The sequence below is a fragment of the Coenobita brevimanus genome, chromosome 65, assembly GCF_032717465.1.
Source record: "Coenobita brevimanus isolate Jiangsu-jjx chromosome 65, ASM3271746v2, whole genome shotgun sequence".
Lineage (NCBI taxonomy): Eukaryota > Metazoa > Arthropoda > Malacostraca > Decapoda > Coenobitidae > Coenobita > Coenobita brevimanus.
Window position 1 is genome coordinate 1025831 of NC_137018.1, and position 62614 is coordinate 1088444.

General features: G+C 41.3%; 1 protein-coding gene across 1 annotated transcript; it reads left to right on the forward strand.

Annotated features, from left to right (window-relative positions):
• Positions 1 to 1294: 1294 nt before the first annotated feature.
• On the forward strand, positions 1295 to 38708 carry LOC145404871 (phenoloxidase 3-like). The gene is made up of 11 exons (XM_080276373.1): positions 1295 to 1303; positions 5677 to 5879; positions 12416 to 12566; positions 13443 to 13547; positions 16999 to 17181; positions 20945 to 21073; positions 26727 to 26909; positions 30333 to 30471; positions 33646 to 33753; positions 36126 to 36256; positions 38496 to 38708. Exons 1-11 carry the CDS (start codon positions 1295 to 1297, stop codon positions 38706 to 38708), a joined length of 1554 nt encoding a protein of 517 aa, XP_080132499.1.
• Positions 38709 to 62614: the final 23906 nt, after the last annotated feature.

The window sequence follows — 62614 nt, forward strand, 5'->3', positions numbered from 1 at the left end:
AAACTGTTAACTCGTCACAGGTGATAGAGTTGTTGAAACTGCGTAAATTCCACAGTTACGATGCCGAGCCTAAAATCCCAGTCTCCATGAATTCATGCAAGGGTGTTATCACTTGCTGGGATCTCATGGTGATGAACGATGACGAAATCGTACGTGTATTGGTGCAGCAAGACGTAATAGATGCTAGACTCATCATTCGTTACTCGGAAGGCACAAGGACCAAGACGGCAACTATTGTCTTGATGTTTGGCAAAGTTTCTCTTCCTAGTCATGTCAAAGTTGGATGCACAATTTTCTGCTGGGCTGATTCAAGCAGCCCTTGATTTCGTCCACCAATTGGCTTGCAGTGGGGATTTAAGTTTTCTGTCCCTAAGTGTGCCGCTGTAGTCTTCACTAATCGTAACGTACCTAATTTATGCTTAACTTTGGATAATCAGGTGGTACCTTTTCAAAATTCTTTAAAGTATTATTAAGCCAAGTTTGTTCATGGTGGCAAAGAAAAGCATTAGCATATGAAGGACCCAGTGGTGACCCCATCGCCACTCCATCTTTTATGAGTAAAAAGTTTTCCATTAAATGTAAACAGGGATTGGTGGGTTGCTATCTCCAACAGGTTGTAAAATGATTTTCTGTCCAAGCCAACTGAAGTAAGAGTAGAAATACTGGTGTTATCTGTGATGAGCCGAGTGGTTTCACGCAAGGGAACATTCGTGAAAAGGGATTCTACATCAAAGCTAGCCAGGGTGACAGGGTGATCAAATCTCAGAGAAGTGACTTCCTTGACAAACTCTGCAGAATTTTGAACCGTATATTTGTTTGCACATAGGGAACTGATCAGGGGAACCAAAAATTTTGCTGTGTTATAACTGAAGGTACCAATAGATGAAATTATGGGTCTTAAAGGCGTGTTAGGTTTATGAACTTTGGGGAGACCATAGAGATAACCAGGAACTGAGCCAGAAGCATACAGACTATTAGTCGTACTATCACCTACTTTATCTTTAATACTTCGCAGTAATCTATTTAGTTTGTCTTCATGTTTTAGGATGGCAGATGGAATATCAGAACTGATGACCTTAAATTTAGAGGTGTCACTAAGAATATGATTAAGCTTTAATACATAATCATCCTTGTTCATGATAACTACGCCCTTTCCTTTGTCAGGACGAGTAATAATTATGCCATCATCATTTTTGAGAGATTTCAAAATCTTACGATATCCATAGTCCTCTTTTTGTTCTTTGAGATGTGCAGAGTGCTGTCTAAAAGAATTTTTAGCTAAAGCAGATACATTATGCCACACGTAAGTCCAGTCTTGTTTGTAAAGGTTGCATTTCTTTAAAACTGAACATAATCTCTCAAAAGGTAAAAAGAACTTAACATAGTTTAAACGAACAGGAGGGAGAGCAAAATCCAAGCCTAACGACAAAACATCCTTCTCTTCCTTAGTCAAAGACCTTGAAGAGAGGTTAAAAATGACTTTATCTATATCAACTGAACTATTCATGTCAATTCCTAACCCCCTAAGCTTACGTGAATGTGTAGCTACAATCCTATTTATATTTTTCTCCACAAAACATTCAATGATTACACTGAGACATTTGAAATCAAAATATGAAACAATGTTTTTTAGCTTATATTTCAATGCATCAATTTCTCTATTAAGTTTAAGCAGTTTGTTCTTCTGCTTCCTTATTTCAACATCCAAAAGGTGAAAGAGCCAAGATCTATATGTTGTTGTGGCATAAAACCTTGAATCATGTAATTTAAATCTAATGAAATTAGGCACTTGGCCATAATCCCTACATGTCCTTAAAAAAATGAGGTCCCTTTCCACCTTCTTGACCTTGAATGCTGTCTTCTCAGTGCTCCTATAGCATCGCAGTGTGGGTTGGCCATATCTTGTTAATAAAATATCCGCAATAGATCTTCCTCTTGGGAACTTTAGTCTTGTCAGGAAAAGTAGTACCAACGTTGTGATGTCTATCTATCTATAGCCCGACGCCCTAATCCCTCAAAGGGTGGTCGCAGACAAAACGCCTCCAAGTCACTGTCACCCACCATTTGACTACCCTCCCCCCAACTCACCCCCCCCCTCCCTCATATACCTCTCAACTCCATCCCTCCACCTCATCCTCGGTCTACCTCTCCCCCTCTCTCCCCCCACCTCACCTACATACACCCTCTTTGCCAGTCGAAAATTTCATTCTCCATTCTCTTCACATGTCCAAACCACCTCAGTGTATTTCTCCTAATCTTCTCAACCACATCCACATCCACCCCACATCGTTCCTTCACTACTTCATTCGTCAACCTGTCCCTCCACGTCACTCCACATGCTCCTCTCAAGTAACTCATTTCCACTGCTCTCACTCTTGACTTGTTCCCCTCTTGCAAGGTCCATGCCTCGCTTCCATACGTCAGGGTAGGGATCACAGTATTATCATGCAGTGACTTCTTAACTTCCATACTCACCTCCCTATTTCTCATCACTGCTTTCAGTGTACCAAAGACCTTCCTTCCCTGCTGTACCCTTTCACGCACTTCATCCCCCAAAGTTCCATCCTTACTCATCACACTACCCAAGTACTTGAATGCACTCACATTCTCCATATCCTCACCATCCAATCTCACTGCACACTCTGTGACTTCATTCCTCTCAAACACCATAACTTTACTTTTGTTTACATTAACTTTCAGATTCCTCCTCCTACACACTGTCCCAAATTCATTCACCAAACCTTGCAACTCCCATTCATCTTCACTCGAAAGTACTGTATCATCAGCAAACAGCAACATCGGAAGCTTCCAAATCTCACGCTCATTCATTAGAGCCACCCCACATCCACTGCCCTACCCTGCACCTCCTTTACAACCCCATCCATGTATATATTAAACAGCCATGGAGACATCACACAACCCTGTTTCAGTCCCAAATTGATATCAAAGAACTCACTCAGCTCACCATCCACTCGCACCGTAACCCTAGCTCCCTCGTACATACTCTTCACAGCACTCAACAATTTCTCCTCCACTCCATAATATGGTATTAAGAATATATTATATTCTTAATACCTTCCACATACCTTGCCTATCTATTCTGTCATAAGCTTTCTCCAAGTCCATGAAGGCAGCATACACTTTCCTTCCCTTCTCTAGATACTTCTCCACTAAACATCTTAGAACAAATATCTGATCTACACACCCTTTTCCCTTCCTAAATCCCCCTTGTTCTTCTTCAACTAGCTCCTCTGTCATATGCCTAACCCTATCAATGAGTATTCTACCATATATTTTACCAGTCACACTAAGTAGGCAAATACCCCTATGGTTACCACATACTTCTCTCTCTCCTTTTCCTTTGTATAAAGGAACAATTATACCTGATTTCCAGTCCTCTGGAACCCTTCCCTCTTCCCAGGCCAATCTACACAACTTCCATATCCACTCCACAACAATCTCACCCCCATACCTCAGCATTTCACCACACACTCCATCAATTCCTGGGGCCTTTCCCAACTTAATATTCTTCATCGCTTCCACTACTTTCGCCCTACTGATCTCTTCCTCCCTCCTCTCATCTCATCTCTTCTTCTCCCAGCCATTCCCCAACCACTTACACTCGCAATGCTCTCACTCTCCACATTCAACAAATCCTCAAAGTGCTCCTTCCATCTCCTCAGTTTCTCTCTCTTCTCCACCAACAATCTATTATTCCTATCTTTCACTCCCCTACTATTTCCCCTTTCACACTGCCTTACTTTCTTTACCTCCTTCCAAAACAATTTCTTACTCTCCCTCCATTTCACACTCAGATTCCTCCCAAACTCCTCATCCACTTTCTTTTTACTCTCCTTCACCAGTCTCTTAACCTCCCTTCTCCTGCTCACATATACCTCTCTCTTCTCTCTCTCATCTTCTCCCCTACCTCTACTCGCTAACCATTCACTATATGCCTTCTTCTTTTGTTCCACAGCTTGTTTCACCTCATCATTCCACCATGCTGTCCCTTGCACACCCTTGCATCTCCTCCTCACTCCACAAACCGCCTCACACGCTGCGCCTATCTCTTCCGTGAATATCTTACATACGTCTTCCACCCCTTCCATCTGCTCTAGCTCATACCTTCCCAGTCTTTCTTCCACTATTCTCTTATACTCTGTCATTTTCTCACTATCTTGCAATTTCTCCACTCTTCTCACAGGAGTTGCTTCCTCCTGTCTTCCCCCTCTTCTCCTCAACCACTTTCTTTGCAGCTGTGATGTACAGCATCTTTATTATTAATCCAAACGTTTCGGGGACACAATCTCCATCATCAGTGGATCTAAAAGTTTAAAAGACAACAATCATCGATCAATGTCAGGAGAAATAAGAAACCTGTGTACAAAACATAGACTTGCATAAAAAAGAAAAAAGAAAAAAGAGGGAAGCAATATAAAATGGGGTAAAGCATAAAAGTACCATGTTTAATCCTTGCAATCTGAAGATCGGGACAAAGGCTAACTATGCTAAACATATATATATTAAAAAATGAAATAAAAGGAGTAGGAGTTGACCTGTTAAAAGTTGTTACTGCGTGAATAGTTGGGTAGCGCTAGTCGAGTTATTGAGACTGGGTCGCATTCTATGAATCAGGATGGATTCGGCAGTGATGAGGTCAGAGTAAGACTGACATGAAGTTAGTATCCGAAAATCTGCAGAAGAGAAAGGGTGATCAGAAAGGTGAGAGTGCTCTCTGATAGAAGAATAAGAGGGTTTAGAGAGGAACCTTCCAGTCCTAGTGGATTTACCTTGGTGCTCAAGGATTCGGTGGAGCAGCCAACGTGAGGTCGACCCCACGTATCTAGCAGGACAGCTAGAACATGAAAATAAATAAACCACATTGGACCGGAGGTTAGTATGAAGACAAGATGAATGCTTAAGAATGCTACCTATAGTACTCTTGTTTGTTAAGATTATCTTAAAATTAATTTGTGGATAACAATCACGGAGAAGTTTGTTTAGTGTTTTCCTAATTTCATAACTTAATGAACCTAAGTATGGGATCTTGATATACAAGATAACTCGACTAGCGCTACCCAACTATTCACGCAGTAACAACTTTTAGCAGCAGCAGCAGCAAGTCAACTCCTTTTATTTCATTTTATAATATATATGTTTAGCATAGTTAGCCTTTGTCCTGATCTTCAGATTTTGCAAGGATTAAACATGGTACTTTTATGCTTTACCCCATTTTTATATTGCTTCCCTCTTTTTTCTTTTTCTTTTTTATGCAAGTCTGTGTTTTGTACACAGGTTTTTTATTTCTCCTGACATTAATCAATGATTGTTGCCTTTTAAACTTTTATATATATATATATATATATATATATATATATATATATATATATATATATATATATATATATATATATATGGCCATAATGACCAGGGGCTTTGACCCCAATGGTCGATAGGCCCCCCCCCAAAAAAAAAAAAAAGTTGGTATATACAGTGCGTTATGATAACTGCCTCGTCAGTACTATACTTCAATATTTTCATTTGAAGTAAAACACATAACACTGGACAGGATAACCAACCTCTCTCTCTCTCTCTCTCTCTCTCTCCACAGGCTAACTAACCGCTAACCTAACTAAACTCAATGTAATCCACCCTTTTTGTCTCATTTTCCATCAGACAGAACCTATCATCATAGAAAACCGCCCAGATTTCTCCGGGACTGCCATCAAACCGGAGCTTCGTGTGTCGTACTGGCGTGAGGACTACAGCTTAAATTCCCACCATTGGCACTGGCACCTGGTAATCCCTGTCGACATGGGGGTTCAAAGAGACAGGAAAGGCGAGCTGTTCTATTACATGCACTTGCAGATGTTGGCCAGGTGGGCGCTGAGCAGGTTTTATGGATATTGACTTTTTTTTTATTGTGGGGTAGAAATGGAAAGGAGATTGTTGGCTTATTCAGTGTGGCGTGCTGGAAGATGTTGTGAGATTAAGATGGTAAATATAGGGTTAACAGAGAAAGGGAAACTGAAGGGATGAGTGTAGGGTAGGTAGGCGGATGGAGACTGATGGTTAAATAAATGAAGGGTAGAAAAAAACCGTCGTGAATAAGGACAGGAAGAGGAAGCGATTCTCCTACACCCTGTCAAAGGTGGTAATCTGGATGTACGGGTAGAGTTATGTAGAAATTTAAGCATTAAGTATATAGTCGACTGAGGAAAGATTGGTGGTTAAAATGCAGTATAGTATCACCGAGGGGAACCCAACACCCCCAGAAGGAGCCTACAGAGGAGCATATACAGCGCGACTGGACTCAGGGTGACAGGGACATAAGTCCGCCCAGGCCCACGCCCCTATGACCCAGAGCTCATCCACTGCCACCATAGCAGGAGTACAAGACTACCTTCTGGGCGAGCTGACAACCGACAACCACGGGGTGGAGCTATTACTCTAGGTACATTCAGCACCCCTGAGACGGCCAGTAGCTGCTCAACCCTCCTACCACAGACGGCCTGCAGCTGCTCGGAGGTAAGGAGGAGATGGCTGGTAGCCGCTCCTGCCTTCGTCAGGAGGTGGCCAGTAGCCGCTCTGAAGGTGCCCTAAACAGGATGGCTGGTAGCTGCTCGACGCTCCTACAGGAGACGGCCTGCAGCTGCTCCAGAAGTAACGAGAAGACGGCCGATAGCCACTCCCGCCTTCGTCAGGAGACGGCCGGTAGCCGTTCTGAAGGTGCCCCTGAAGAGATGGCCGGTAGCCACTCGACCCTCCTACAGGAGAGGCCTGCAGCCGCTCCGGAGGTAACGAGGAGATGGCCGGTAGCCGCACCGAAGGTGCCCTTGAGTCAGTCTGTAGCCGATCCCTTGCCCAGGCCACGGCCAGTAGCCGGGCCTTGCCGACGGCCGGTAGCTGCGCCTCTAGAATGCTACAGCCAGTAGCCGGGCCCTATGGCAGGAGACTGCCGGTAACTGCTCCTCCATCAGGTGCTAACTCCTGTCCACGAAACTACGACCCAGAGGGAGACCCCAGCCTGGAGGAGTATTGGAGGGGCCCTGTAACTACCACCGGGCTCTTCTTACTGCAGCCGGTTCCTGAGAGGACCTGCCCGACGGACCCTGACGGAGGCTGACGCCGCAGCCCACTCCTGACGGCGTCTCCAATCGCCAGAGACCGCAGCCCCCAGGACCTCCAGACCGCTCCCAGGACCCCCGGGTGGGACATCCCTTCACCCCAACCCCGGAGATCTTCATCCTCCGTCAGGCGCCTGACCGAAAGGTTCAGGCAGCTGTTCGGCCCCAGTCCTGAGGGCCAGACTCCCGCCCCAAGCCCTGAAAGTGCGGGACCCTTCACCACCAGCAGCCCCGGACGAGAGAGGACGCCCCTATGCATGATCCCGTGGCCCCAGAATACGGAGGCCCCTGGCGGAACTCGGCCCCGTCAGTAGTGAGGCTGAGTCGTCTCCGCCGCCCTTGTACCCGACAGCCAGTACGCCCAGTCCCGACAGTGAGTGACAGTGAAAGCACAGTGTACGTGACATAGTGAAGTAAGGGCAGAACAGTGAGTTATCAGAATGTAGAAAGTCAGTGCACATAGCATCAGTAATAATAGAAAAGAAAGGTGGAATAAGTAAGGTAACAGTGAAAACAGTGATCTCGGTAAGGCAGTGAAATAAGGGTCTGTAACAGTGAACACGCTACCATATAGTGACATAGCCTCACATTAAGATCATACGGAGGCCCCAGTACAAGAGCAATAATTAACTACCCGACCGACAAACCAGTTAGCCTGCCAGCAGTGAAAACAGTGCCATAAACTCCACCTAGACTTTCCCCCAAATAATAGTGTTTAGCTTTCCTGCCCTAAGTGCTATTCGCCTTACCCGATCGTGTCCTAAGCAGTATCCTGTGCGATACTAACACCCGATATCTAAGCCCTGGAATTATAATTGCTCAGCATAACTGTCTTGGTGACATCTGTCCATTCCACTGTAGAATTTAGCAATACACATGTAAGGTTGTTGCCTTGGTCTTTGTGTCCTGCCTCTCTCTTATTTGTCTAAGCTCCAGTCTAGAAAGAGAACCCAGCTACACACCAGGCGTTAGAGGGATGGGAAGCAGACCCTAAAACACCTAGCATTACAGTGGTTATGTGGGTGTGGGGTGCTGACTGATCCATTATAGTAAAAAGTGTAAAGAGGATAGAAGAAAACTGAAATGGTGAGTAAGGAATAGGGACAGAGGGACCAAAATTTTGTGTGAAGTAGGTAGGTGAAAAGTAATGGGAAGTGTAGGTGGAGAGGAGAAAAGATTTTATTTTCTGCGTTAAAGTGTCATGTTGAAAGGTGCAGGCACTGAAGTTTTAATTGTTGGGTGGGCAGGTGAATGGGTGAAGCCTGAAGTGATGTGGGTGGGTGGAAGGATATTGGTGACTGTATAAGAGTGGGATTGAGTGGGGAGTTTATTGTCTTTTACTATCTTCAGACGATTTTATTCGATGTAAAGAGACTTTTCGAACGGGATGGGTTAGTCTTCATTATCTCTATTTCCACTATAATGCTCTACTAAATAAATTCGTTCGTTGGTGGCAAGAATGAAATATTAAAGATGACGTAATCGGGTCGAAATGCTGAACATTAAGGTGACTAATAATAAGTGGTCAAATGAGTCAGGTGCAGAGAGGATCACTGTAACTGGAAGAGGGAAGACAGACAAGGCACTGAGGCTGAACATAGTGCCTAGGTAGGTGTGGAATGGATAGATGATAGTGAGATGAAGCAGATTGAAAACGTTGATGGAGGTGGTAGTTATGCAGGTGTGAATAGGTAGGTGACTATGAATTGTAGTGGATTAATATAACAGATTAATGGAGATGGTTAGTAATATATATGAGGGGTGGAACGGTAAAAGGGAGGTAGGGAGATTCTATCTATCTATCTGTAGCCAGGCGCCTTATTGTCCCATGAGGGGTAAGGGGTGGCCACAAGTAAATCGCCTCTACGTCGTCTTGTCCTCTGCCATTTGCTGCCCTCCCTGCAACTCACCCGTGTCTTTCTCATATATCTTTTCAGTCTTTCTGCATCCTCTATTCCTCTACTTCCCATTCAGTCTGTATATGCTTTCCTCTTCTCTGTCATAGTTCGTTTCACTTCATTCCACCATGGAGTTCCTTGCACCCCCTTCCATCTCCTCTTTGCTCCACACTCTGTCACACGCAGTACATATTTCTTGTGTGCATATCTTACACATGCCTTCCATCTCCTCCATCTGCTCCATCTCATATGTACTCAGTCGCTCTTCCACTTCTGTACCATATTCCTTTACCAGGGGTACCCGGCATTGTTTGGGTAATATCTTATGATCGAGCATATTGGCATTGCCTGGGACCCTGGATGGCCACTCCCTCTGTGGGAGAAGACTCTAGGGTCCCATTTTACTTATCTATGTTCTTCCCTGGGCTCATTTTCCCAGTGATATATTCCCCGTGGACCTATTCCTGTCATGAACCTATTTCTTCTTTCCCACCCACCCACCCTGCTTGCACACCCATCCATCCACCTACCCAATCCATGCATCTATCCACCTCTTCACTCACACTGTCTAATAACTCACCCACACTCACCCATCCATCCTTCCCATCTACCTACCAAACCACACTGTTGTACCACACCCACCAAACCCTGCTTACCCACCCTGCCCCATTACACCAGCCCTCCTGCCCACTCCAACCCACCCTGCACCTCAACACCAACCCTGTCCACCCATCCCACCTACCCTGCCCGCCCTACCAATCCATCCTCCCATCTGACCCATTGTCGTTAATAATTAAATTAAATGATTGTAGAAATTAAACAAAATCTATGGTAATTGACCATGACGTTTCCACAATGTTGACGATTATTTCTAACTAGTTCTAATCATGGTCATCAGAGACGCCAATGTAGCAGCTGTAACTTACACACCTAAATTCACCGCAAAAAGTCACACTTGTTAGAGCGGTTTGGAAAGTTCTATGTGCATACCTCCTCAATTTCAGTAGAGGAAGGACAGACCGACAGACAGACAAACACATCGCCTTTATATGCCGTACAAACGGATTTTTCTTTACCCCTGTAGGTAGCCTTTCCGCTGTCTTTGCGAGAACTGCTTCCTCCTGTCTTTCTTTTCCATTGTTCATCCAGCACTTTTGCACCTCTGCCTTGTACTCTACTATGCAGTGGTCAGATAGTCCACTTCCATAACCACTATACACTCTCGTGTCCAACACAAATCTCATTCTCTTATCCACACATACATAAACAATCACTGCCTTCTGTTCATCAAACCCACCACTCATCCTTCTTATCATTTGCTGTGCCGAAAGAAAGTACTGTCTGTTGCACAAATGTCCACAAGAGCACTGCTTATCCCATCTATTTGACCAGGTACAGCTGGTAGCAAGATTATAATGGTAAATACAGACAAAGGCCGGATTGATCAAAATGATATGTTTGAAAGGGTAGTTGAATGAGGGTTGGTGCGGGATAGGTAAGTGGATTGGTGGCTATGTCACTGTTGAATGATGAACGATGCAGGCAATTAAAGTGGTATGCGTGGAGTGGAGAGATGAAGAGAGATTTGAAGAAGAACGTGGAATGGACAGAGGATGGAGACAGGTGATTAAATACAGTGTGTGTGGGGTGGATAAGATCTTTGTGACAAGGACAGGAAGGGCGAACTATTCGAGTACATGAAGTCCCCAATGGTGGGTGTGGGGTTAGTAGAGAAAGGTGAACTGAAATGGGATGGATAGGTGAATGGGTATCAGTTGCTTTTTTGAGTGTGAGGTGCTGAGAGGTGCAGGGAGACAATAGCAGTAATTGTGGAGTTGAAGGTGGAAGCGACTTACCAATCTAAGAAGGCAGTTTGGGAGAGGTCATCACCTGTGTACAGTGTTGCCACTTTTCCGCCCGTGGGCTGTCAAATTCTCCCGTTATGTCCGTCTCTATCTCTCTCATCTCAGCTCTTTGGCTTCTGATTATTTTTTATCAACACGAATCGAAAATTATTGCATATATTTACAACCTCCTCAGTCTTTATTTTTAAACTAAAACTTTAATATTAAAATGACAGTAAATTAATAATTCTTATATTTCTTTGTCCTACACATGTTTATCAACACCGTCGATGAGAACCTAATAGCTCGGAACTTTAATAAAAATATAATAATAAAGATAATAATAATAATAATAATAATAATAATAATAATTACTTATTATTATTATTATTATTATTATTATTATAGTGACTACAAATTGACCCAGACACCAGGTGTGTGTTGCCTTTTGGAGAGCAATTTAATATTTTTATAATAGAATTTTTTTTTTTTATAAACTTAGTTATATCCTGTTATATTATATTTCGCATATAATTTGTACTTTATTTCCCCAGCCATGACCTATGGTGAATGCGTGTTCGTGACTGTAACAATCGGCAACAGAGCAAAATACGTCTGCCACGTTTCCTGACTGCCATATAAATATCTTATTAGTTTCATTTACTGTTCTTTTCAGAATTTTTATTATTTATGCTTAATTTATATTGTTTGTGTGTATTCTTTTTTTTCTGTTGCCTTTTACAAGTGTCACTTGAAGAAAAAAACAATTATTTTCAAGATGTGGCACAGAGCATTTCTGAGAAGGCCACACCCAACCTGCCTTCTTAGAGTGGTCCCAGTAGTGTTAAGTGTGAGATAGAGGAAGAGGGACTGATATAATGATTGTGGGGTGAACAGGTGATAGGGACTGGGTTGTTATATTAGTGTGGGTGCTTTTAGTTCAGAGGGATTAATGTGATAAGTATAATGTGGACTGAGCAAGTAGACTGAGACGATGCATGAGGGAAAAATAGCGGAAAGAGAACTGGATGGTGAATGTAAGATGCATATACCTTGGGACTGGAGTAGTAGGGTGGATAAAAAGTGTTAGAGTTTGAGTAAATAAATGGTTATTGGATGCAAAATGGAGACAGATATGATACGTGTCAGTATGTAGGTTAAAGGATGTTGTAATCGCTGGGTGGTTAAAGGAATGAGGGTAGTTGGATAGGCAAGTGAGGAGTGCAGAGATTATCCCCGGGACGTGACACTGGACATAATATGTGGATTTGTGTTCATTTCGTGTGGTGCAAGAGATGGATGACAGTTCCTTCATAGTAGTTATTTTGCACTGGAGAGGGACTCCTTCCCACAATGGCACTTACATAACTAAACAGTACTGCTACTTGGTTATACAGGTCTCTTTACTCACTCCCTATCCCCTGAAAGAGGGTGGTGGTCGGCAGGAGAATAGTGTCTTCAGACTGCATTATTCCAGGTTCAAGTCTGAATGAGCCTGGGGGCATAACAACAATACTAAGGCACCCCTCAACATTCCCCATCGCAGATACGACATGGAGCGACTGAGTGTGGGCCTAAATCGCGTGAAGAAGCTGGAGAACTGGAGGGCTCCTATTCCCGATGGCTATTTCTCCAAGCTGACCGTCAACAACTCTGGCAAAGCATGGGGTTCACGACAGGATAATACGCTTTTGAGAGTAACTACTAGTATTCATTTTCTCCGATTGTGAACGTATGTTTGGAACGTAAGAAAATATATTACAACCATATCTTAAGAACAGCATTAAGATCATATATAGTGACGATGTTAGAATCACATTAGGAGCACATGTTAGAATACATTTTTGGGACTCATTTTATGACCTTAATTTAAGAGTAATTTAATATTAAGGGATATTCTACAGTTGTTAGTCATATCGAACCGTTACTATAAATAACATTACAAGTCCATTTCAGCAATTCTAAAAATAATTACAGTGATGTACCCACGGTGGCTGAGTGACGCAGCAGTTGCATGCTAATCTGCGTCATGCCTAAAACTTAGTTTCGAAACCCAAGTCAAGGTGGACATACGTGCTTATAGTATATTTTCTCGTATGCAGTAATGCTTCTCCACTGTCATTTTAATAAACGGCATATAAAGACACGCACAGACATTGTTAATACAACTCTTGGACTTTAAAATACTTTAAAATGAACCACTCTTAAGAGACGTTCCTTAATCCTAATTGATCAGCATAGAAATGTTTGAAACGTAGCCAGGGTCACACCGAATTAAAACTTGTTTGTGGCGGCTGGAAGATTTTATGGATGCATACAGTAATTAACAGTGTTATCGGCAAATGTTCCTCGTGTTGCCTAGCAAAGCTTCAAACTACCACTAAACACTGGACAGCAACTCTTCGGTGTGAAACCATGGCTGACCTCCCCTCGGTCAGGGGTAAGATTTAAAGCGTGAGGAGGAACTATGTCTGACGAGTGTACATCTTTCACAAACTTATTCATTGTCTTACCCACCATTTGACAGCGTGCCTCATGCATATACAAAACTGACAGTACCATCACCTCCACAGGACCTCCAGCGCAGTGACTACAACTTGGTGGGCGTGAAAGTCACCGACATGGAGATGTGGCGCGACAGACTCCTTGACGCCATACATCTGGGATATATGATAAATGTATGTGTCCTCCCCTAAGAGTTAGATTGAGTGTGAGTTTGTGTGTGTGTGTGTGTGTGTGTTTTTTTTTAATCTGTCCGGTGAATTTCTGTTAATGTTTTCTTCTGTGCTTCTCTCCCACCATACTCACACTCCACCTCCCATTACGAGTATGAAGGAAGTTTGTAGTTTTTCTCCTTTTGCACTGTCATGATGCGATAATGGTTTTGTGTATCATAAAATACAAAACCTAACTGATCGACCTGCCTAGGGAAAAAAATGACTACACAGGCTTGGGTAGGTACACAACTATTAGCCTCTGGAAAGCATGACAGTCAGGCAGGGCTGGGCCAGGCTGGGCTGGGCTGGGCTGCTCATTTAATCTTCTGCCCATCCACCGACAGAAAACTTTGTTCGCATTTGTAATTCTTGTATTTTCTTCTTGCTGTACTTTCAGTTTATTTGATTCTGTATGGATACATGGATGTTCTTAGTGCACTTGCTTTAATAATTCATTTCGGTACCTGCCCTGCATACTCTGAGGTCACCGTTGAACAAGATGTAGCACTCGTTTTCCCACAAAAAAACTGCAAGTGAATAGTTACCACTGTGCTGGGAGGTATTACCACGGGAATGACGTGGAGCCAAGACTCGGTAGCTGGGCTTCACAACACTCAACAGGCAGGGAACTCGCCACATTTACTAAGTATCAAAGTTTGAGCTGAGACTACCTTTAACGCAAGAAAGAAGGAATCAAAGGTTTGAAGCCCAAGCTAATGATCCCTCCAAAAAAGAAAGAAACAACAGAGAGTCATTTTCAAGATCCATTCATTTGTAGATGCCTGGCGTATTGCGTTTAGAAGACTGAGGTCACAGGCAGAAGGTAATCAAAACAACAGAAAACAGTTCCAGGGTGACCTGTTGCATATGTGAAGGACTGGGAGTATTAGTTAAATCTTGCATTAGAGAGCTGGGCAGGAAAGGGGTGAGAATTCGCTGCCAAACGGGTGCTATTTGCTTGCCATAATGAAGAATGGAAGCAGATAGTTCAGCAGGGAAGTGACCATTGCAGTGGCGACAAAAAAAGATATGCAGACGCAGCAGTTGGTGAAGTGACAATGATTGAAGGGAATCAGTAAGAGGAGAGTTAATGAGAATTGGATAGGTGGCCAAGGCAGAAGGGGCTTTACAGGGATATTACCAGGGTGCTTCCTTGACATTTTGTTTCTTCTACTACTTCATGATATTCTGTTTCCATTTGATTCCTGTTCAGTCCCTGGCTCAATCCCGTAAAACTGAAAAATAATTTTTTTGTCTAAGAAACAAACTCATATAACATCCTACTTTGCACAACTTCAGTAATCAACCATGTTAATTCTTATTTACTGTAGTAATGTCTTAACATTATGATACATCATTTAGCTATTTTACTGCAAGCATACATCACACAATAACCCAGATATATTGAAATATAATACTATTCACATACTCAAAAATGTATCGTTACACCTTCTGCGTGAAATAAACTGACACTAGGAATGAAACGTTTGATAATAGCCTTCCTCGAATCCTACGTTTTGGAGTGTGTCTACCTCGGTCACCTCTTAGTTTGGCCACTGAGTTATGGTGTTTATTATGATAAAAACATGGTGGCCCGTTCGCACAACACAAATCCGGATTTGTTTCAAGTTACAAAAACGATATAAAAATTGACTACTTTTGCACGTGTTACTAAACTGCAAATGAAAATAATTCTCTGTCTGTCTGTCTGTCTGTCTGTCTGTCTCTCTCTCTCTCTCTCTCTCTCTCTCTATTTGAAACGAAACGACTGCCATGAGTAAGAGCAGTGGAGATGGGACTGCTGAGGAATGTATGTGGAGTACAGAGGATAGATAGGATACGAAATAATGTGATTCGTGAAAGGTGTGGAGTGAGGAAGTCTGTGGACACCAGAATCGAAGAGAGTGCACTGTGATGGTATGGTCATGTGGAGAGAATGGATAACTATAGAGTGGTGAAAAAGGTATATCTGAGCGAATTTGAAGGAGGGAAGAGGCGAGGTAGGCCAAGGAGAAGGTGGAGAGATATAGTGGATGAGTGTGTGAGGAAGAGAGGTTTGGATGTCGGTAAGGCTAGGGAACTGACAAGAGATCGAGCTGGCTGGATGAATGTTGTGAGCAGAAGTGCATGATCAGGAATATGGCACCCCTTTTTAATGTGGCAGCGTCCGGATTGATTCAATCGGATACGTTTATGTGACGCTACAGAACGTGGTGAATGTTTTTGGCGTGTCCGATAGAGCCAGGATCCCGGGGGCTTGAATAATGAATGAATGGAAGCGTGGCCCATTGGATTTGGCAGATTTGGGCTGTCTGGACATTGCTACTCCTCACCCTGCCCTGGGGTGGGAAGGGCGGTCCGGATGATGAAGATGATGATGATGACATATATATACTGTATATATATTTCCTACGCTCCGCATGGGGCAATGTAGGATTAATATATATATATATATATATATATATTGTATAAAATAAGTACACTGGATCCAAAAAGTATTGCTCAGGAGGGGTACGATGATATCCGAAGTGATCAATATGCTTTGTGTAATCCTTGGAAAGTTTACTGAATATCATGTGGATATGCATCCAGCAACAATATGAACAATAAATTGTCACAAGAAACCTATCTATAACACAAGTATGTAAACATGTTTGACAACAAGGGGAAAAAAATTTATCAGGTATTTCTAGTGTCCATCGTTCATGCGTCAAATTGTTTCGGGCCAATTGTGCACCGATACTTTTTTTGATCCAGTGTACCGGTAATGATTTATCCAAGCTATGTAATTTTTATTGCGAATGAACGTAAATGAAATGAAATTACTACTACTACTACTGCTTCAACTACTACGGTTATGACTAGTACGGCTGCTGGTAGTTGTACTACTTCTAATACTGTTAGTACCAATTCTAATGCGGCTACTACTACTGTACTACTACTACTACCACCAGCAAGAGGTGTTTTCGCGCATAACGAGCGAACAAGCTTTTGTAAATGTGTTAACTTTTGCACAGTTATGGTGCGATAATGGTTTTGTGAATCATAAAATACAAACCTGGACTGATCAACCCAGCATCTGAAGAGAGAGAGAGAAAAAAAAAAAATCACTCCTCTAGCTTTTTTAGGAAGAGTTATTAGCCCCTGGAAAGTCAATGACGGTCGGGTGGACACTGTGTTGGGCTGGGCCAGTCTGGGCAGTGTCCCTCACCGTAATTTTCTGCCCCATACACCGACAGTAAACTTCGCTTGCTCGCTGATAACTACTATTACCACCACAACCACCACTTCTGCTACTACAGTAACAACAACTACTACTGCTATTACAAGTAGTAGTAGTAGTTGTTGTAGTAGTAGTGTTAGTAGTAGTAGTCGTAGTGATATAGTATTACTACTTCCTCCAATCAAACAGGATAAAGGGCAGAGTGTTCCTCTGAGCGACGACGTGACCAGCGGAAAGCGTGGTATCGACATACTGGGTGACGCCGTCGAGGCTGATTCAGACCTCAGTGTTAACTTCCGCTACTTCGGTGACCTACACAACAGAGGCCATATCATGCTTGCATTTTCACACGACCCGGACTACGCTCATAAGGTCAGCACTTTAAGTTAGGTTAAGTTACATCAGGTGACGCTGGGCTGATTTAGGTTTGGTTTGATTAGGCTGGCTAGGTTTGGTTTGAGTTAACCTGTGTTAGGGTAGATTAGATCAAGGACGACTAGATAAAATTAGGTCGTCACAAGAGGATGGAATTGCATAAGCTGCTTTAGATTTTGTTAGCCTAGCCTGGGTAAAGTTAGGTTACGTCTGGCTGGCCTAGGTTAAATTAAAACAGACTGAGCTAGAGTTGCTTACACTGGGCTGGGTTATGCTTGGTTAGAACAGGTTTGGCTAGAAGAGGTTAAGGCAAGTTAGATTTGCGTGGCTGAGGTTAAGTTACTTTGGAATTCAGTAAGTTAGATTGGGTTAGGTTTAGCTAGGTTGCGCTGGATTGAGTCAGGTTAGGCAGACTTATTTTTAAATAAATTAGATTAGTTTGGGTGTGAAATGACAGGGATAGATTAGATTTAAATATATTACATTAGGCTAGTCTAGATAATATTAGGTTAGACTGGTTGGGTCAGGTTAGATTAAGTTTGGTAAAATTAAATTTAGTTTAGTTAGGCTCGCTCGGGTTGGAACTGATTAGGATGAGAGAGAGAGAGAGAGAGAGAGAGAGAGAGAGAGAGAGAGAGAGAGAGAGAGTATTAACCTCTACAGGTTTAGGATGTCTTCTGTGCCGTTATTGCCACCTCGAGATTAATTTATTGAACTTCCAAGGTACCCCAGGTAGGGAAGGGAAAAGGGCGATCATTCTGTAACCTTTTCACTGCCATGGACATCTTCCCTGAATAAATCGTGTGGCAGTAGCAAGGGTAAGATTTACGAAAGACGAAATGGCATTTAGATTATACGAATAAGGTTAATTTAGGATGATGTTGATTATTAAGATTTTTTTTTGCTATTCTTTTTCCTACTGTGTATAATCATCATCACCGTCATCATACCTTTCATCACACACACACACACACACACACACACACACACACACACACACACACACACACACACACACCTAATACTCATCATCATCATCATGTTGTTAAGTGAAGACGAAGGGGAGCTGCAAGGCTTGTTGGATGAGTTTGGGAGAGTGTGTAAGAAACGGAATCTAAAGGTGAATGTAGGGAAGAGTAAAGTGATGGTCTTCGAGAGAAGTGAAGTCAGTGAATGTACAGTGAGACTGGATGGGGAGGAAATGGAGAATGTGAGTGCGTATAAGTACTTGGGTAGTGTGATGTGAAGATTAGGGGGTGAAGTGCTTGAAAGGGTGCAGCAGGGAAGAAAGGTTGCTGGTTCCTTGAAAACAGTGATAAGAAACAGGGAAATGAGCATGGAAGTGAAAAAGCTACTACATGACAGTATTGTGATACCAGCTCTAACATACGGAAGTGAAGCTTGGACCTTGTTGGAGGGACAAAAGTCAAGTGTGAGAGCAGTGGAAATGAGTTATTTGAGAGGAGCATGTGGAGTCACATGGAGAGACAGGCTGACAAATGAGGAAGTGAAGGAGTGTTGTCGTGTGGATGTGGATGTGACAGGAAAAGTTAGGAGAAAAACAATAAGGTGGTGTGGCCATGTGGAGAGGATGGAGAGTGAGAGACTGACTAGGAGAGTGTATGTGAGTGAGGTGGAGGGGGAGGAGAGGGAGGGGGAGGCCAAGGATGAGATGGAGGAATGGAGTGGAGAGGTATATGAGAGAGGGGGGTCTGAGCATGGAGCAGGGCAGTGAGATGGCGGGGGACAGAGCGACATGGAGGCGATTTGTTTGTGGCCACTCCTTACGGGATGAAGGCGTCTGGCAATAGATAGATAGATAGATAGATCATCATCATCATCATTATCATCACCATACATTCAGGATCACCATCACACCACTGTCCTCGCCATTCCAGCAACACTTATTATCGATATGACAACCACCACCATCCACCACCATCACCAACACGACCAGTCAGCCACAAGCAGTCATCTTCGATAGCCATCAGTCATTCAACATCAATCACCATCATTCAGTCATCAATCATAATCAGTCACTCATTAAGTCAACAGTCAGTCGGCATCAATCCGTCCTTAGTCATAGTTAATCAGTCACCAGTCATCACTTGCTATAGCCATCACGCGGCCACCATGATCACTTTCAATCTGTCAATGAATTATCGTCAATCGTCATCAAACAATCTCATTAACTGACCAATAATCGACCAATTAGTCATCATCAGTCCACCATCAGTCAATCATTCATCAATCAGTCTGCAATCAATCAGCCAGTCACCAATCATCTAATTATTAATCGCCAGTCAATCAATAATTCAATCACCAGTCATAAATCAATCACCAGTCTATCGGCAATAAGTCAGTCATCAATCAACCAACCGCCAGTCAATATCCATTCAGTCATTAATTAATCAGATATCAATCAGTTAGTCAATCATCAATCAGTCCTCAGTGTCAACAATCAGTCCTCAGTGTCAACAATCAGTCAGCCTTTATCAGTCATCATTTCTCAACATCAGTCAATTAATCCTCAGTCATTACCAATCAGTCATCGTCATACATCAGTCATCATCAGAAATCTTCAGTCAATCCTCAATATACATCAGTAATTGTCATCAGTTATCGGTTGATTACCAGTCGATCTTTCAATCAATCAATCATTCGCTAATTAGTCAGTCAGCCATCAGTCAATCAGTAATCATTAATATCCATCAAAGATTCAATCATCAATCAATCACAGTAATTATCATCATCATCATCCTTATCCTTTATCATCATTCATCGTCATCGTCACTAGCACACGTCGCCTGAAACTCACATAAATCTACCTGTACCTATCGTCATCGTCATCGTCATCATCATCATCATTAATTACAACCTTTCTGCTATTAACGCTTCTTTGCAATTATACCCATCATCATTATCACTATCATCATCGTCATACTCTTCTTCATTCTCCTTCTCGCCTTCATTCTCACCCTTCATCGTCAGGGTGGTAGGATCCAGAAACATGGAAAAAAATACAAAACGAAAAAGCAAAAGCTCTAACAACAGAAAGGGCAGCGAAAAATGAACAGCACCTCTATGCACTTACTCCGTCATTATTATCTTGTCCAATCCTCATCCCCCACCCTGCCTCACCCTCATCCCTCACCCTGCCTCACCCTCATCCTGCATCAATTTCCCCCACCCTTCACTCTACTATAAACCCTGACACCCTTCCATAGTCTTACTCTCACTCTTCTTTCATTCATCTACACCCGTTTCACCGTCCCCATTCCTCACTCTTACCCATCCTTACTCATCTGTGTCTCTTTTCTACCCCTCCTGCGTCACTCCGACTTATTTTTCTAATTTCCACTTTGTCTCTCCCTACCTCTTACTGTGTCACCCTCAGTACGTACTCTCACCCTTTTTCACCCTTACTTCCCCATCTCGCCACTCTCCATTACTGACCCTGTCCTCACTACTCACCCTGCCATCTCTTTCCCTCCTTGATCAAATACTACCTGCCCTCTAGGAGGAGCAGAGTGCGATAGGCTAATCAGTCAGATGCATGAGAGATCCCTCCTGTACCCTCAAGTCTCTTACTTATCATCTTACGTCTCACCCTGTCTCACTTTTCCAAACTGCTCAGACTAATTCATATTCTCACCCTGTCCTTCTCCCACCCCCTCCCCTGCTTCACTCCTGACCTGCCTCACTATGCCATACACCGCCTGCCTCGCTCTCACCCTGTCTCACTTTTCTCTACCCACAGGAGGAAATAGGTGTAATGGGAACTACTGCCACCGCTGTGAGAGATCCCGTCTTCTTCAGGTGGCATAAGTTTGTGGACGACGTCTTCCAAACGTACAAGCTAACCCTTTCGCCGTACACTGAGGATGAGGTAAGTAAGGCGGAGGCCTGGACGCTAATTCACAAACACATATACCAACAATTTCATAATATATGTGAATAACCCTCATAATGCCTTAAAATTCAACTTGCAGTGTTTTGTATTTGACTGACTAATGACTGGGAGACATTCTTGTTGCAAGCATTCAGTGGAAAAGACCGGTTTTCAAGTAAAATATTGCTTATCATGTCTGATTTTGTGATCGATATACTAGAACCAACAGAGTTACTACAGGCATAAGTAAAACTTTCGAATAAAAACCCAAAGTTATTAGAAAGGTAACACACAGATGACATACTAGGGCACGTTTCATGGTGGTGACCGCCAATAAAGCACTTTACTTCAAGGAATAACGTAAGAGAACTGATTTCGCGTGTCTTTCCCTCCCGCTAACGTACCCCCTCTCCTCCAGCAGGGATTTCATCCCCAAAATTGGCTGTTTCTCCCTTCTTCCTCATCTGTCTGTCTCACTGTGAATACAGCAAGTCTACCACCTATCACATGAAAACCCAGACAAGGTTCTCAGAATAAGTCGTGATGGAGAAGATGTGATGTTGTGATGTGGGACTTGAGACAAACCGTTGTCTTGGACGAGCCCAGGCCACAATAACTCTTCTTTTCCTTAATCTCTTACTCCTGCAGCTCTCACTTTCACTCTTACTTCCCTGACTTGGAGGAGAGGGGGGGGGGATATTTGCCATTCCTATTATGTACCTTTGTAACTCCCACGTCTTTCTTTTCTCACTCCTTCACTTACACTCCCTGCTTCACTATTACCTCTGCAATTAATAAATATATTAATGCCGATATTTAACAAAATCATTATATCAAAGTTTATAACTTTTCTTTCTTTTCTGTTTCCTCCCTTTCTTTCATTCTTTATTTCCTGTAACTTAAACGAGACAAAGCACGCCTCGGATAGCTCCACCTATCCATGCAATATTCTGAAAAAAGAAAAATAATATACTGGTAGTTACACAGGCCGTCCCAGCACAGTTAATTGCCCAGTGCTCTACCCTGCCTCTCTGTCATATTTATAACTATTCTGGTACGACGCAGGTACACGGGCGACTATTACTGTTGTAATGTTTGTTTCTGTGTTATATATCTTTCCATAGTCCTCAGTTCGAGTCTTCTGGCTGTCATGAGGAGTATGTACAGAGCGCGTAATCGGTAAGAAAAAATAAATCTTTTAGTGAAAGCTCTTACGGACGATTTACAGTGTGCTGTAGGCAAAAATCCGGAAAAGTAAACCTTGTACAGTACCTGCTCAGTGCCAAAATAACCATTGTGCGGACCATCACGCACATACGGTAAGAGATATCAGTAAACTCTCAAATGTTTTTAAGGCCCAGTGGAGTGTGCTGAACGGGGAAAAAAAAAAAAAAATCCGGCAGGGTTGACCGTGTATTTCCATCGTGCCAGAATAGCTGTTGTGTGGAGGACCATGGACAAACAGCAAGAAATATTGACAAACTCCCAAAGCAAAAATTGTTAAGGACCTTCTGTGCCAGAACAGCCATACATATGACAGATGGTAGCAGGGCAAAACATTACATGCATATATACTTACACGTAACCTAACTCTATTATCCTAAGTTCATGTTTCTTTGTCCGTCGGCCTCTGTTTGCCTATAATGTTAACTTTGTGTGCAGCAGCATGCAAAAACAGTAAGAAATATCAACAGACTCCAAAAGAAAAGTCGAGAAGCTGCCTTTGGTGTCTACCTTAACTCCTCCAGTCAGATAAAGTATTGTATATTTTACTCTTGCTATCTCTAGACGATTTTCTTTAGCTTAAGAGAGTTATTGGAATGGAGGGGTTACATATGGTCTTCATTGATAGCTTTCAGTGCGAAAAATCTCTCCTGAGATGAATAAAATCATCCGGATGTGGAAGTAATACACCTGAAAAGACGTCAAATGTCAAAATGTTAGGCCTCAAGAAAATCCCAGAAATCAAAATATTCCACCATACATATGTCGTGACAGAATACCCACAAACATAACACAAAGAGGCAGGGCAAATACTTACATACCGGCACAGTTCTTATTATTTCGTTTCTTTCTCTCTGTGTGGATGTCTGTCTGTCTGTAAAGGGAACTTTGTGCTGAGCATTATGTAAAAGACATAAAGATACTACAAACCCAAAAGCTGCTAGAGGTCCTTTAGAATATACTTTAAGCCAAATAAGTTTTTGGAAGCAATCACAGATTGCCTTCCAGCTGAGATGAAGAAAAACTGGTAATCCCTGATATGTAGAAGATAAAATATTTCAACATCCCTAGCACACGTGAATTATGGTGGAACCGAAGAGATACTGAGGGCCTCTTGTTTAAGTATACATGAACGTAATGTGTCGTCCAGCTTCTGTCCCATTCAAAGCCATCCCGGCACGACGCACAATATGTACGCGGTCGACTGGATCTGCAAGTAAGGTCTGGACCCCATCTTTCAAAACGGTGGTGATTCAGTAAATGATGCAATGAGAGAGTCACACTGTATTTGGCTGTCCCGGTAGGTATAATAATAGAGTGGGGTCTTTTCTCGTATCCACGTAACTTCATCTTTCTGCTTAAAATAAGACCAATGCTTAACTTGCCTGCGTCAATAACTAAGGAGCATTGTTTTTTTTTTTTTTTTTACCTCATCTGATTTTTATAAAGTGGGAATAAGTGTTTGACTGACCATTTTTATTGGTTTTGTTGTTCTTCTGTTATCCCATTCTCTCTGATCGAACAAACCCATCAACAGCAGGCAAGCAACCACCCCTGCAAGGCCGTCCCCTACATTGAACCGATGTTCTCCTGTTGTTGTTAGCACCTCGCCACAGAGAGACGCGGGAAGTTGTGTGGATACTTGGTTCCTGGGTGAACGCCACCTTTGCGTCTCTCCACCCAGTTAACAGAGGCACTATAGTAGGCTCCACGTCCCTCGTTATTTGGCTATACGATTACCATTCAGTCATGTAAATGGTTTCCTGAGTTACAGGAAACTGGTTGGGTTACCACTCAGTGCAGAGCCACCTGAAGTGGATGGAAGCGTAATAAATAGAGACAGGAAGGATGGGGAAATAGGAAGAGAGGGGGACAGTCACTGAAAAAAGAATGATAGAGATGACTAAACATGCAGGCAGCTGTACACCATGTGAATGGGGTGATAGACGCCCCCAACTACTGCCTTATTGTTATATTAGTAACCCTATCGACATAGTTACCTCGCCCGGACGGAGTCTGGCGAGGTATTGTTTTTGGTTGAGTTTGTTTGTTAGTTTCTTTGTTAGCAATATTACGGAAAAAACGGCAGACTGAAATTAAAAGAAACTTTCAGGATGTGTGGGCACTGGTGCCAAAAGAAAGTGATTAAATTGTGGAGGTAATCGAGTAACCCTGAAGGGTCAAAATCAAGGTCACGGATTTTCAGAGGGCTATACCTTGAGACCGGTTGAAGATAGAGATATTTACTCATATGAACATACAGGAACTCGTAATATGGACTTTCATTTAGCAGCAAGACCTTTGACCCTAAGTGACCTTGAAAGGTCAAACTCAAGGTCACGGATATTCAGGGGGCTATAACTCTAAATTGGTTGAAGATTGATAGATATTTACTATTATCGACATATAGCAGGCCCATTAAGGTTTTAATACCATGACCTTTGGACATAAGTGACCTTGAAAAGTTAAACAGGGTCACGGATACTCAGGGGGCTATAACTCGGAACTAGTTGAAGATAGATACTTACTATTATCAAGACATAGAAAGTCTCATATGGGCTTTTATTTGGCACCATGACCTTTGACCTTGAGTGACCTTGAAAGGTCAAATGCAAGATCACGGATTTTCAGAGGGTGTAACTTGAAAACATTTGGAAATCCTAAGTAGTTAAAATCAGGGGGATCTGGGAGCAAAACCCTCAGTTAGGTTAAGTTCGGTTAGGATAAACTGTGTTGTTAGGTTTTCTTTAGCTATTAATGCACTGACGCTTTTCGTCGACGGCCAGATCGTCTGTAATCAACGGGTCCAGTAGGTAAACACACTGCCACGGGGGACCTGGAGGCTTTCTTAAATACTGAATTAGGTGTATATTTCTAGTCTCAAATTAACAGGGAAATTTCTGTATTGCAAAATGTAGTAAAATTACTTTCCTTATGGTCGTGAGATTTTTATATGATAGTAGGAGTCGCATCGCCCATGTGTAATATTTCACTAAAAATATATATATTTTTTTCTCATGTCTACTAAAGAGAAAGTTAGCTTTTTTATCCACACTATATCTGGTAGAGGGATGAATATAGTTTTGAATGGCGAGTTGCTTGAGGAGGTAGAGTGTTTTAAATATCTAGGGTCACATGTTGCTGTGGATGGAAGAATAGATGCAGAAGTGAAGTGTAGAATAAATGAAGTAGGAAAGGTGCTGGGAGGAATGAAAAAAGTGTTTAGATGTCGTTCGCTTAGAATGGATGTAAAGAGAAGGCTGTATGAGGGTGTTGTGGTACCGACTGCATTATATGGGGCTGAAACATGGAAAATGGGTGTAGCAGAGAGGAAAAGTTTGAATGTAATGGAGATGAGGTGTCTGAGGAGTATGTGTGGAGTGACGCGTATGAGTGCGGAATGATGAAGTGCGAAGGAGAACTGGAGTTGTTCGGGAGATGGCTGGTAGAGTTGAGCAGAGGGTGTTGCGATGGTTTGGGCATATGGAGAGAATGGATAATGAACGATTGGTAAAAAAGATAACTAGATCTGATGTGAGAGGTGTAAGGCTGAGAGGAAGACCACGAATAGGATGGATGGACAGTGTGAAGAGAGCGCTGGATGCAAGAGGGATGTCTGTTGAACAAGGAAGAGTGGCTGTGCGTGACAGAAATAAATGGGTAGAAATTGTGAATGAATAAGTGATGACGCAGCCCTAAGGGGATATTCTCCCGCATTTGGTCTGATCAGCTATTTCAAGTTAGGTGCGGATAAGGGGATGAGTCTGTTATGATGTAGCAGGGGTAAACCAGCTCTGCTGTCGGGCCCTGCTGCAGATGTCACTGATTGCATTGCGCAGTTGACCCTTGTGCCGTGTGGTGCGGTGAGGATCTGTCCGTTCTCCCCTTTGGGGCTAAGATGCGAATGAATGTGTTCGAATGGATAAGTAAATGGGGAGTGTGTCGTCCTGTCTCGGCTACCTCCCATTCCTTGGGGGAAGCAGCCTTGGTATATAGATAGATAGATATAGATATCTACTTAATTTGATCTTTTTCTTGCATAATATATATAATTCTTGTTTTCTTCTACAAATAAATGTTATTTTTCTTTTTATTTTGTGTTTCTGTATTCTTGTATAAATTGGTTCTTTCTATTAGTTAGTAAATTTATTGAACTCCCTTTTATTATACTGTTTAATATTATCATCATTATACATACTTAATCTTTTTTTCCTTTTTCGTGTACCGAAAAAGTCATTTTTCTCATATCTTTGTAAACTTAAATTATATTCAGTAACTTTAACGTAATGTAAAATTTTCCCTTTTTCTAAATATGGAAAGATATTAATATTGTATTTTTTTCTCAATATAACAATGTAATTAACTGTTATCATCCTCACATAAAATAACTTTCCTTTCCCACTAACTGCCACACCCTCTGCCACAGCTACTCTTCCCAGACGTGAAGGTAGAGAGCGTGAAGGTGGTGACGATGAACCAGACTAACACCCTGTTGACGGGCTGGACTGCGACGGAGTTTGAGGCACGGAGGGGGCTCGATTTTGGCTCCAGACCCGTCATCCTGAGACAGACACACATGGATCATCATCACTTTAACTATGACATCATGGTGAGAGATATATAAAGACAGATAGATGGGCAAATGGGTGCATTAATGCTAAATTCATGCGCCTTTTGTCACTGATGTATACCGTGACAAAAAATAAATAAATAAATAAAAAGATAAATGGATGGACGGAGAGATGGTTGTATATGGGAGTACATAGGAAATACAAATAACATGAGACCTGTTGGCCCATGATGAGGTTATCTGTCGGAAAGATAGGCTAATTCAACTAAGACCTATCCAACATGTAATATGAAAGGATCTAAAAGAGGAAGGCTATCCCCCACTCTGGTAAAACCGGCAGGAAAAAGGGTAGGAAAAAACGGTAAATTTTTACAAGTTGCCAATACATCCCCCAGGTTGCGCGTTATATTTTTCTGGCAGTTTTTGATGAGATATGAGTAATTTTGACCTTCATTTTTGTCGGAAATGCTTCATTTTGCCTCTTTTTCCAATCATGAGCATTGACTGGATGACTATGTGAAATGAAGCATTTTCGTCAGAAAACGAAGGCAAAAATCACTCAAATCGCATCAAAAACCACCATAAAAATATACTGCAAAACTAGTTAACCTAACCAAACAGACCTAACCTAACTGACAGAAAACGAAGGCAAAAATCACTCAAATCGTATAAAAAACCACCAGAAAAATATACTGCAAAACCAATTAAATTAACCAAACAGACCTAAACTAACCAAACCTAACCTAACCTAACCTAACGTGCCGCAGTGAAATGCTTACCTCAGAGATACGAAGGTCCAGGTTGTGCAGTATATTTTTCTGGTGGTTTTTGATGCTCCTTGAATGATTTTTGGCTCCGTTTTCTGTCGGAAATGCTTCATTTCCCCTCCTCATCCAGTCAAAGTTCATAGCGAGAAGGATCAAATTGATTGGTAGAATACCATCACGTGACCTAAAGTATGTTTATGAGTGGGTGAAATAGACCTAGCAGACGCATGCGCAGTCAACGGAAGGCGAAACACACGTACGAACGCATGCATTTTTCAAAATTCACACGGACTGACCGAGTGAAGATCCATGGTATGTTTATTTTGGGGGGAAATTTAAAGTAAATTCATTATCTCTGTAAATATCGATTTCCGAATGGGGTTATGGGGGTTCATTAGCATTCTTAGGTAATATACTATGGGTTTATGGTGGTAATACTACTGAACTGCATATTGGCAACTTGTAAAACTATCTATCTATATACCTAGGCTGCTTCCCCCAAGGAAAGGGAGGTAGCCGAGACAGGACGACACACTCTCCATTTACTCATCCATTTAAACACATTCATTCACATCTTAGCCCCAAAGGGGAGAACGGACAGATCCTCACCGCACCACACCGCACAAGGGTCAACTGCGCAATGCAATCAGTGACATCCGCAGCAGGGCCCGACAGCAGAGCTGGTTTACCCCTGCCACATCATAACAGACCCATCCCCTTACCCGCACCTGACCTGACTAGCTGATTGTAAAACAATACCGAACAATACCGAAAAAACACCATGCTTGTTAGACAGAACATGCTTGGAAGATTTTATAGGAGAAGGAAAAGGGGAACAACTATTTGATCTCAAATCTACGGATCTGTAAAAGAAAGAGGAAACATTATTGCCGAATGTTCTGATAATTAGGCAAAACGCCTCAGTGTCATTATACGCAATTTAGTTATAGATTGTGGTCTCAAAATATTTGACCAGCCGAATTTCTTTAAGCGTATCAATAGCTTTTGCAATAACTACTGCTACCAGCAGCTTAATCCATTGTTCTACTACAAGAATATAGAAGTAACTTTTCTCATTATTAGTGTTGCATATCTTGCTTTTGAGTTTCATTCCATTACTTTTAATTATCAAGTTTGTTGAGAATTTTACACTTCTATTAGATCTCCTGTGAGTGTTGCTTTTTTTTAGAGACAACCTATATAGATTCGTTAGTAGCAGCTGTGTTGAGTAAATTTTGCAGCAATTAGATAATTTTTGTGACTCTACGTGGCGCGCTCGAGTTTGTCTTCGTCCTCAATAAGGTTTGCGGACAGTGTTGCTCACAGTATTCTAGGTGTGGTCTGACTAAAGATGCATAAAGCTTTGACATAATATCAGGTGTTTTATGGTCGAAGTTCCTTGCCATGATGCCGAGAATTTTCTTTGCCTTGTTGGTGACTGTTATACACTGTTTTTACTTTTTGAGGTCACTACTTATAATCACTCCTAATTCTTTCTCGTCTTTTGCTTCCGTCAGAAACGGTATCAAGCATGCTAGATTCGTATGTCATGCCTTTGTCACTGAAATGCTTTACCTTAAATACTGTATATCCATATTCAATATCATCTGCCATTATTTACCCCAGTTTATTAACTTATCCAGTATTCTGTATAGATTCACAGTCCGCTTTCGTAATTACTCTGTCTCCAGTCTTTGTGCAATCTGCAGATTTCGCCACCTTACAAACTGGTTCATTTTCTAGAGCACTGATGTAAACAGTGAAAAGAACTGGTCCTTGAACTAACTCTTGAGGAACTCCACTAGTTACTTCTAGCCACTCTGATGGTTTGCCGTTTATCATTTCACGCTGCTTACGATTCGTTAACCAGTCACCAGTCCATGAATGTAACTTGTTAGAGGCCGTTGACTTTTAGTTTTTCTAGCAGTCTTTCATGGGGGAAGAGGGCGTATGTGACGCTTTTTGAAAATCTACGTAAAAGACATCTGACGTTATTTTTGCACGTTATTTTTAAACTGAAGTAAATTTGTAAGGCATGATATGTTATTACGGAACCCATGATGATAATTATCTGCTATAAGATTATGCTTGTTAATCAATAAGGTAGTTTTACCTTTAACATCCTTCTTCCCCCAAAGTTTGCTTAGTGCAGACGTTAGGTTGAATGGGCGGTATTTTGTGGGGCTTTTTTTTTTTTTTTTTAAATCCAATTTTCAGTGAGGCTGGTCACTCTCATTTTAAATGTCAGAACCAATTTGCCTAGCCTCGGGTTCCTACGTTCCTTATGGGGCTACAGAGGATTGGATGATGGATGGATGGATGGATGAAAACACTGTGAAACGAATAATTCAGTATTTTTGCTATTCCTTGGTTGTCATGAACAAGATCACCTTTCGAGTTTAGCAAAAGGCCTGTTTTTTTTTTTTCTTTTTTTTTTTCATTTTCCTTACTCCATACATGATGAAAGAATCCCTTAGAATTGCATTTTGCATTACGAGATAACTGCTTTGGAGACTAGTTTGACAAAGTTGATGGTGAAGAGGTTTATAAAGACTAGGCCTATATCAAACTCTTCCACTTCGAAAAGTCTCTCAGAAACGTGATTAAATTTGTCAGCGTAATAAAATGGGTATTTAACAAATTAAACGTCTTGATGGTGAAATAGTGATCCTGTTTATCTTGCCTCTTCCAACAGGTTACCAACCAGAGGCAAATGGATATGAATGTGACCGTGCGCATCTTCATGGCTCCGCGTGAGAATGCGAGGGGCACAGAGATGAACTTTATGGACCAGCGTCTCCTGTGGGCAGAAATGGACAAGTTTGTCTTTGAACGTAAGACATTTTTTTTTTTCTTTTATTTTTAGGTATAGGTTAAGTTAGACTGAGCTGAATAGGGATAAGTTAGGTTAGATTAAACTGAGTAAGAGTAGGGTACGAAAGATCAGGTTAGGCTAGACTGTGTTGGATAAGAGTACTACTTGCTAGGCCAGATTGGGTCGGATAAAAGTAGGTTAGATCGGAATACATTAGTCTGAGCTGGCTAAGGTTAGTTTAGAGTAGGACAGGCTAGGAGTAGGTTATGTTATAATGAGGTGGATAAAGATATTGATTAAGCTTGATTTGACGAAGTTGGGCGTTATGGACAAACAGTACTATGGGCTGAAAAGACATCTTTGCTTTTCATTCTGAGTCATGTATGTATGTGGGTGGGGTGGGTGGGTGGGAGTTTGTTAGGTTTTGTTCAGGAAGAGAAGGCTATGTTGGACCCAAGTCTGTTTAGGGATATGCGTTCGCCTCCTGGTCTGTGTGTGTTTTGTTCTTGGGCTCGATACTCCATTGTAACAGACATTGGGTGGGTGTTATGTGTAACTCCATTAATAATGTTAGTCTGTGTTCTTACTTTGTTGGATCATACCAGTGTCATCCACAGAATGTATGGTACACCAACTTAGCCAGTAAAAGACAATGGCATTAATATAAACACAACTTTCACTACAGACACCGATTCCTGATTTGTACAGTACATTGCCAGCGTGAGGTAAGGGTCGATTCTGGCTCTATATAGTCGCCATTGCCTAATGGGCTAGACCGCAAGCTATCGACTGAGGAGTTGACCGGCAGATCGCAGCCAAGGGCGTTTGTTTGATAGCAGGAAGGGCATTCAGTTACAGATTGGTACGCGTACAAACACCTTAACCTCAAAGGGGAGTGTGATGTCACTCCTTTCTCAGCGGAGAGGTCATGTCAAAACCTAGCGTAATTGCAATATATCTTAGGGTCGCTTGAAAAAATCTGTAGACAGGTTTTGAAGCCTTCCTTACCAGTGCAGGCCAGAAGAGGTGAGGTTAATATGACGGTTATGAATATATTGACTGCAATATTGAGGTAGGCGTCAGGGCCATCTCATAGGGACGTTTAACTGATCCGATGGCATATTATTATTCATTGAACATATACAGTATGTATGTATATATATATATATATATATATATATATATATATATATATATATATATATATATATATATATATATATATATATATATGTACTGTTGAGAGAGAGAGAGAGAGAGAGAGATTCAAAATCTTCTGTTAGGTTAAATTAGGATAGCTCAGGAATGCTCAGGGTGGGTCTGTCAGCACAGGTTAACAACATGGACTGAGTTGCTAGGCTACGTAAATTTTAATCCATCAGTAATACACAGCCTATAGTAAGTTGCATAAGTTAGGTTGTCAGACATGCACAGGATATGTCAAAGTAGGTAAAGCTAAGTTGGAAATGGCCGAACTGAGTTAGGGTAAATCAGAAAGATGAAAAGTAGCGGCAGGGCACAGTGGGAAGATGAAGTTTACATATACCATAGGCTAGGATGTGACATGCTAACAGGCTAGAAGCCAGAGTGGAGAGTGTTGGGTCCTGCAGTGGAATTGGACAAGCTAATAACAGAATCGCAGGATTGGAACATTTTAACATAGGACAGAAGATGATGTAGGTAAAGTAAGATCAAAGTTTCATTCATTATCTACGATGACGTAATTGTCTAGTTTTTTTTTTTTTTCTTTTTTTTTACCTCTAGACTGTTTTGTCGAACTGAGAAGAGCCTTTAATAGTGAAGGGGATAATGATGGGTATATTAAGCTACCATTAATTGAAAAGTGTCTCTTAAACTGAAGATAACTGTCCTTAGATGGAGATAATAAACCAACAAAATAAGCCATCGGTTGTAAGGAGTTGGAAAAGTAGACCAATGAGACAGAGGGACATGGTTGGAAAATGCTGTTATATCAGAGCGGCTGCTGTGTCATGGGAGGTCTGTTGCCAATGGGTAAAGCAAGAAATACATTATTATCTTTATGTTGAGGTAATTCTTATGAAAAGTTGCGTCAGACAGTAGATAAACTGACAGATATTGGTTAAACTCGTTTATCTATAGGTATGCCGCTCTTTATTATCTTCTTCCTCGCACTCGCATGGGTACTAGCGCTTCAACTCTCGATCCATTAGTGCTGTTTCACTTTCATTGTCCGCACTCATTCACTTTCTCCTCTTAGTCTTACACTTTCTCCCTAACTCTTTCCCTCAGTCCACTTATATCACTTTTCCTCTCACCCTTACTTCCACTGCCTGTCACTCTTTCCACCTGTCCTTTTCGCCTCACTCCTTCCACACCTTTCACCTTCAGCTCTCATCCGCATTCCTTCATTTATTTCTCCACGCTTGCTTTTATTGTAACATTCATGAGAAATATTATTTTTGCTCCTTACAATATTAATCTCACTCTGTTCTTCCCCTCCCTGTACTACTGCTCTAAATCTTTCTCATATATTTACTGTCACTCCTCCTCCTATTATTCTTACTGTCACTTTCCAATCCCGCTCTTACTCTTCTTTCATATTCTTCCCTCTCTGTCTCTTTTAATTCGCTCCTCTCTCACTCTCACTCTTTCCATCGCTCGTTTTACTTTTCTCTTCCCCCTTCCCAACACACACACACACACACACACACACACACACACACACACACACACACACACACACACACACACACACACACACACACACACACACACACACACACACACACACACACACACACACACACACACACACACACACACACACACACACACACACACACACACACACACACACACACACACACACTCCCTGTAGATATCCGGTCTCACCACACGTTCACACACACACTCACACACACACACACACACACACACACACACACACACACACACACACACACACACACACACACACACACACACACACACACACACACACACACACACACACACTCTTTCCATCGCTAGTTTTACATTTCTTCCCCCACACACACACACACACACACACACACACACACACACACACACACACACACACACACACACACACACACACACACACACACACACACACACACACACACACACACACACACACACACACACACACACACCTCTAACCTAATCTTTCTTGCCCTGCCCCTCACAGTGAAGCCGGATTCAAACCACATCGTGAGGTCGTCCATGAACTCCTCCGTCACCAACCCACACGAGTTCACCTTCAAAGATCTGGAGCAAGGGAATGGCAGCGATCCAGGTCCGTCCAGGTGTTGTTAACCCCACTGACTGCTGGGGGCGTCTTCTCATGGGTTTAGGAGGTCTTTTAGTACAGGGGCTACAAGAAGACTGCATGAAGTTTGTTTGTGCCCACATTAACCTGTTGGTGTAAATGGAGTAAAAAATATTAACAGTAAGAAGAATGACAAGCTGTCAGAGAAAGTTTATACTGGAAGATGAGTCCATCCATTCATCATCCAATCCTACGTTGCCCCATGAGAAGCGTAGAAGCCCAGGGCTAGGCGAGTTGGTCCTGATATTTAAGATGAATGTGACCAGCCTCACTCATCCCTGAGTGGCATTACGTGAGCAATAAACCCCAGCCACCCCTTGAGTCTTCACCGGGTTAATCCTATTGGAGTGCCGTAATTACCCACTAAACCACCAGGCGCCAAAATTTGGTTATATGGTTACCACCCAGCATAGTAAATGGTTTCCTGGTGTACAGGAAACCATTTGGCTTGTCACTCAGTGTAGAGTCACCCATGGCAGAAGGAAGAGGAAAGAATGAAGGAAAGAAAGACAGAAGAGGGAGTGTAAAGTCTCCCGTAGGCAGAAGGACGAGGAAAGAATTAAGAAAGACAGAAGAGGATGGAAAGAAAGAAGGATGAGAAACATAAAAATAAGTGAGTCTGTTGTGTACACACAAACAACATCCACCTTTGTACCGGAAATGAGTATTGAAATGGTTGAAGGTTACAGTAAAGAAATAGTATCTGTGGCTTCAACTGGGTCCCGGTTACTAAAAACGTGAGGGAGGCGTTGAGGAGAGGTGGCGTTCAGCAGAGAGGAAGTTAGAGAGAAGGCTACGAATCTTGCGTTAATCAGCAGAAACCAAGTCACAAAAGGTCTAGGATAACTTGCTTGGTCATCACTGGAAGAAAGGCCATTGATGACAGTTTTTGTTCTCTTCCCTGAACACTCCAAGGCCTGGTTAGTCACTGCCATGATAAATTACTTTTAAAAAGATTGAATAATGTGCAAAAGGCTCGTAGTTTACTTAGACAGTTAGAGAAACTCGCTGAAGAGGGTATGTTGAAGAATAACTAATAATAGTAATAAACAGAATTATGAAATTGCTGAAGCAATATTCTAAGAACTCCACATTCCAGAAAAAAGCACTTTTGTTATCACTGTAGACCTTATGTTAAGGGTTGAAAATTTTATGATAAGAATGTTTGCTGAATAATTTTGGCTTAATATTTTGCCATTTAGCCTGGTGAAATGCACCGAATTCAAATCTGCTCAGTATTTCTTTACAACACGTTTTAGAGACAACCTCAAAAGCTTTAAAGCTGTAACTTTCCAGGTGTATAGATGTGTCCCCTCTTATGATCTGAATGGAATATGGTTACAGTTAAACATACAATTAGCCAGTTATTCAGACAAACGTAAAATTTACACATGTGTTCTTCTATACCTTCGTCATCAAATCCCTTGATGTTACACAAGAAGTTATCTTAGGGCCTTCAGATCTTGTTGATATTATACATATCTTATATTCCATAAACATTTATGGCGAAGATTCCTAAGTCTGGCTACACAAAAAGAATAGGTAACTAGTTTTTACTATTACTGATGATGATGAGGATGTAGAAAAAAAAAACAGCAAAGAAAAGTGGCCAGGAGTTGCTTCCAGTGATTAGTGAAACGGGAGGCTGAACTTTCTTAGTCATTAACTTTTCATCCCCGTTGGAAATAGTGACCTGTCTCCTCCCTTTGCTCTCACAAATCTGTTTCCATTGCACTTTAAAAAAATGGACGTCCCGTTGCTCCTTGGCTTGTCTATATTGCCACTGAACGAACCGAATGTCATAGGATGATGGAAATCTCGTTTGTGGATAGCTCACGCTAAATTGAGCGACACTACCCACACCTTTCATGCAGTCAAGTGGTTTAGTGGCATAGCACATGGCTGAAAATTGAAAGATCCTCAGATCAGGTGCCCAAACAGACAGTTTTATAATAATAATTTTTTTGCTGCTTTTCAATATGCATCTGTAGCAAGGTGCACCATAAATACGATATATAGTTAGAAATTCCAGATAGCTACTGTCTTATCGTTTTTTTTAACTACCCTGCCCTCCCAGTACTTAGGAACCCTGGCGGTTGATTATATCCACATTGGATAACATTTTCCATCAAACCATTTAGAACTATAAGTTCCATAGACAATTTAAGCAATTTCACGTTCCTTCCCCCACTTCTTAGGAATACCAATGGAGAATGATATTTAGCTTAGCAAAAACCCCCTTTTGTTAAAACTTGTATCTTCAGAGTTTCCAGATTGTTTTACATTTTCAATCTCTTATACTCGACTCTGTATTATAATCATCCCCTTCCAATCCTCAGGAACTCCTGAAAACGCCGAAAACGATTATTGTGGGTGTGGGTTTCCACAACATCTGTTGGTGCCCCGTGGGAGGCCTGGCGGCATGACATTCCAGTTGTTTGTTATGATCACTGACTATGAGAAGGACAAGGTAGGTCTGTTTGCGGTTGACGGCCTTCCCACACACTTTTCCATCCTCCCTATACGGTACACTTCCCCTATGTATTTTCACTCTCTTTCACACGTGTTTTCAGTTTCTGCCTACCATTTTTCTCATTTTTCATATATTCTGTCTGTTTTTCTACCCACAAGTCTTGTCATTCACAATTACATGTGTTGCGACGGTGTTTACTTCTGCTTGATTACAGCATTTTCCTGCCCTTTTAAATCCCTTTCTACATCGTGCATCATCTTCCAACCGTCCCACACCCTCTTTCAACCGTCCAACATTCTCATTCAATCGTTCCACACCCTTTTCCATCCCTCCCACACCGTCTTTAAAACCATCTACACCTTTTTTGACCTCTCTCATACCTTCTTTCACACCTCCCACACCCCTTTTCATCCATCTAACACGCCTTTCAAGCCTCCCACACCCTCATTTAACCCCCCCACACCCTATATTAACCCTCCATACCCTCTTTCACACCTCCCACATCATTTTCACCCCTGCTACACCCTCTTTTAACCCTCCCACACCGTCTCTTATCCCTTTAACACTGTTTGTTAACTCGGCAGTACCCTCTTGTAACCCTTCATCGGCCATTTTTAACCCTTCAACGATATATTAACCCTTCAACGATATATTAACCCTTCAACGGCATCCTATAACCCTTCAGCAGCCTCTTTTAACCCTTCAACAGCCTCGTCTAACCTTCAACAGCATTTTTTTTATCCTTTCAGCATTCTCTTTCAATCCTCCCAACCCTCTTTCCAGTCTCCGAAACCTTTCATCCTTCCTACACCTTTCCACCTTCACACACCTTTTCAACTCGCTCACACCCTACTTGTGCCTTTTTTGTACGCTCCCGATGCACCTTTACCACTTCTTGTTACCCAATCTTCCTATTCTACGTGCTCACTGGCCACTCCCCTGCAGACGGCAGTCGTAGTTGTGGTAATGGCGACTCCTTCTCTGGTACCCAGGGTGCTACATACCCTTACAAAAATTCCCTGTTCCTACTATGCCACACTTTTTATCAGTCTCTTCATCCTTTATCTTTACACCCCCTTTTCTCGGCTCCGTCCAATCTTTCCAAACAAGTTTATCTTATGTTTTTACAACCGTTCCAACTCTATTCTGCCTTTTCTTCCACTGCATCTGTTCTCACCCATTTTCTAACAGACTGCATAAAGTATTTTGCACAATTTCTGTCTGTTCATACCCACTTTTCACAATCTTCCTTGTTTCCACTTGTCCATTCACTAACACACATTACAGTAATCGAGGATTTGTAAGTGTGGGAATGCAGTTGCTTCTCTTGTAAGGAAAGTACCTCAACAGGTCTCTTTTTTTTTTTTCCTACCCATGTCACACCTTCCATCAAATGACACCTCAAGCGTGATAAAGCGGTGACCTACCTATATACAGTCTTTTTCTGTTTCCCACACTGTTTTGTAACCTTCCCACCGCCCCGTTTCAATCTTCCAACACATCTTTACACTCGTACTAACATTGTTTTTCACACCTTTGGCCAATTTTGTTTTTTTTTTTTCTCTCTCTCTTTTTCATGCAGAATCATCTCTACGAGCAGCTCAATCAGTCAGTCACACCTAAGGACTTTCACACACAAAGTGGTGATATTTTACTTAGCTCCCTCAGGATTTTTCACATGTAAGTAGCTTCACCGCAGCAAACCTCTAAATGGTGTTTCACTTTAGCATGGCTCCAACTAGTGTTTCACTTTAGCAAAGCCTCATATGGTGTTTATCTTCAGCAAATACCCACATGATTTTTCACTTCAGCAAAGCCCCATATTGTGTTTAACTTCAGCAAAGCCCCATATGGTGTTTAACTTCAGCAAAGCCCCATATGGTGTTTAACTTCAGCATATGTTATTACATCTTGTCAGTTCTGTGCTTTAGTATTTATTTCCACCCACAGGTGTCACAACCTGCTAACAATCCCACGTGTGATAATGGCATGTCCTTATTTCGTATCTTGGATGCAAATATCCGATCAGAATTCCCCCTTCCTGCCATACAGGGAACACAGACGTGCTTAACGTCTTTATTTCCCCATAGTATTTTTGTTTTAATTCCCCGCACCATATGTTAATAGTCCTATGCTTTTTTTCCCGAACAGTATACTCACACCATACATGACATTAGCAAATCTGTCAAACTCTGTTAATGTTTTCACACGTGTTCCGCCTTATTTTTATCTACAGGTACCTGAATCAGATAGCAGTAGTAGGTGCAAGCAGGGGGTGTCTCTCTGTGGTAGCCTGGACTCCAAATACCCCGACCAGCGTCCCATGGGCTTCCCCTTCGACCGTCGGGTAAATGAAAAGATCAAGTCTGTTGCTGACCTGGCCAATTTTGATAATATATTAATCCAGGACATTACCATCAACTTCACTGAGAAACTTTTGGAGAAGTAGGAGGGTCGTTTGAAGAGAAATTAGGTTTCTCGGAATGTACAAGGTTTGTCGAGAGTGTAGCTAGTTCATAAGTGAAACTGAATTGTCGTAAGTGTAAAAGAATTGTTTGATGCTTATTTGGATTGTCTGAGTGGGTAGTTGGGATGTTGATGTATTTTGGTACTGTACAATAGCTTAAAACAATTTCAGGACTGTTTTGCAACACAAGGCCATACATGAATCAATTATGGGTGTTTCTTTAAGCATCTGTATCCCATTATTTGATCAATAGTCTCTTTCCACACCCAGTATCCCATGTTCATGAGGAGGGAAGATGGTCATGCTCATGAGGACGAAAGATGGTCATTTTAGCGAAGAGGGAGAATGGTTATGTTCTTGAGAAGGGAGGATGGCCATGTTCATGAGGAGGGAAAATAGTTATGTTCATGATGGAAGATGGCCATGTTCATGACTAAGGAGGATGGTCTTGTTTATAAGGTGCGAAGATGGACTGGAAAGTTCTTCACTGTCTTACGGTACATAAATCAAATGAAAAGATTCTCTATATACAGAACTTCCTCCTACCTCGAGTGCCATTAGAGTAAAGTGTTATTTATCTATTGCATTAAACACGGACGGGGCGGTGGGTCCTCTGTTCCACTTCCTATCTGTGGGCTTATACAGTGCTCAGAAACGTATTTGATGGTTATGAATATGAGCACATTCCACGGGGCAAAGGCGGAGCTGGAACAATGGTACTATATATTATTTTAGTAACCTTTATTTTGCCATTTTGTTTATTTTTAGACCTAGAATAATATTTGGACTACTGTCACAAGGTGGCATATATATTACAACCCTTTGCATGAAATATGTTCTTGGTTTATATTTATCCTACATGATATATTATACATGACCGGGAAACTTGGCGACAACCACGCTACAACAATAGCAGGTTTTTTGTCTTTGCGACTCGATCGACCATTACTACGTCAGAGAGGTCTTCATGCACAACAGACACTTTGGTTCTGTTAATGCTTAAAAGGTGAAGTTGTATGCAGACATCCAATTTCTAATAGTCATTCATGGAACAATTAATGAATATTCAGTGTCTTCAGCTTACATTACACACAGCACAGCACATTCAGCTGTGAAATGGGGAAGCCAGATATTTGCACGCATTGAAGTTTCCATAAATTACTGCCAAATTAAGGTTTGGATTACAACTTCATGATTTGTTCCAAGACTACAGTACGGCTGCAAAGTGGCTAAAATGCTGCGGAATCAGCAGACCTATTCTTGGGAATGACTGAATAGTTATGAAATATGCTTTATATATATCTAAGAATATATCTGCACTTGTGTACTAGCATTGTAATCTGGTTTCTAGATACACAATAATGAACCAGTATTGTTACTCTGATATGTTTTATTTTAGGGAGATAACCTTTGGGGACCAGACAATATAAGTTATAAGTATTGCTCCACTCTTGTACGTTGCTTCCATCATACTTTGTCTAAAGCGTCCTCTTTTGTCGCCCCAAGCTGATCTATCCAATGCTCTGCTCCTTCCATCCGTTTCATCCTCTGTCTTCTTCAGGATTGTCTTCCTCTAACTGGTTTATTCCTTGCCTTCATTAATGATTGCTCCTCCTCCAATCATATAACGTGATTTAACCACCTCGGTTTGATATGCTCCTACGTCTTCGTTATGCTCATCTCTCTTTCTCTTCTTACCTCGTCGTTTGTTAAAGGCACCAGCAGAGATATTCCCTGTATCCATCTCAACATCCTTCTCCCCGTCCTTTCTAGCAACCTCCCTTCCTTTGTCAGTGCCCACTTCTCAGCTCCTACAACATCACTGGTCTAATCACCGTTTTGCACATTTTTAGCTTGTCTTAAGCAAATCTTGCCCTTAATATCACCCCACTGATCTCTCTCCACTTTCTTCAAGTCGCTGCCACCATCTCCATAGCATCCACATCTGTCCATCCGTCTCCATCACTACTGTTCCCAGGTGCTTGAATCCTTCACCCAGCTACAGCCAGCTCCTATGAGCACAGCAATTTGTACCACCTCTCCTCATAATCTGCCACTGGCCGTTATCTCATTTTCCCTGCATTCACTCTCAATCCCCCAATCTCATGTGCTTCTTGCCACTCCAAAACCAACTCTTGTAGACATTCCTCCGTCTCGGCCATTACCCCCAGGTCGCCTGCATATAAGAGTTCCCACAACTCCTGTCATCTGATGTTCTCACTGAAGAGTGAGAGTTGATCCCTGATGTATCCCCACTTCCATCCCAAACCATTTTGTGTCTCAATAAAGAGTTCCCACAGTAAGCTTAGAACCATTATATATTTCATGTATCATTTTCCTCAGCTACTCCAGAACTTTCTCGATACCCGGTACCCAATATATTACTTCTTTGGATTCTCTGTCATAGGCCATCTCCAAATCTAGAAAACCATAATACATCTTTCCATTTCCCTCCAGCGTTTTTTTTTTTTTTTTCTGCAGCTGTCTTACTACTATCAGAGCACCTGTTGTCCCTTTCATTCATAACTCCGTACTACATATTATGGACCTAAGTCTTCCTTTTTAATTTCTCATCCCCAGCCCTTTCTTCAGTGTATGCCCAGTCAACTGCATGCCCCTGTAATTCCCACGCTTCAGCACGTCACCTCTATTTTATATATATTGGTATCATCCTACTCTGTTTCCACTCTTCTGCATCTTCTCCTTCCTCCATACTTCATGCATAAGCTCTAAGATCCAGCTTCCACCCTCAGCGTCCAGGGTTCCTTATCATTCCCATCACTACTTTTGAAGGTTCCGCAGCCTTCCAATTTTTCACTTTTTCCAAAGCTGTCTCAACTTCGTTTCTCCCTATAGTCTCCACTGGGCCTTCCACCATGTCATTCTTCTCTGATCCTTCATTTTCCATACTCAGTAATTTCGAGATATTTCTTCCACCTCTTCTTAACATCCTCCTTCTGCAACAGTTCCCCTGTTCTACTCTACACTCCGTCGATGTCTCCCAGATCCTTTTCATCTTGACTTAGCATCTCTGTACATCCTTTTCTCTCACTTCATACCCAGGCTTTCGTGCAACGCCTCCTCTGCCTCGCCCCTTAATCGTATCTCTCTTTTGGCCAACCTCTTTATTACACTATACTCACATCTCTTTTCCTCGTTATTATTTCTCTCCCGTTAGTTAATGGCGCCCGTTATTTCTGCTTAAGCAATGGTCGGATCTTGTCTCTCCATCACCGCTTAATCTCCCCTCCTCTGCCATCTTGAGTTCTGCCGGGTACGTTTTCTGCTGCCTTTACTAAAATTTTTTTCATAATCTTTCTTCTGTATTCTTGTCCTCCATACTCATCCTTTCCATTGTCCCCTCTACTTCTTCCTTTAAAGTTTCTAATCTTTCTCTTTAGTTCCCACACTTTCAGCTTTTTTCTCCTTCCTATTTTTCTGGTCATCTGTTTTTCCCTTACTCTTCTCATTGAGCACTAATTAGTTTGGCTACACATCCCTTCACTTTTTTTTTTTTAACCTGGTATTTACTACAACCATTTCCAAGATCTGTACCATGATATAACATGTATTTTTCTCTCTCGCCTCACACCCTCATCAGTCTGTCTTTTTTTGTTATTGGCCTCCAGCAACCTGTTTCTTTATTCCTCACTCAAAACAACTCTATGTCCACCTCTCTCCTCCCTTCCGCTTCTATATAATAACCTGCATTCTCCCCCTAAATCATTTGGACTATTACTATTAATAAATTACACAATATCTATTCTCTGGTTCTCGAAAACTGGACGTGCTAGCGAAAAATGAATATCGTATTCTAATTTACAGGTTCATGTTGCTTAGAATCACCTCAAAATATACTAGAACCATAACACTTTTTAAACTTTTTCGACCAGTGTTAACGAACTAACGTACTGTACGACAGAAAAACTAAGCACGTGTACGAAAATTATCGTACGTACGGCAACACAGTGTCATCGTTTTAAAATCAACATACGAGTATTCGTCCCATCGTACTACTAGTGCCACTACGACCACTATCATGATCATCTTTATTATTATCCCTTCTGTCAGCCGGGTGAGTTGGATGCAGGAACACACACACACACACACACACACACACACACACACACACACACACACACACACACACACACACACACACACACACACACACACCGCTCTCTGGTGCAGTGGTAACGTTCCCGCTTGCCAACTGGTGGACGGGAGTTAGCGCCTCGCTCAGGTTGCGAAAAGTTTCACTGACGAAGTGGGTGGTTACTGTCCCCCTTGAGCAAGGGGACGGGTGTGTGCGTGTGTGAAGGTCACAGCCTTGCCCTTAGATCGGACTATATGAGCTCTCAGCTCCCTTCCGGGAGGGTAAAAGCTGACGATCACGACCATCAAGTGATCCTGACCGACCCGGTGAATTACACACACACACACACACACACACACACACACACACACACACACACACACGTGAATAATGCTGAGAGGAAGATGCGGCTGGCGAGCCCCAAATTTCTGGCGGTAAAGTGTCATGACTGGATGTGGTTAGTCTGCACACAACACTGCAGAGCGCATTTACGTGTGAGGTAGAGAAGCTAAGCACGTAAATGACCGTCGAAAACGGAGGGTTTGTTTCAACCTTCACTATCGGTGGTATAACAGAGGCAACAAATTATTGCATATTAACTCTTGGGCTTCCTGACTTACTCTCAGCTGAATAAAATCGTCTAAACGCCATTGTCTGGCAATGCAGGTAGTTCTCATTACACACTCTTCTAACTGGAGAAGTCTTTATACAATATGCCCTCATTGATGTTTTCAGCACTAGAGACCGTTCTGAGCTGTAATATACTTTCGAGGTAAATGGAATACAATACAAAAGACGTCCTCGTGGTGGAGTTACCATATCATTATGTCACATAATGCGGCTTATAAACGGCAATTTACCTCAGCTACTCTTGTGAATTTTGGTATCGTGTTCTTGTTAGTATCACATCTCTACCTAAGCGATTAATTTGGCCTATTACACCAGAATACCCTTATGTGCATGTTATTGATGTACAGTATGTCTGTACCTATCAGATATATCTATCTACTGTATCTATCTATCTATCTATCTATCTATCTATCTATCTATCTATATATATATATATATATATATATATATATATATATAATAGCGGGCCTACATACATTGCTAGAAAGTTTATGGAGGAGTAGTATTGTTACTTACCTGCTTTTTCACATAATTCGCCTCCATATTGCTGGAAAATGCCACAAAAGCGTCAAATTGAAGCAAACAGTTTTCATTCCTGCGATGCGGGATGGTGCCATTTTTTAGCAACGTGCCCTATACCGTTACGCTAGACTCAAGCTTTGTGTGTGTGTGTGTGTGTGTGTGTGTGTGTGTGTGTGTGTGTGTGCTTTAACTCCTCCAAGACCATAATTATGATGAATACAAAAGAACCTTCGCAGGTGAGTTTGGCTGGTTACTGGGAAGGTTTTCCACTATACATAATTTTGCAATCATGATTATTTGGAGGGTCAGACCCCTCACCAAACTGAAAATTCTCAGAAAGAGTAAAAGGATGGCAGAGATGATACTGATAGCTTAGTACATGTTGTACAATGAACTCTCATAAACAATGCAATATTTGAAATGTGTGTGGCCCCCCTAATGATTCTTAGGGGTAGTCCCCCCCCCTAAAAAAAATGTTCAGAAATATGGGAAAGTGAACATATGGATTTCAATGAGGCCTCTCAGGTCAGTTTGTCTGGTTCCAAGATAATGTAAATTTGATTAATGGGGATCAATTCCCTCACGAAATTAGACATTCTCAGTGGTGAAAGGAAGGTAGCTCTGGCTTTGATATCTTAGTGCAAGTTGTATAATGGACTCGCATCCGCAATGCCATACTTGAGGAGTGTGTTCCCCTTTAAATTCCATTTCCCATTTATTGCTCCATTCATGAAGTTAATTTAATTCTTCTTGTAGCTCTCTGGAAGAATCTGTGTTAGTAATTCTCCTTTGTATTTTTGCGTCATCAGCCAACATATTTAGATGGCTTGCATTTCCAGTGTTACTATCTATGACATTTATATACACTAAAAACATAATTGGTGCCAGCACTGAGCCCTGTGGAACTCTGTTAGCCACTTCACTTGGTGAGGAGTAATTTTCCCCTTAGTATTATTCCCTTTTCCCTTTTTCTGAGAAAATCCTGGACCCAACAGTACAGGTTGCCTTGGATTCCTCCTTGATGGTAGTTTCCATAAGTCTTTGGTGCGGTACTCTGTCAAATGCGTTCTTGAAATCTAAATAGATACTGTCCACCCATCCTTCTCTTTTCTGTAATGTTTCTGTAACTCTTGTCATAGTAGGCTAATAGATCAAAAACACATGATTTTCCCTCTCTAAAACCGAATTGCCTTTCTGTTATCATATTGTGTTTTTCTCGATAGTTTACCCAAATTTTCTTATCAGCTTTCCTAGTATCTTACAACACTGGTCATTGATACTGGTCGGTAGCTGACTAGATTATATTCCCTTTCTTGAATAGGGAAACAATGTTTGCTTTCTTCCAAATATCAAGCAGTTTACCTTGACCTAAGGATTCCTTGAATATTAAATATAATGGTCTGCTTAACTGTTCTGCACATTCATGTAGCACCCAACTTGAAATTTCGTCAGGACCATATACTTTTCCTTGTCTAATTTACTTAATTCTTTCTGTACATCTTTTTCTGATATTTGTATATGTAGTAGGCTAATATGTGTGGGCATGCATGCTCCATATCATCTCTCTCAAAATTATTTTCTTCTGTAAAAACTTATTGGAAATTTTTATTTAGTGCTTCACAAATATCTTTCTCTTGTGTATGGATGATCCCCTCGTCCGTAATGGACTGTACTTTAACTTTGGCTTTGCTTCGGATGTAGCTGTAAAACAGCTTAGGTTGATCACTGCTTTTATTTATAATGTCTTCCTCAAACTGTCTTTGAGCTTCTCTCTTTATCCATGTATACTGATTTCTTGCCTGTTTATAGTTGTTATATGCCATCTCACTATTGTGTCTTCTGTATCTATTCCACAGCAAATCTGTGGGAAATATTTTCCCCCAGAGCAGTTGCACTCTTTACATTTTAAAATAGTTGTCCCTTGTAAAAGCAGAGGAAAACCATCAAACTTTTTTTTTTTTTTTTTTTTTTTTTTACCCAGAGATTGCGTTCTAGTTCTGTTTAATAATTCTTATTATAATAAATTAAATGCTACTGAGTTTAACCATCGTGGACATCTATATGGTAAATACGTGTAACTACTTAGGAATTTTCCACTGACCTGACTGCGCCTGCGTGGTAGGATGACGTGCATCAAGACGAGAAAACGAAGGTTTAATACATATTCACATAGATGAAGTGAATATTTGGCTTTAGCTGTACTTAAAACCAAGATTAAATTAAGTTGGATTTTCTTTGTAGGTTTCATGAAGTAATTCACTGGATTTAGCTTATTGTAATTAAATCGTATTTGGCATCTCTGAATCCTATGAGGGGAGAGAAACTTGCCATTTTCTCACTCTGTTCCTAGAGCTCGTTTAAGATTTTGTAAAAAAAAATCGCACCCAGGAAGTTTAGAAAGGCCCAGACACATCGACCAAGACCTTACGCCTATCGGCATCTGTTACTCTGACTAGCTAAGTAACCTTTATGATTTGGCCAAATCGGGGGGGAGAGGGACTGGCTAGGATATAAGGAAATAATTACTGGTGAGTTAGAGTATCAACTATACCCTAATTTCCTAAGAGACTTCGATTATTTAAATCAATATTTGTTGTTGGTAGACTAACATTAGTCAGAGAAAAGAAATAAAATTGCTGACAAAATCTCTTCTGTATTAAACCATTTCCTTATTTTCATTTGTTTCTTTGTGCTGAGGGATATAATTTTGGACTCCTATATCATAAAATTCACAGAATTTTCTATATATAACATTGCAGTCTTGTCCTCTAAGCTCCTTTTCCCAATCTGTTTCTAAGAATTACTTCTTTAGGTCATCGTAGTTGCCCTTTTTGTAGTTTAGGCTCTTTTTGTAACTCTCATTATTGTTAACTATGTCACTGCAATCCTGAAGTTGCAGTTTAATACTGCAGTGTCGCTTTTACCGGATGGAGGGTGATGTATTATATTGTTAATATCATTTTCTTGCCCAGTAAATATAAGATCTAGTACTGATGGATCATCAAGTCCTCTTTTTCTGGTGTTTTCCTTTATATGTTTTGTTAGGAAACACTCCTGCACAAGATCAAGGAACCTTTGATCCTAACAGCTTTGATGACTTCCTACATCTAGAGTATTCCAATTTATATGTGTATTGAAATCTCCAGTTAATATAATTCATTTATATTCCTCTTCCATTCAAGGTAGTAATGCTCTTAAACTCTGAATTGTACTTTCTGCCAGGTCTACATATTCGCCTCTTTCCCCAGCGTTTGTTTTGGGTGCCATGTATAAATTTGCCACAATTCCCTTTCAGATGTGTTAATCTCTATTGCAATCAGTTCTACTTGTGAGGGTATATCTAGTTCTGTTTCTTTGACTTGTAGGTTTTTCTTTGTAAATATAATTCCCCTTTGTCTTAGATGTCTGTCTCTTCTCCATATATTGTATTCCTCTAAGTTTAGGGTATCGGTTGATATCCTTGGGGTTAATTTTGTTTCATTTAGGCCAATACAGTAATATGTGGTTCGTTTTTGTTTCGTATAGTCTTTCATCTCTATTAATTTAGACACCATTCCATCTACATTTGAGTACATCAACTTAACATTGTTTACATACTTGCCATACCTTGAGTCTACTATCTTCCTTCTTTTTGCTCCCTGTTGGTTATGTAGCTCTTTCGTACCTGCAGTCCAATTACTTTGTAAAAAAAAAAATTGCTCCTCTCTTCCTCTGATCTTTCCTTGTTCATAGTTTTTGCTTCCTCCTTCTGCTTTAGTATTCCCAATTCCTCTTTTTTATCCATACTTTTTAAAATTCTTTTTCCATGAGTTTGTTGGCCTCTTTTAGTATTTCCTCCACAGTGTTCACACACTCTGGAATATTCTTTCAGAGTCCTTGGCTTATTTCCCTCATATTTCCCTAGCCTTTTGTGTTCCTCCATGTCCTTATCACAGAACACCATTCCATCTACATTTGAGTACATCAACTTAATCATTTTGTTTACATACTTGCCATAGCTTGAGTCTACTACCTTCTTTCTTTTTATTCCCTGTTGGTTATGCACCACTTTCGTACCTGCAGTCCAGTTACATTGTAAAAAAAAATTACACTTCTCTTTCTCTGCTCTTTCCTCATTCTTTATCTTTGCATCCTCCCTCCTCACCTTTAGTATTCATAATTCCTCTTTAGTCAGACATTTTTTTTTTTTTATGCGTACTTTTTTAAATTCCTAATTTTTCATGAGTTTGCATTTTTTAGTATTTCCTCCACAGTGTTCACATTCTGGAAGGTTACTTGCAGGGGCCTTGACTTATTTCTCTCATATTCTCCTAGCTTTTTGTGTTCCTTTATGCCTGTATCTCACATTTCCTCTGATACTTCCTTCAGTATGTTCATTATATCTACCATCTCCTTTGTCTCTTGAGATTTTGTTTCTTATTTCTTCTTCATTTATACCAGTGATTACTATACATTTGTTGATATCTGCTGAATCTTTGACCAGTTTTGGGTTGTTTTTAATGATTTCTTTCATTTCCTTTCTAATGCTTTCTTTCAGCTTTTGTTTCTAAGTCTTTCACCATTTCAGCATAAGTAGTTTCTACTTTATCTTTGCAACTGAGCACCCATCTAGCAATAAACACTCTTCTGTTTTCTGTCCAACTCTTTAATGCATAAGTTAACCGTTACTCCCAGTCCTTTATTTATGCAAAGGTCGGCTCTGGGACTCTCTCTCTCTCTCTCTGAATTTCCTACTTCCTATCATCTGTAGTCTTTCAAACACAGTGAGTCAGGTATCTCGAAATGAACGGATCTTGGATTTGGCTCTCCATTCTTTTGTGTGTGTGTGTGTGTGTGTGTGTGTGTGTGTGTGTGTGTGTGTGTGAAAGGAACGGTTTGTGGGCTCCTGGCCTTTAGTTTCTTATTCCTTGCATAAAAAAAAATATATATAGCATCATAGCTTTGCCAAAATAATTAATAAGCAAGCCATATACCCCAGGGTACTGCCCACAAAGTTTGGATACAATTTGTCAACTTGATTTTGAGATATTTTGGCAACAACCAGACACACAGACATACACATAGACACAGAGTCACATTATCGTCTCCCTGGGTGGGCAGTAATGGTAAGAGACCTGGACAGGGAGAGTTAAAAGGCTGACTCGAAAATAAATATGAAAAGTCGAAGTTTATGTTTAACAGACACACTTGTTCCAGTAAAAAAAAAGTAAAAAAGAAGAAGAATTAGAATGTTTTGAGGAATACATATATCTAGAACAAGCATTTCAGGCAGATCCAGTCCATGACGATGAAATCAAGTGAGAAATAGGTGGAGTGATTTTATGGCAAACTAAATAACTACATGAAGGATAAGCAGTTACTACTATGCCAGGAAGAGCGAGTACATTAGATAAAGCCGCTTCTCGACGACCCCCTGCCAACTACCTGCTTCCTGCTTCCAATATGACACCTTCCTTGAAGTCTGCTATTCAAACTTGTTGGCAGAGACAATGGGACGCTGTTGTTCATAATAAATTAAAGAAGATTTCTCAGAGGGTGGTTGTGCCGAGGGTTCTCCGGTCGCACATGACTATCACACTGCCATATTGCAGAACTCTGCCTACCAGAATACCTTAATTTCCCAAACCACTTCTCTTCGGAATTCGCTTCACATAATAGTTTCCACGAGACTTCAGCCTACAGTAGTTCAAGTCCAACTGTTATAAGTTTCTTAAAATTGAAGACACCTCTAATCTGATGTATGGGTTTTTTAAAAATTTTTGTTTTTCCTTCTTTTGTTCATTTTCTGTATAATAGAAAAAATATAGGCTATATTTGTGGTCAGTTTACCTATATAATTCTCTCTCTCTCTCTCTCTCTCTCTCTCTCTCTCTCTCTCTCTCTCTCTCTCTCTCTCTCTCGTGTGTGTGTGTGTGTGTGTGTGTGTGTATTTTAATCACTAGTGTTGACGCATCACTCGTATTCTTCCTCTTCCACGTCCTTCGCACTAACACAACAGTTTCATTTAATGTTTGTTTTGTTTTGTTTTACTCTGTTTTGCATAACTCCTTGACAAAACAAGCCATTCCTAACCTGAATAAAAGCGCCTGGAAGAAGTAAAAATAAAAACAAAAATAAGAAAAGGAAGTATGGAAGAGGCTACTGGTCGACGAAACACCATAAAAGAAAAGGAGGGTTGGAAAAGGATACACGTCGACGAAATACCATAACCAGGCCATAACAAGATCACTGAAGATTTATCGCCGTTAGAAGTTACGCTTTACTGTGATGGCGTGTTTTAGTATTTCATTTTTGCTGTCTCCAAACGATATTGCTCAGATCAGGAAAGTTCCATCGTACTGTAGGATTTAATGAAGACTGTAGATAATCTTCACCTCAGCAGAAAAAAAAGCTATCAACTAGGCAAAACATAACTGGCTATACAGGTACCAAGAATGAATAATACATCAACGGAATGGAGGAGCATAAACCACGATCCGCAAACCCCTTCAGTATGATGGCGTCTTTAGTAACTGCTACCGACACAATATTTTGCTCAAGTAAATGATGTCCTCTCATGCCATGGGTATAACTGTAAAAAGTGGTGCATATTAAGTTTGATTGTCCACAGTGGTCCCATGAGAGAGAGAGAGAGAGAGAGAGAGAGAGAGAGAGAGAGAGAGAGAGAGAGAGAGAGAGAGAAACTCGGTTACAGACATTTCTTCCCACAAGTAACCTTTATTTATTGATTGATTGATTGATTGATTGGTTTATTATTATTATTATTATTTTTATTATTATGATTATTATTAATATTATTATGATTATTATTATTTTTATTTTTATTATTATTATTATTATTATTATTATTGTATTTGTTGTTGTTGTTGTTGTTGTTGTTTCAAAGTTTACCAAGGAAGAGTCCTGTCGGAATGCCATAACCCACTCGACCGTCCGACGTCCATTTGGGTTATATGGTTTCTAACTAAAGTAATAGGTGATTTACTGGGATACAGAACATAATTTTGACACCTAGTGTAGGGTCTCCTGAATGTAGCTTTACATCAGGTGAGTGGGTGGTGGACGCTGTTATCAGCAGTAGGCTACCGCCAATAATAAAACAAACTAGAAAACACTCAGAGAGGGCATACCCTAGCCAACACATATATAATTTATTATTTATAAACCAGCCTCAGTCCAACGTCATTGGCATAGGTATTTAATTCCACGGACCGAATCTCTCCTGTTATACAGTATCAGAGAAGGCATACCTCCGCCTACGTCAGTAACATTTATGATGTATTCCTCCATCCAGATCCGGGTCCTTCTCAAACACTAACCAACCCATCCTTGACCATTGTCTACCTATCCACTCCGTTTCACTGAAGTCCGATAGTAACTTACTGAAATGCCTTTCATACAAACAAGCAAGCAAACAAACAGACGGGTACATACCTAACCTTTTCCAACTTTGCGGGAGGAGGTAAAAATATCCCATATCCCTGAGGTCTCACTCAATGACGTCATCCCAGGTCTTTTGATCTGCCTCTCAACTTCATCTTAAACAGTCACCTCTCACCCTCCAACCTCTCCACATGTCCAAACCATCTCCATCTACCTCTCCTCATCAGCTTACATTACAGTAACTCATATGTTACAAAGCTTAGGCCGTACTTCAGAATGTACTGTAATATATATATATATATATATATATATATATATATATATATATATATATATATATATATATATATATATATATATATATATTTTATACTGGAAATGAAAAAAAACGCATATAGGCTCAAACGTTTATTTTTGGAGGCGCTTAAATACATGTATAATATGTACACTGACGGTTTACAGCTTTATTATATGTATTGTATATACACACATGACCGCAAAAGAAGTCAGGCCAGCTCAGAGATCAGGGTCAAGCCAAGTCATCAACAGGTAGTGAGAATGTGACAATGTGACTGAAGGTCAGTTGTGTTATTTTGCGGTGATAACTTTAGAAGAAGAGTGCGTGTAAGAGAGGAAAACAGCTCTGAATATGAACTACTGTCCTATTAGAAGCCAGAGGAAATATAACCATTGTCCTAAGTAGTGAACATCGTCTTTTCAATTTCTCAGGGGCAAGTCAGTCAAGAGTTCCCGTCCTTAATTTTCCAGTACTAGTCTCCAAGACATTCAGGTTCTTATCTTCCAGCCTTCATTTGTCGGCAACAAGTTTTTTGAGGATTTGGGGGAGTAAACGACCGGCGAGTTCATCGCCGAGTTCTACGTTGATCGCGCTTGTCACAGCGTTTAGCAGAACATTTCGGAAGAGATTGCCGTTCCGGGATCCTAATCCTGTTACTTCCTGTGGGAGAGGATAAATGGATGATATGCATATACTCGTATGTTCCATCTAATTAAATCATATTGACTATGCGCTGTTAATACCTTTGCTGAACTTTACTTTTTGTCATTTTATATAATCCTCTTTTCTCAAGCCTTTTCACTTATTCTTTGCCCCTCTCACCACGTTGTCGGTACTTACCACAACTCTGCCGTCACTCATTCTCAGTACTTCATAAACATCCCAGACATGCTTCCCACCCCCATCACCTCTCCCCTCGTCCCCTAAAAATCTTCCTTTATTGCTTCATTCCGTCTCTTGCTACCACTTTCCAACACACCCTCAGGCCATCTCCTCTTAGTATATCCAACCCTCTCTCTATCCACAGTGACTTTCCATCTCATCCTGTCTCTCTGTACCCTGGACCATTTTCCGTCTCACTCTTACCCCATCTTTTGCTCCTGCTTTCCTTCCTGCCCTCGTTCTCTCCGACAAGGGAAGCATGTTTTCACCCATGACTGTTCTATCCAACAAAGACAATATGCTTTCACCCATGTCTGCTCTGTCCGACAGGGGGAGTATGTTTTCGCCCCTGTTTGCATGTTAATCTGTTAGCAGGACTGCCCAAAACTAAATGGAAAATTTTGACCAAATTTGGTGGGAAGATAACTCATGTCTCAGAGAACAATCGATTAACCTTTGGGACCGATCCAGATAGTTTTATAGATAATGGATCCGGAAAACACTTTTTGAGAAACCCTAATCAGGGATGAGAAAACTTAACCCATTATGAAGAGTGGTTTGGAAATTACGTTGCCCTTGTCGGAGAGATGCGCTCCAGTGAGTGCCCCTCTAATTTGTTTGTTTGTTAGTTTGTCTGTTAGCAGGATTACTCAAAAAAAAAACTAGAGATTTGGAGCAAATTTGGTGGGTACATAGCCCGTGGTCCAGAGAACAATCGATTAACTTTTGGGACCGATCCGGATCGTTTTACAGATGATGGATTCGGAAATAACTTTCTGGGAAACCCTAATCAATGATGAGATACCCTAACCCTTTATGATGAGCGGCTTGGAAATTACGTTGCCCCTGTCGGAGAGATGCGCCCCACTGAGTGTCCCTCTAGTTCCTTTTGCTACTACTTTCCACCCAGCCCCTCTTTTATTACTAGTTTCCACTCCATCTTCACTCATTTTCTTCCTACCACTTTCCACCCCACCCTGTATCCGCCTCCCGCTACCATTTTTTACTCCGTCTCCGCCTACTACTTTCCACCACATCTCCCAATCCCATTCTCCACATTCGTCCACTATATTCTCTTCCACTCTTAAAACCCTTTGCTTCACAGTCTTGGTATTTCATTTCAGATCCCGTATGCCTTCAAAATTCCTGTCATTCTCCACTTCACAACTGACACTCCATCTTATCTTCTATTCCACGCTTGCTCCCACTTCTGTTTCAAGCTCCTCCTCATCAACTTCCACTCCCAGCTCACAACATTCCTGCGCCTAGTCACCCAGTTCACCATCTCAACTCACCTTCAAGCTTCGACTTATCACATTAGACTTGACAGTAGTTAACTCGTCCATCACCTGCCCTTCATCTCCAATCACGGCCGAGAAGTCGACTTTGACCCTATTGCTTGTGGTCATCCTTCCAGAGGCACTATCGGGTGGGACCGCCCCGACTCGAGGAAGAAAGACGGTGTAATATGAGAGAGCAGTGACGTCATTGAAGACAAAGCTGCACGAAAGGAGATGCTGTTCACGTCGAAGGAGGGTTAATAAGGTTTGGCGTGGATCAGGTGCGTCACATGAAGTTCACGCCAGATTCGATTGCATTGCCAGTTGCCAGGACAATCCCCCGTCACCACAACCAGCAAATATGGAAAGCATGAGGAACTGTTTGTGTATATTTCATGGCGCGCGCTCGAGCGCACACACACACACACACACACACACACACACACACACACACATTTTTATATATATATATATATATATATATATATATATATATATATATATATATATATATATATATATATATATATATATATACTGTGCATGCAAGGCAAATGAACTAAATGCCCAGATACAGAAAATTAGATTAAGCTGCGAGTGAGATATGAGTAAATCTGTGTGTAATTCACCGGGTCGGTCAGGATCACTTGATGGTCGTGATCGTCAGCTTTTACCCTCCCGGAAGGTAGCTGAGAGCTCATGTAGTCCGATCTAAGGACAAGGCTGTGACCTTCACACAAGCACACCCCCGTCCCCTTGCTTAAGGGGGACAGTAACCACCCACTTCGTCAGTGAAACTTTTCGCAACCTGAGCGAGGCGCGAACTCCTGTCCACCAGTTGGCAAGCGAGAACGTTACCACTGCACCAGCGAGCGGTGTGTGTGTGTGTGTGTGTGTGTGTGTGCAAATTGGGAGCGTCTTTTCCTGACTCGGCTACCCCCCTTTTTGGGGGGGGACCGGGGAGGCAGCCTAGGTATATAGATAGACAGATATTAAGCAGAAAACCTTAATTAAACATGCGGTTGATATATGATTATTAATGAAATAATTATAGTCCACAAGAGGCAGATTATGCTCTTAATATTTTTTTGAAAAATGTATATGATCATAATAATATAAAAACAGATTAATATCTAACTGATAATAAATCACACTTGAAAAGTAGTCTTTGATTAAAATGTGATTATTTTGGTTCGTCTCTTACAAATATAACAAAAAGCACAATTTCCTAACATTGTTTAACTTGGAGTACTTTGTTTTATATAGGACGTAGGTGACAGAACGTAGGTGAATTGTCAGTTCAGAAATCTTGCCACTGGATGATGTGAATTTGAAGAAGTTATCAACTGGATATTGTAAATGAACTTATGACAAAACTTTGAGTTCACAGTATGTGACAAATTTATGTGGAGCTGTAAAAAGCAATCATTTCGGGGTCAGGCAATGTGATGGAGTGATCTGAAGAAGATATTGATAGGAAAATAAAAAATCATTAAGGAAGATAATGTGCTAATGACGGTAAAAACAATCGACGGGCCAAATGAGAGATAAGCTATTTCAGGGCGATGACATGAATTTCCCAGTTTACTCCTACAGTCTCCCGACGATTTTATTCAGCCCAAGAAAGGTCTGCTGTACCTAACCCCTTCAGTCTGGTGACGTCATTTCGCAGTGTATTCTTGCAGCGACCAGACAATTTTATTCAGTATAACTGACCATTCTAGTGGTAGAGTTGACCACTGTACCCATTCCTTCCAGATGAAAACGCGTCTCGAGCTAAGTAAAACTGTCTGGAGATAAGAAGGACGAAATGTAGTTTTGAAGATGCTCCTAAGTCAAGCAGTCTCCATTGCTTCTTTCTGTGTGGTTGCATTTTTTTTTTTAAGGGTTACTCATAGAATGTGCAGACGTTCATATCGCTCGTACTGAAGTGGTTACAGGGATAAATGACGAGGAAAAGTTACGTTCTCACAGGGACAAACGTTTGCTTAATATTTCATGTTTAGTTCTCCGTATCCTTTGGTGGGTGACTTTTCTAAGCTGCGAAAGAACTGATGTTTCCCTGCTCGTAGATGATGTTAACTGATATGAAGGTCATGTAGGAAAGTTACAGGCATGCCCGTGTTCTTGTCAACTGAGGAAGCTCCCCAACACCTTTTCCTAAACGATTTATTTTATTAAACCTTATTGACCTCTTCTGTGCTACATAAATCGTTCCAGTATCGCTATACTCTACATGAATAACATTCAAAAGGATATTAACCACCCATATCCAAAAAGAAGTCACTGAAGAAGAGATGCTAGAGAGCTTCCCTGACCGACTAGAAGACAAGCCCAAATGTGGAGTAGGTGCAATGGAACTCTTGGTGCATTTGTTTTCCTGACTGTACTCACCCCAGAACTGCCCACCTTCCCGGCCCTTTGTCTGCTGATGTCCCCCACGTTGTACAGGTTCATGCCTCTCAGCGTCACCTTCACCAGTGCATTCCCATATCCGGTTGAGACTCTCTGATTGGTCGTGGCCTCACCTTTCAAGATCAGTCTATCGTCCTCCCCAGTGCGTCTGGAGACAGGAAAAATGGATGACATTATTGTTTTCTATGTGGAAGAAAATGCGCACCATCACTGCCGCCTTCACTTCCACTTCCACCACCACAAATACATTAACTGTAACTACCTCTTCGGTCATCACCACCATGACTACCTCCACCACCATTACTACACGCACAACCACTGCAACAATCACTACCTTCACTGTCACTTCTGCCACAGCTGCTGTCTTCACTGCCACTTCCATCAGTACCACGTTTACTACAGCCTCTTTCTTTTTCACTGCCACAACTACTGGCTTCACCACCACCATCACAACTACTACTACTGCTACCTACATTATAACCTTTGCCACAGCTGCTTCGTGTACTTCCGTTTCTATCGCTGCTATTACTACCATACCACCACCACCTTCATTACCGCTTCTGTCTTCCCAACTGCTGTCACTATTTCAGTCACTGTTACTACTGCTACTATTTTCATTACTACCAAAACCACTGCCACTACTTCTGTGATTATAATATTAACTGCTGTATGAAGAGGACAAGTATGTTACTGCTTCATGTATGGTGCTTGTAATAAGGTATGAAGGCAACCCTGGGCTTTGATGGACACTAATATCTCTGTGATCTACATAATTATATATACTATATATATATATATATATATATATATATATATATATATATATATATATATATATATATATATATATATGTAGTCATTAACATAAATCAAGAAATCAGCATCCACACCTCTGGAACGTGTCCGAACGAAGTGTTGTATTTTTTGCCTCTTTTCTGGAAAATGACTGGTATTTACCACTGGAAGGCAGTTTTCATGGCAGTTTCGAAAAGAGATTTGGTATGCCATGATACCCAAATAGCTGAGACAGAAAAGAAAGCAACGTCTTGGTGTTCCCTTCTTACCTAACAATTTTTTTTTTTTTGTCATTTTCGGCTACATTTAGTTCTCTCGGGGAAAAAGTTTGGTACCACTGGAATGCAATTTTCATGTCAATTTCAAATGGTATGACAGTCCACGGTTGGTTCAACAGCTGAGAAGTAAACAAAGTTTATGAGCTCCTCTAGTACGGAAGTCATTATGAGGCAAGATTTTTACTCACCAAATTTCAGCTGAAATAAAGTATTCTCTCTTACTTCGTTGGCTTGAACAGTTTACTGTACTGTATTATGTATTCTTCCATTTTTTTAAAATATTTATTCATTTTAAACCAGATGGCGGATAGGGGAAGCCCTTGCAGATATATGAGGTACCACCTCAAAAGGCGTGGACCATGGGACCCCCTATGGATATAAAGGCCTCCACCGAATATACTGAACAAGGCGGCATAATAATTACATCTCACCAGAAACTATGTGGCACGGTGGTGAGACTCTTTGCCACAATGTTGTTGTTGTTGTTTACAGATTTCCTGCACTATAGTACAGGCCGGGCCATACATTAGCCCGGTCAGTGGGGTATATCTTCCCGACCAAACTTGAATTCTACTGCTGATGATTTGACTGGCGTTCCAGTTGGATCATCGTCTACTGAAGGTCCAGCCGCACTGCCTCCTGAGCTTACGGGCAGTGTGCCACCAAAAGCATGTAGGCGCTGTCTCGGCAAATCAGAGACAGGAGCATTCAACAAACTGAAATCCATGAAGATCTACATGTACAATGTAAGAAGCCTTGCAGAAGATTACAAACCTGATAATTTGATGACTGAATTAGAAAAGACTAGTTGGGATATGGTAGGTTGGAGTGGGATCCGCAGAAAAGGAGAAAAATTAATCCAACCACAAGACAGCAACCACCTATTTTACTACAAAGGAAGGCAAAATGAAAGAGTTGGTGGCATAGGATATCTAATTAACAATAATTTTCCAGAAAACATGGTTAAATTCAGCAGTGTATCTGACAGCGTAGCATGGATTGTAATTAGACTGTGCAAAAGATACATCCTGAAAGTACTACAAGCATATGCACTGGCCTCTCAGAGCTCAGATGAAGAAATAAAAACACTCTATGACGACATGTCCCACAGCATGGAAGAAAAAAAGACCAGATATAGCCTGCTGTACTCATGGAGGCTTCAAAGCAAAAGTTGACAAATCACAAAATGAAGAAGCATGTATGAGAAGATTCCAAGTCGGAGAGAGGAATGACAGAGGTGAAACAGTGACAAATCACCACTGTTACTATTGTCAATACCACCATTGCCACTACCACTACTCTTACCATTGTCACTACCACCATTACCACTACCACTAGTACTACTACTGTCACTACCACCATCTACTGCCACTGCCACAATTACCACTACCACTGCCATTACAATTGCCACTATGATCATTACCACGACCACTGCTATTACTATTGTCACTATGATCACTACCTCTACGCCACTGTCACCATCAATACTACCACTAATATTACCACTATCATAACCACTCTTGCATCCACTGTAAGTACGACCACTGCCACTACCACCACTGCTACCACCGCTGCCACCACCACTGCCACCATCACCACCATCACTGACACCACTCACTGCAGGATGTCTTCAAGTTCGGCGATGATGGGGTTACACAGGTCTTGAGCATTGGCCCAGATGGGAAAGGGCTCTGGTTCTTGTCTTTCCTCTGCCACCTCCCACGTCATCAGTGATCCATCGCTGTCCTCTGCCGCCGCCACAGCAACTGCAGCCACCACCACAGCCACCAGCCCGCGCATCTTTACAGCTCTGAAGAGGTTTGTTAGACGAGCAATAGGATTTGGGGTGAGTAACAAAAGGGATATCCATTTGTTTTCATACTTATTTGAAAGAGAGAGAGAAAGAGAGAGAGAGAGAGTGACGGGGTGGGACTAGGAGGAACAGAAACATGAACCCACCTTTTCAGATGCCACCCCGCCGAAGACTGGTGAGGAGAGGAAGGTCCGACTCTTTAATATACACTCCTGGCGCTATGATGTCACCACACACCTGACTAGCTGACTAATGACGTAATGCTAAGCTTCTGATAATACAAGATAAATGTAAAAATGTATAAAGGAAAACACACAAATCAGAACATCATCCTAACCTCTTTCTCCAAATATACATAATATTTTGTATTTTCAAAGACTGAAAATATTATTGCGGAAGAGACGGTAACACCAACGGAATGGAACAATATTCCCAAATGTGGATGGTTAGCCGATGACAGGTTATGGAGCTCCCGATCCACTAGCCTAGGACCTGGCGTCTGACAATCTCCCTTTGCTGAACCTTTTCAGTGTTTCCATAATACAAAGAAGGTCACCGTTTGTTTCATAAACATACATTTTACTCTGTGTACACCAAGCTTCTTGCATATTAGACATCACTTTTCCTATTTCAAAGTTCTAAAAAATAATGATTATAATAGTAACGGCGCCTGAACATCAGACCTCAGGAGTTCCCAGCCTGTGACCATCAGCCCCACTTCTATTGGCGACAAAATGAGATGTCCTGAGCCGTCGTATGACATTTTTCCTATTCATTCCTGTAACGTTCACAACCTTTCATTTACTGTAATTTCTCATTTACTGAACACCACCTTTCATCATCTGACCCTTACCTATTCTTCCCCACTGAGACTCAGCTCTCTAATCAACCGACAGCAAACTTTTTTCTGTATCCTCGTACTAACACTAATTCTGCAACAGCGTACCTTGTTCTCTTGTTCTCCAAGTTGAATCCTTTGAATTCTCTGGCATAGGTTAGTCTGTCATTGTCTGACTAAATACCCCTGTGCTGTTTTCTTATCCCCTAATTCTGCTGTCTGCCCCCCCCCCTCCAAAAAAAAAAAAAAAAAAGGGCTATCTTATTTCTCAGAAGGAACACATTCCTTCCATCTCTTCTTTTTCTGATATCGTCATCTATGATCGTAGGTGTGTTCAATGTTAACAACAATCTTTGGCTCTCTTCTCCATTCACTGCTCTATCTAGTGAACAAGCCTATATCTCTTCTGTCCTTTATGACTTGGAGGAGCTTGTACAGCATCCATTTCGCTTCCCTGACCTACTTAGAGAGTTCCAGCATAAAACACCTGACCCTTATCTTTCAAATAATGCTTCTGCTTACTCTATTAGCCCTTTTTTATATAATGGGCTCCTTTGATCACAATCTTATCACCTTAACCTATTCTAACGCTCGAGTAAGGTCTGAGTACCCTGTCAAGATGCAGAGTCTGTGGCATTTTGGAAGTGATGAGTAGGAAGCCTTCAGACAGTGCTCCTTTGATTTGCCTTGGAGTGATTGCTGCTTCCATGACTGAAAGGTGGGTGTGCCTTGAACATTACAGAAGTTAATCTCTCGGGCATGAAAGCATACATTCTTTACTCTCACAGATTGATTGATGCGAAAAAAAGTCGATGTAATCGCGCTTATACTAATGCAGTCCATAACAAGGAGGAGGCCTTCAAAATGTACTGTTCTGAAGCAAGTAAGAAACAATTGATGGAGAAAGAAACTGAGCAAATACAACTGGTCTCACTACAGTGTGGAGGCCTAATAATTGCGTAGACATGAACTGAAGCACTTTCCCCAGTTTTCATCTACTATTCAGCAGGATGCTTTGCCACCTGATTCGAAATCGATAGGCAGCGACCTCGAACGCGACAGGTGAACGCTTGTGTGGAAGGGCCTAGGGGTGCATTCACAATGAGGCCAGAATAAACATATTCAAATTGTCCGATCGTGTATGTCTAAATAAACCTTATAAGTTTTACATCTTGTTTCATAGGTCAAGTTATGCATAAACTGTTTCTTATTGCAGCATGCACTATGAGGTGTGTGTGAGCTGGGTGCAGGGCAGTGAAATGGCGGGGGACGGGGCGACATGGAGGCGATTTGTTTGTGGCTACCTCTTACGGGGTTAACGTATCTGGCAATAGATAGATAGACAGATATTAGTAGCCACTGAGAAACGGATAATCGGACAGGAAACCAATGAAATGAACTTTTTGTTTTTCCATTTTTTATCCCAATCTACATGAACGGACAATCTGCGTCACGAAAGGTACTTTCTGGTTTCTGTGTGACTGCACTCTAAATGCAGAATCTTTGGCCGTGTCTTTTGCCATGTAACTTTGTGTATTCACACGAGAGCGATCGGGATATTTCGTGTTTCCTTTTCCTTATATATATATATATATATATATATATATATATATATATATAATATTTATTCCTGAAAATGCAAGCCAGTGATCTATCTGCGAGATTATACTGTTACTCCCTGGAATGGGTACATTTTGCCAAGTGCTGAGCAGTAAAGATCTGATATATTTTTAAAGCTTCTAACTGAGTTGCTGTCTTCTTCACTTATGGTATACAATATTATTCATTTACCATAAGAAAAGTGAACGAAAAAAAAACATGATCTGAAAATTTTATCTTGTACCCTGTAGTTTTTTTTTTTTTTTTTTTTTTTGGGACAGTACCAAGTAGCCGTCCGAAGCATTCTGTTACCGGTCCACTGAGCCCATGCTTTTTGAGAAGCATGAGTTAGCTATGTGATTCTTTCAAGATGCTGATTTCATCTTTTGGACGGGATTAACTCTATTACTTTCAATTTTTCTATATCCCTCACTGAAAATGTGGCCCATACAGTAACTGCATTAAATAGCATACTCCAGGACTTGTCTCACAATATTCTTATAAAAAAGAATTCCCCAGTCTTCAGTTTACTATATAATTTTTTATTCCAGCCTTAAGTTCCACCAGCTGCGTATGCTGGAGATGCGCATAGGTGACTGACTGCTAAAAGTTGTAGGTCTCCATATGGCAGGTCGTTGAATCATCGTATAAATACCTGTTAAGTATATCCTCCTTTATGTGGTAATTATGTGACTCTTAAAATGTTCCCAGAGGCCAAGCAATCGCACACGCAGTGTGCTAGTGCTGTCTCTTTCAGGTGTAATGCGATGATATGTCGTAAGTCTTGTGGAAGACTGATTATGGCGGTTTTAACGAATTTTAAACTCAGAGAGTTCCCTGCCGCAGCCAAGGGTCGATCTTGCTCTCCATCAATTTGTAGTCCATCATTCCGCCATTCGACCACCCCTCCACCATAAGGATGGTAGAGTGAAAGATGAAATCCTTCCTCCCCATCCACCCCTTTTTATGACTGTGCAATGATCCTTAAGCTGTGGTGCAAGCACCCTTATAATTTTAATCAAACATACGAAAGATGGAACTCATTGTGTACTCACGGAA

What these genes read in the sequence shown, in the direction of transcription:
- LOC145404871 (XM_080276373.1), top strand. An exon ending in CACTTGCAGATGTTGGCCAG is followed by an intron (nt 5,880 to 12,415) that starts GTGGGCGCTGAG and finishes TCCCCATCGCAG; the next exon opens with ATACGACATGGAGCGACTGA. An exon ending in AGGGAATGGCAGCGATCCAG is followed by an intron (nt 33,754 to 36,125) that starts GTCCGTCCAGGT and finishes TCCAATCCTCAG; the next exon opens with GAACTCCTGAAAACGCCGAA.